This window comes from Muscardinus avellanarius, assembly GCF_963383645.1.
Source record: "Muscardinus avellanarius genome assembly, chromosome: 7".
Lineage (NCBI taxonomy): Eukaryota > Metazoa > Chordata > Mammalia > Rodentia > Gliridae > Muscardinus > Muscardinus avellanarius.
This window is the reverse complement of record NC_137793.1, coordinates 3,455,415-3,526,886: the sequence shown is the minus strand read 5'-3', so window position 1 is coordinate 3,526,886 and position 71,472 is coordinate 3,455,415. Positions and strand designations below refer to the sequence as shown.

The 71,472-nt window shown below is 51.6% G+C and overlaps 1 protein-coding gene across 1 annotated transcript; it reads right to left on the bottom strand.

The window, feature by feature from the left end:
- Positions 1-33,184: 33,184 nt before the first annotated feature.
- Positions 33,185-56,471, bottom strand: P4HA2 (prolyl 4-hydroxylase subunit alpha 2; the record flags this gene model as incomplete). Its single annotated transcript, XM_080698298.1, has 14 exons — positions 33,185-33,255; positions 34,460-34,556; positions 34,920-34,988; positions 36,954-37,019; positions 37,755-37,808; positions 42,717-42,816; positions 42,999-43,069; positions 46,533-46,709; positions 47,432-47,625; positions 48,638-48,877; positions 52,673-52,810; positions 55,227-55,378; positions 55,711-55,807; positions 56,390-56,471. The coding sequence occupies 14 exons, from the start codon at positions 56,469-56,471 to the stop codon at positions 33,185-33,187; spliced, it is 1,608 nt and encodes a 535-aa protein (XP_080554424.1).
- Between the last annotated feature and the right edge of the window lie 15,001 nt (positions 56,472-71,472).

Sequence of the window (71,472 nt, the reverse complement as noted above, 5' to 3'; positions counted from 1 at the left end):
ACAATAACAGATATACTGACCAGTGGATTAGAATAGAAGATACAGAAACAAACCCACACATCTTTAGTCAATTAATCTTTGACAAAGGGGCCAAACACATACGCTGGAGAAAAGACAGCCTTTTCAACAAGTGGTGCTGGGAGAACTGGCTAACAATTTATAGAAAGATGAATCTAAACCTCTATATCTCACCAAACACAGGAAATCAACTCAAGATGGATCAAAGACTTAGAAATTAGACCTGAGACTGTGAAGTTAGTAGAGGAGAGCATAGGTTCAACACTACAACATATTGGCACAGGCAGTAACTTTCTCAACAAAACCTCCAAAGCTCAGGAAATTAAAGCAAGAATAAACAAGTGGGATAACATCAAACTAAAAAGTTTCTTCTCATCAAAGGAAACTATCAATAACCTAAAGAGGAAGCCTACAGAATGGGAAAGGATCTTTACCAGCCACCATTCTGAAAGGGGGCTAATATCCAGAATATACAAAGAGCTCAAAAGACTCTACACTAGCAACACAAACAACCCAATCAAGAAATGGGCAAATGAACTGAATAGACACTTCACAAAAGAAGAGATACAAAGGGCCAATAGATACATGAAAAGATGTTCTACATCACTGGCCATCAGGGAGATGCAAATCAAAACTACACTGAGATTCCATCTCACCCCAGTCAGAGTGGCGAGCATAAAGAAATCAAATAACAACAAATGCTGGCGAGGATGTGGGGAAAGAGGAACTCTTTTACACTGTTGGTGGGAGTGCAAACTAGTTCAGCCGCTATGGAGATCTGTATGGAGATTCCTGAGAAAGGTGGGAATAGATCCACCATATGATCCAACTATACCACTCCTGGGTATCTTTCCAAAGGGCTTGAATCCAGAGAAATACAGCAACATATGCATACCTATGTTCATAGCAGCACAATTCGTAATAGCCAAAATATGGAACCAACCCAGATCTCCATCAACAGATGAATGGATAGCAAAACTGTGGGAAATACACACAATGGAATTCTATTCAGCCATAAAGAAGAACAAAATTATATCATTTGCAAGAAGATGGAAAGCCCTGGAGAACATTATGTTAAGTGAGATCAGCCAAGCACAGAAGGAGAAGGTACATATGTTTCCTCTAATATGCCCAAACTAGGGAACACAGAGGATACCAGCGGGACTCCAGATATTAGAGGGGAAATACTAGCTAAGTTTTAATGGAAAGATAGGAGAGGAGAAAGGTCGATCTGGATTAATGAGGTTCTACACCTGAACATGTGTAAAATTATGAATAAGACATGGTTAACCTGGACAACCATTGGTGGGAGGGGGGAAGGGAAAACGGGGACGGGAGGGGAGAGGGCACCAAATATAGTTTAAATGTATACTATTTATGTTCAATAAAAAATTGTTAAAAGAAAAAAAATAAAGAGCTGGGCAAAGACAAGAAATCGGCAGTAACAGACGAGTGAAGTCAGAGGGCTGTTCTGCATGACGGTCCATCCTGAAGACAAACATCCGTAAACATTAATCGGCTGAATAACTGATTTCAAATTAAAACAGGAGAAAGAAAAAACTGAGTTGAAATTGTTAATTTTTTTGTGTGTGTGTGTTTGTGGTACTGAGGATTGAACCCAGAGAGATACTACCTCTGAGCTATCCCCCCAGCCCTATTTTATTTATTTATTTATTTAGAAACAGAGTCTCGCTAAGTTGCAGACAGTTTCACTAAGTTGCTGAGGCTGGCTGTGAACCTATGAGCCTCCACCTCAGCCACCCAACCACTGGGATTACAGGTGTGCACCACGTGCCCGGCTTGAGTTCAAAACTGGTAAGAAAATCGTTATCACAATGGACACCTTTAACATACTTCTAGAACAAAATTATGTCATTTGCAGGCAAATGGATAGGCCTGGAGAACATAAGTGAAATTAGCCAGTCAAGGAAAGTAAAGGGTCCTATGTTTTCTCTTACATGTAGAAGCTGGGGCGTGATGAGGAGACCAGGGGTCCGGGTAATGGGGGAGACACTCCAGGGCGGCCGGGCGGTGGCCTAGGGGAGGGCGGGAGGGAGGGGCCTGCGTGAGAACACCAGTGAGGACACCTGTGCCGCCTCAGAGCCCTGCAGGGGCCACGAGTGCCCTGCGCATTCCTGTGGCTGTCACTGCGACCTACATTACAATGTGAGACCAGAGTGCACCAACGAGTATAAGAATACTTTCACACTATACCATTATTAATAGAAACTTATTAAAGATAGCAAGCACAATATCTTGTATTGACATTTTACTCAAAAAGTTATAAAAACAATTCCAATAAATTTCCCAAAGCAAAAATGTTATTGTCCGCCGGGCGCGGTGGGCACGCTTGTCATCCCCACGCTTGGGAGGCAGAGACAGGAGGATCGCGCTGGTTCGGAGCCAGCCGTGCTGGGTACTGGCTTAGGAGACCCTGTTTCCACATTAAAAAAAAAAGTTAAAAAATAGGTCTGGGAGTGTATCCCGGAGGTAGAAGGGCTTCCAGGAACCCCAGTACCACCGAAAAAAAAAAAAAAGAAATGTTATTGCCCACATTCTTTGAACATACTGTTATAACAATAGAAATGAAGAACTACTACCCTAAATGAATTTATTTATTAACTTATTTATTTACTGTGGTGCTGGGGATGGAATCTGGGGGCATTCCACCGCTGAGCTGCGTCCCCAACCCTGAAGTTGCTGAGGCTGGCTTCAACCCTGCGATCCTCCTGTCTCGGCCTCCCAAATACTGGGGTTACAAGCATGTGCCACTATGCCCGACTACACCACTTTGAAAAAAAAATCAGATCTAAATAAATTTGGTTCAAAGAGGAAATTAAAGTTTTAAGTAAGTAAAAGGAGCCAGGTATGGTGATGTACGCCTCTTATCCCAGTACTTGGGAGGCTGAGACAGGAGGATCACAGGTTCCACCTCAACCTCAGTAATTCAGCAAGACCCTTGGCAACTTAGACCCTGTTTCAAAATAAAAGATAAAATTGGGTTAAGGGTATAGCTCAGAGGTAGAATGCCCCTGAGTTCATTCTCCAGTGTTTCAAACAAATAAACAAGTAAATAAAATAAAAGGAAACCCCAATAACATTTCCATATTAAAAACAGATGGGATGGATATGAAAATTTTTTCTTAGAAATGCAAAAAAGAATTCCAGGATGTAGAAAGCTGGGAAAAATATTGCTCACACCCTAATAACAACAACAATAGCCGGATAAATTATAAAATTGGAACTTTTCCTGAACTCATCAGAGAAACGAAGTCCGAGCACAACCATAAAGTGTAACATCTGAGCCGGGACACAAACACACAGGTCACCCCTGGAGAACAGACCTGGGAGAAAGCGGGCCTCACAGAAGCCGGTCAGAAGAATTTACCTAAGTGTTTAGGCACACTGCTCAGAGGGGACCCGTGAGGTGTGAGACGGGGCGGGAGTCACATCCACAGTAAAGGCCACACCTCTCACCTGCTCCTTCCCAAGGCCCAGCTGTGAGGCTGGACTCCCGTCCCCGCGATTGCTCAGTGGTGCCGACTCGCCTGCACTACACAGTCCTCCTGTGTCTTCGGTGGGTGCCAGGCAGGAGAGAGTGTCCTCCTCCTCCCTCGCAGGTAGAGCTCTTGCAATGGCCGAGGGCCGGTCACTTCCTAAGGCTTTCCTCGGGGTCTGAGTTGGCAGCCTGTTAAGGCTTTGGCCGAGGCCTAAGGCTGAGGCTAAGGACCAGAGTCTCCCTCGGCGGCCGCACTATGGGGCTGGCAGAAGAGAGCAGCACGCAGCGGGCCATGCCGGGGCGAGGGAGCACTGAGGAGCACCCCTCAGAGTCCAGGCAGAACAGGAAAGCCACAGCAGCAGGCAGCGGAAACACGGGGAAAACACCCCAAACCAGAGCGGCCTTGGGAACGCAACAGCCACCCTACGCACGGTGCGCTGAAGCTGGGGGTACCTGATAAACAATGAAAGACCCGAAACCACTGGCACACGGATGGCATGCAAGTAGGACTGGGCACATAAAAGATAAACGACTTCGATCACTACCTCACATACCACGTATAATGTCAGCATGCAATAAAAACTAGGAGAAACAAACAAGAAAAGAAGGCGCCATTAGACACAAATTGTTTCAGGATGACCCAGATAGTGGACCAGGGGATTTATCATACTTATAATCAGTAAGGTAAATTTCTTTTTGGTAGTACTAGGAATTGAATTCAGGGGCATTCTATCTCTGAACTGTACCCTCGGCCTTATCTATTTCTTTATTTTGAAACAGGGTCTCACTGAGTTGCTGAGGGCCTTGCAAATGTTGGCAAAATATATATGTGATTACAAAACAACCTTACTCTTGCTGGGTGTGGTGGCGCACGCTTGTAATCCCTGCGCTTGGGAGGCTGAGACAGGAGGATCGCACAGGTTCGAAGCCAGCCTCAGCTACTTAGTGAGGCTCTCAGCAACTTAGTGAGACCCTGTTTCCAAATAAAGTATAAAATAGGGCTGGGAGTATAGCCTAGAGGTAGAATGCTTCTGGGTTCTACCCCCAGTACCACAAAAAACAAACAAACAAACAAACAAAAACAACTGTACTCTCTTAACTCTTCAAACTCAAAAATAAGAAAGTAACTCAATTAAAATGGGAAAAATATCTAAGTAGACATGTCATCAATAAGATATACAGATGGCAGCGGAGAACACTGGCACGTGCCTGAGGCTGAGACGGGGGACTGCAGGTTTGAGGCCAGCACAAGATCCTGTTTCAAAATAAGAAATTAAGGGGCCGGGCGTGGTGGCGCACAGTTGTGATCCCAGCATTCGGGAGGCTGAGACCAGAGGACTGCGGTTCACAGACAGCCTCAGCTACTTAGTGAGACCCGGTTTCAAAATAAAAGAATAAAAATTAGGGCAGGGGGTGTAACTCAGAGGTCGAATGCCCCTGGGTTCCATCCCAGACCCACAAAAAAAAAAAAAGAAAGAAAAAGAAATTAAATAGAGCTGGGGGTGTATGTAGCTGAGAGATAAAGCATCCCGGGACCCTGCCCCACAACGATGTCCACCCAGAAAATAAAATACGCACATGAACAAATTCTAAACATCATCCATCCTTAGGGATCAGAGAACAAGACAACGCTAAGCTACCGCTACGCACCTACGAGGAGAGTGCGCAACGGAAACGCGTCCGTTCACTAGCAGCGCTGGCCACACGGCTCACTGAGTGCTGGGAGGAGAGCAGGTGGAGCAGCCGTCCTAGGAGAGGAGGTGGGGTTCTTGCAAAGCCAGCACGTTCTCACATACCGTCCAGCAACTGTGCTCCACAGTTTGGGAAAACTGTGTGTTTTCCCAAACGAGCTGGAAACTTATCTCCACACGAAAATTTGCACACAGATGTTTATGCAGCTGTATACATAATTCCCCAAACGTGCTTTCAACTAAGATGTCCTCCAACAGGCAAATGGACAAGCAGACTATGGTACGTCCATACAATGAAATATTAGTATTCAATAATATCTTAAAGATAAGCCACTGAGGCTGGGTGTGGTGGCGCACACCTGTAATCTCAGTTCTTGGGAGGCAGAGACAGCAGGATCGCAGTTTCGAGGACAGCGTCAGCAAGTAGTGAGACTCTCATCAACCTAGCAAGACCCTTTTCAAAATAAAAAATAAGAAACAGGGCTGGGAGTATAGCTTGGAGGTAGAATGCTCCTGGGTTCAATTCCAAGTACCATACATACAAAATAAATAAATAAGCCACTGAACCACAAAAGAGGGGACTGTTTTAAATGCAAATTGCTAAGTCAAAACCCTACAAATATACAACACAGAGTGAACCCCAAATAAAATGTGAACTTTGGCTATAACAATGCATCAATATTTGTGCATCGATCATAACAATTATACCTCATTAATGCAGATGTTAGTAAAGAGAAAGTGGTGGGTAGAAAAGGAGTAAGAGGGAACACCATACTTTCTGCTCAGTTTTTCTTACATCTTAAACTTCTCTTAAAAATAAAGTCCGAGGCCTGGGGTATCGCTTAGTGCTTGCTTAGGATATGTGAGACCCTGGTTTCAATCCCCAGCACCACAAAGAAAATAGTCTATAAATTTAATAAAAGTCTTTATACCATGAAGACACAAATCAAAGGAGCCCTGGGGCAGTTACATTGATATTAGACAAGTAAGACTTCAGGACAATCAATGACTACACTAAGCGCGGACTTACCTAGTGACAATTTCTTGGAGGAAGAATGATAAATACACCTGGACAACTTGGTCAAGAAGTTAACCAAGAAGATAGAACGCTCCTAACTATGTATTCACTCAACAAAGAGTTTCAAAATATATGAAGCAAAAACTAAGACTAAGGAGATAAATCTACAATTACAATTAGACCTTAACCTCCCTTATCAATCACCAGAGAGAAAATAAGGAAGTGTATAAAACACCTTAACGACGCTGCCCATCCGATGCACCTGGCTGATGTCTAGAGAACACCAGTCCAACTACGGCGGTACAGGTGTTCAAGGCACATGAAATAGCTAACAAGGTACGCCATGCTCTTGGCCATACCACAGATTTAAGTGAACTGAAATCATACGAAGGATATTCTCCAACCACAACAGAATGAAATTAGAAGGAAATAACAAGGACATCTAGAAAATCCCCAAATATTTGGTAACTAAGCAATGTGCTTTGAAATTACTCGTGAGTCAAAGTGGAAGTCATATGGGAAATTAGATAATATTCTCAGTAGAGTTTACATGAACACAAAACATATCAAAATCTGGGTGATGACCTTGACCAAGTCATCGAGGTTGAGGGCACCAGTAACGTCCTGTGCCCTAGATAACGCGGCAAGAAGGACACTTTATTTCTCTAAACCAAGAAAATATCAGAGAAACCTAAGTTGATGGTCCTTGCCTATAATATCTGACGAGTACTCTTCATAATTGTCAAGGCCATTGAAAATTTAAAAAAAGTAAAGGAGACATGATAGCTGGGCATGTTGCCACATGCTTCATTCTCAGTATTGAGAAATGTGCCATGGTCATGTAAATAATTAACATTAGGAGCAACTTGGTGGAATACACAAGGAACTCTGTTCACCTACCAACGCTCCTCTGGAATCACCTTGGGAGTGAAATTCCAACATAATATCTGTAGGAAAAGCCAGACTCGGGCTGAAGGAGGTATGCCAGCAATGAATATCTGAAAAGTAAATTAGAAAAGCAAAACCTGAAAACAGCATCAGAAAGATTAAGATACTTAGGAACAAATTTAACAAGGGAGATGTGATACTTGTACGCTGAAAAGCACTGATGAGCCGGGCGTGGTGGCGCACACTTGTAATCCCCTCGCTTGGGAGGCGGAGACAGGAGGATCGCGCAGGTTTGAAGCAGCCACGCTGGCTTAAGAGACCCTGTTTCCAAATAAAAATATAAAAAAAAATAGGTCTGGGAGTGTAGCCCAGAGGTAGAAGGGCTTCCAGGAACCCCAGTACCACCAAAATAAATAAATAAATAAATAAATAAATAAATAAATAAGATGTTTAGCTGGGCTGAGCATGGTGGTGCACACTTGTAATCCCAGCATCTGGGAGGTTGAGACAGGAGAACTGCAGTTTGGGGCCAGCCTCAGCTACTGTTTCAAAATAAAGAATAAAAAATAGTGCTGGGGTGTAGCTCGGAGGTAGAATGCCCCTGGGTTCCATCCCAGTACTGAAAAAAAAAAAAAAAAACAGAAAAACAATTTAAAAAGATGCCCAGCTGGGCAGGGTGGCATATTCTTGTAATCAGTACTTGGGAGACTGAGACAGGAGAATTGCAGATTCATGGTGAGCCTCAGCAACTTAGCAAGACTCTTTGCAACTTAGTGAGATCCTGTTTTAAAATAAAAATAAAAAAAAGGTTGTAGCCGGGCGTGGTGGCGCACGCTTGTAATCCCCACGCTTGGGAGGCTGAGACAGGAGGATCGCACAGGTTCGAAGCCAGCCTCAGCTACTGAGTGAGGCTCTCAGCAACTTAGTGAGACCCTGTTTCCAAATAAAATATAAAATAGGTCTGGGAGTATAGCCCGGAGGTAGAAAAGCCCCTGGGTTCTACCCCTAGTACCACCAGGGGGGGGGGGGAATGGTTGTAGCTGAGAGGCTGAGAGGTAGAACGCCCCTGGGTTCAATCTCTAGTACCCCTCACCCAAAATATTAAAGAGGCTCAATATTATAAATCCTTAGGGAAATGTAAAGCTAAACCGCAGTGAGATCCCACTTTACATGCAACGGCGCAGCGACAGTAGCAAGACTAAGCAGAAGACAGCGGTGGTGGTGAAGACGTGAAGAAGCGGGAACACACAGGCATTACCGTGGGGAGGCAAAGCGGCAGAGCGATGTGGCAGGCAGGGCGGCGGTCCCTTTAAAAGCTGAAAACGGTTGGATATGACGTACTAGCCCTACTCCCAGGGGTACTCCAGGGCCCCACACCTGCTGGGCATCAGAGGCCTCGGTATTCAAAGACCAGGTGCCCATCTCCCCTTCTGGCCACTCTAGCAACAGCTAGGGTCAAGTGCAATAGAACCCAACTGAGAAACGCTGGGCCTGATCAGGGAGAGAAGCGACTGTCCTCTCCACAAGTCAGACTAGACCACATGTTCCGGGAGCGTCTCGAGTTCTATGGGGTCTGGTCCAGAGGGAGCTGTTCGGGGGAGCCCGTGACCTGTGAGCCTGACTCTGTCTCTATTCTTGCCTCAGGCCAATTATCTTTTCACCCGCGTGTTCTACCCAGAATTCTGTCCACTCGGAGGATGTCCAGTTTGCCTTTCGGGGCCATGTTTAGGAGCAGGACCTCTCCAGCTTGCATCCACATTTTGAGCTAGCCCGCCCATGAACTGAGTTCAAGCACTTTCCTCTCTGATTACTGGTCATAAAGGACCCCACATGGTCCCAGGAGAGGGGTTAGATTCAGGCACAGGGGACAGGCTTGGGTCAGACCTGGATCTTCCAGAACCCCCTCCCTGCCTTCCAGGCTGTGCGCCCATTTACTAGAGCCGGGAGCACTGTGCACAGGCCTCCTTTGTGGCACTCGCTTATTCATTTAGAAAGTACTTCTCCACAGGTATGTCTCTAGAGCACGAGGGTCTCTGGATGGGAACAGATACTGTCATCTCTGCCTTTCTGTCCCTGGCTCCCAAAGTAACAGGCAGCACACTCAAGGCGCTAGAGGACTCTGGCCTCGCCTGCTGGCTCCGTTTGACCTTTCCAAAGCACAGAATGTTTACTTTTTCTGTTTATTTCAGCCACTCTCAAGGCTTATGCTGGGTTTAAGTATGGGAGCTCTGTGCCACAGAGCCAAGCGGCCTGCCTGTCAACTGAGGAGCGAGGTCCTCTGGAGAGAAAGGCCCACGTGCTTCTCTTTCCAGCCCAGAAACCACCAACTCTCAGTGCCTGGAGGACACCGCACCACGTCAGGGCTGGGGAGTAAGATCTGTTTTCTCTTCTGGGCCAAATTTTACAACAGTCCCCAAAGATTTATCCTTGAGAATTTTGAGGCCCCTGAGCTAGAAGCCAACAAACTCTGACCTTTTTCTGCCACTTAAAATGCAGTCCAAATGCATAACATTTTGTCCTTACCAAAAAAGTAACCCCCAAATCAACAATCTGGCAGTAAAACCCAAACAAAAAAGCAAACAAACAAAACCAGACAGGGTTAGCCAGTGGGCAGCCTTTGAACCAGCCCAGGAATTCTGCTTTCCCACGATGCAGACGCTGTGAGCAGTTAATCTAGCTCCTGTACCTGGATGAGGAACCCGAAGGAGGAGTAGACAAGGGGTCGGTCCAGACACTCAGCTAGAAAGTGCCAAGACTCCCTCACCACGGGCTGCCTGAGCCTGAGCCCAGACACTAACCCTCACCCATCTGTGGACTCAGAGAAAGGAGGAAGGAGGACCTGATGGTAAGACGGCAGGCGCCCGTGGGAAGGACAGAAGGGCGACCCATGACACCTGAAGGCTCAGCGGGCCCAGGTGCAAAGCCACAGGCTGAGCAGGCAGGAGAGGGTCAAGAGGCTGACACATATGCCTTGGGCAAAGCCTGGGGCCACTCATCCCTCCAGTAATGAGCCAAATTGTTTGATTCACTCGGCCAATCATAGATCTTTTATTCCGGGGATCCGGGGGTATTGGTACTGGTGATTAAGCACCAGGGCATTCTACCTCCTAGCTACACCCTGAGCCCTTTTTTATCTTTTTTTTAAATTTTGAAACTGGGTCTTGCTAAGTTGCTGAGGCTAGCCTCGAATCTGCAATCCTCCTGTCTCAGTCTCCCAAATACTAGATTATAGACTTGTACCACCGTGCCTGGCTCTAATCACAGATCTTCCTCTTTTGTGGAAAATACACTGAAGCCGGGTGTGGTGGCACATGCCTGTAATCCCAGTACTTGGGAAGCTAAAACAGGAGGATTACAGTTTGAAGTCACACCCAGAACTTAACAAGAGCCTGTTTCAAAATAAAAAAAATCAGGCCAGGCATAGTGGCACACCCTTGTAATCCCAGCATTTGGGAGGCTGAGACAGGAGGATCACAGTTTGCGGACAGCCTCAGCTACTTATGCCCTCTGCAATTTAGCGAGACACAGTTTCACAATAAAGAATAAAAACTAGGGTTGGGGGTATAGCCTGGAGGTAGAATGCCCCCTGGGTTCCATCCCCAGCATTGCAAATAAGTAAATAAATAAATAGGTTGGAGGTGTAGCCCAGAGGTGGAATGCCTTTGAATTCAACCAGTACCAAAAATAACCCAAAAACCACTGGGTGGGGAAAATGAAGCGGAAGAGGAGGGCATGGGGATACAAGGGAGGGCAGAGCAGCGTGACTGTGGGCAAATGAGAGGAGACAGAGACGAGGGGCAGCCGCAGGGCGCGGGAGTCTCGTTCCCGTTCTTTCCGGATGCTGCATGACAACGTTGGTCCCGGCTCAGCCGGGCACAGCGGCACACTCCCGTAATACCAGTACTTGGAGGCTGAAACAGGAGGCCCCCAGACTGGTGACCAGTGCATGATAATCTAGCAAGACCCTGTTTCAAAAATAAATAGGGATGGGTTGTTACTCAGTGGCAGAGTGCCTCTAGGATCAATCCCAGAGGGAGGGAAGGAGGCAGGCCTGCCGATCGCTTGAGGGAGGAGTCCTGGGCGCTTCGTAATGGCAGCATTCCTGAGGCCTCTGGGATCCGTCTCTTCAGACCCTTCGTCTGACCATAACGAGGGATTAATTTTATAAAGTGTGTAAGCCAGCAAGTGGCGGGGCTGAGACAAGTAGTCAAGATCCTGGTCCTGTGCCTTTTGAAGTGCTATAACAAGCTTTTCATACTTTTACGTAAAACTGCAAACTGGTCAAAGGCCAATTACAAGGAATTCTCGAATGCCCCGCTGGCGGAGCTGACAAGCAGAGATGGCGCTCGCCACAGCCCCGGTTCCCGTGTCACACAGCAGGACCGAGAAGGGGACGTCTGGATCCAAGAAACGACAGCTTGATGACTGGCACGTGTTCGTTATCCCATCCACAGGTTTCAGCTTCCAAGGCTGCTTTTTATTTATGTATGTACTTATTTTCTGTGGTATGGGCATCGACCCCAGGGGTGTTCTACCATCAAGCTGCACCCCAGACCTCTGTACTTTTTCTTTTGAAACAGGGCTTTGTTGCACTGCCGTATGCTGGCCTGGAACCTGTGATCCCATCTCAGCCTCTCGAGTATCAGGATTATAGGCGCGTGCTACCACGCCCGGTCCACTTTTTATTTTTAGAAAATTTATTTAGTTCTTGTTTAAATCCACAGGACCTTTTGACAGATCTGCGCTGCTCTCTTGCATTTTCCGTGTCATCTTTTTCACGTTTAATCGTTTTCAGTATTCTCTGCTTTGTCTCTAACCTGAAGTTCTTGGGCGTCTAATTTGAATTCTGCTTCTGTCCTTTGTGCTAACACTTAAACCAACTTGTCTTTGTAATTCAGAGTTGTGAACAGAAGCTGAGCAGAACCTGTGTGGTCCGGATTCGCATTAGGCTCTCACTAGGTGCCCTAGAGGTGCTGGGCCTGTATTCATGCTCATTTCTAAGTCTGGAGACCAAGGGAAGGGTAAGGGCTGAGGCAGATTGCGGCAGATTGTGGCAGATTACCTTTATTTTGTTTTTAGTTTTTATTTTTGCAGTACTGGGGATGGAACCCAAGGGCATTCTACCTCCGATATATACCCTCAGCCCTATTTTTTATTCTTTATTTTGAAACAGAGTCTCACTAAGCTGCAGGGGGTCTCACTAAGTAGCTGAGGCTGGCCGTGAACCGCGATCCGCCTGTCTCAGCCTCCCAAGTACTGGGATTATAATCATGCGCCACCACGCCCGGCTACCTTTATTTTTTATCAGAGGTTTAGCTTCATCCAAAAGGATATATTGTTTAAGTTATTTTTCCACACAAGGCAAGCCAGTCTTTTACCTTGGAAGGAGACAGAAGAGACAGCCAGAACTGGATAGATGGCTTTCAAGCTTCTTTACTGGCACAAGAGTCCCAATGAAAGCGGGTCGCCTGCGCCAGGAGAAGAGCTTTCTGGATCACTGGGTCTTTCAGCTAGGAAGATCTAGCCTCTGGCTTTAAGAGAGATAGAAACCTGATCGAGATGTCCAAAACTTCAACTCACAAGGGCACTCAGCCTTTAGGAGGAGCACAGGTCTCACCCTTTAATCCTAAGGTGTGAAACCCCGAGGATGAGCCAATCCAACACACACTGAAGGAGCAGACAGCAGTAATCTCATGCCACAGAATGTATTCTGTCTACAACCAGTGGCATTCCACAAAACAGTGTGTGAACACTAAAGGTCTTGAGAATGTAACACCTCTCAAAAAGAATATGCCACAATTATTTGTTCCCAAGGCAGGTCCAATCCCTGAGTGGGCTCCAGAAGGAGAGGTATCAGCATCTGCAAGCTCCCTTCCCACTGTCTCCGCACTATGGCTGAAGATGTGTGGGTGAGTCTTTTCTGTCCTGAGGGGACACACGATGCTGGGACCTAAACCATCTGCAGAAAATGCTGCCCACCCTGGAACGTACCAACGGACAGGAGGAGTTCCGCCCGCCTGCCGCTCGGGAGGACGGAGCACCCATCAGCACCATGGACCTGTGGCGTTCTGTGAACCCAGAGCTTAGTGCCTGCAAGACACTAGCAGCACTCAGCAGATCACTGCTTTTTGTTTTATTTTATTCTATTTGTGTGTGTGTGTGTGTGTGTGTGTGTGTGTGTGTGTGTGGCACTGGGGAATTTAATCTCGGAGCTATACCCCAGCCCTATTTTAAAATTTTATTTTGACACAGGGTCTCACTAGATTGATGAGAGTCTCACTAGTAGCTGAGGCTGTCCTCGAACCTGTGGTCTTCCTGTCTTAGCCTCCCAAGTACTGGGATTACAAGCATTCCTGGCTAAAACGTGGGCTTTTAAAAAGGGACTAATATGCGGAGACTGAAACACAAACGTACGCTCACGTGAGACCACACAGAGCACAAACCAAAACGGCGCACGCTGTGGAAGCGGAGAGGGAACGGCGTGACCACGCGCTCCTCGGGAGCGGCAGCGAAGGGGCAACGGGCCGGGATGCAGCCTGACGCCGGTGACGCGAGCTGTCGTGTCAGGACGGCAAGATGAGCTGGCTGCTGGGAGCCGTAACTTAACGATGCTGTGAATAGCTCAGTCTAAAAATGAAGGGGTAAAATCTGAGCCCAAACACACACCAGAGCCAACTCCAATCCACCAACTGGAACCCACAGTCATCAAAGTCTAGGATTATTGGCCGCGCGTGGTGGCGCACACTTGTAATCCCTGCGCTTGGGAGGCTGAGACAGGAGGATCACACAGGTTCGAAGCCAGCCTCAGCTACTGAGTGAGGCTCTCAGCAACTTAGTGAGACCCTGTTTCCAAATAAAGTATAAAATAGGTCTGGGAGTATAGCCCGGAGGTAGAAAAGCCCCTGGGTTCCACCACCAGTACCACAAAAAAAAGTCTAGGATTATTAAAAATAGCAAAGTAAAAAAAAAAATAGGCTAGTGTAGATGAGGAATAAATCTAGGTTACAGTTAGGCAGCTGTCTCTGTTTAAATTCAGTCTCCAAAGGCAAGGAGAATGGGGATTATCTTGGTATGCTTCAGATCCCACGGGGAAAATAAGAAATATAAGCAAAGACATTATCAAAAGCCATGCATTTATTTAGCCTCAGGAGACACAAAATAGCCATTTGCCTTTCACAGAAAAACTTTTCATCAGCAAAATAATATATGTGGGTATCATGATCATTAAAATAAGGTCTAGCTATGATATTTGTCCAAATCTACTTCAAAGAGGAAATGTATATCATACATACATACTGTGGTGGCTCTGCAGTAGGACAGCCGTAATGTCCTGGGCAGCTTCCGTCCTGTTTTACTGTGTAACGCAGTTGCTGTAGTGAGGGTTAAATAACAGATATAACATGGCTGGCACACAGCCACCTCCCACTATCACTGCGGCCTTTCTTCCTCCGTAAGTGTAGACAGCGTTACTTTCTCATGTCCCTGTGCTCCCCACTCTCTGCCCTTGGCATACCCTCCCCTCCATACTTTTACGAACGACAGTAGCTAACGCCAAGCAGTTACCACATGCCAGGCCCTAATCTACCGAGCATACATTCATAAACACACGTGATCCGCGCAGTAATTCTGTAAGGGTAAAACTCTTATCACCATTTAATAAGTTTGGAAGCTGAGCACAGAGAGGTAACAGCTTACCCACGGTCACAGGGTAAAGCGTCAAAGCCAAGCAACCTGCTTTTAAAGTTCCCGCTTCAACCCCTAGGCCATAGTGTCTGCAACTTGAGCACCTGGACGGATAAGCCCCATCGCTAGCGTTCTAGCGGTATGGGCCCAGGAGAAGAGGGGTGAGGCTCGGTCAGGGTGCTCGGTGCCCCACGGGCTGGGCTGCCGTGACAATTTGGACGACTCTGTCTCTGTACGGCCCCTGACGGTGACGCAGAAGGAGACCACAACGGCTGTACAGGTCCCAACATAGTGACGCCCACCGCCCGTGGCAGGAGACTTTTCTATGCCCGTGGTCTTCTTTCAGATCCTCTGAAGGTAGCTTGCAGGTGGAGTTTGAAATTGAGTTTGGAAAAAGGGTTTCACCTCATCACAGTGGCGTGGAATAGGGTGTGAGGGGTACAGGACACAGTTCAGTGCTTGCTTTTTTTTTTTTTTTTTTTTGTGGTGCTGAGGATCAAATTCTGAGCCTCAAGTATGCTGAGCAAGTACCGTACCACCGGGCAACCTCCCATCCAGTTCCATGCATCTGAAGTCTACTCTTTGCTGGGCCCTCTCCAGCTGGCCTCAGCGTGCTGGTTTATAAACACAGCTTCCAAGTCTGCGTGGTGGTGCACGCTTGTCATCCCAGCATTCGGGAGGCTGAGACAGGAGGATCGTGGTTCGCGGACAGCCTCGGCTACTTAGTGAGGCTCTCTGCAACTCAGTGAGACCCGGATTCAAAATAAAGAATAAAAAATAGGGCAGGGGGTGTAGCTCGGAGGTGGAATGCCCCTGGGTTCCATCCCTAGACTCTCAAAAAAAAAAAAAAAAACAAAACAGCAACCTCCTTTGATCTGTTTCCTAGCTTCCTAGCCGCACACCATGCGACCTGCCAGCCTAAGGCTGTGGACTGTCTCTGACCCTTCCTTCCATGCTCACACAGGCGACCCCTCGCCATCCCGTCATCTCTTCAACACGCATGCCTAGTCAAACCAGTCTCGTTACTTCCCACTCCGCCTCACCGCTCGGGCTCTGCCCTCCCTCCTGGACCGCAGGAGTCTCCTGGCAGGCTGCCTCTCTCTCCCCTGTCCGCTCTGTGGTCGACCTCTTGGCAGAGCAACCAGAATGATCCCCCCTGACCTCACGGGAAGTCAACCCTACAGCCCTCGCGGGGGGGTGCCGCACCTGCAATCCAGCCGTTGGGAGGCTGGGATGAGGAGCACAGGTTCCAGGCCAGTGTGGGCTCACTTCGTGAGACCTTGTTTCAGAAATAAAATAGGGCTGGGGTGTAGCTCAGAGGTAACACCCCTGGGTTCAATCCCTAGTACAACAAAGTAATAGTGATAGTTTGAATATAATAAAGTTAAGATGTTATTTCCTGCATATCAGGGCTTAGGTTCAGATTTAGTACATGCAAACTGGATCAAGTTACTTCCTGTCTTCAAATATTCTAATGACTTCAAACCACACTCTGTGTGTGTGGGGGGGGCACTGGGGCTGGAATTCAGGGGCATTCTACTTCTAAGCTATGCCCCCAGCCCCCTGTTTTTTATTCTTTATTTGGAAACAGGGTCTCACTAAGTTGCCGAGGGCCTCACTCAGTAGCTGGGCCTCTCACACCACATTTGAATCAAACATTCACTGCCAGCTGCTGACTTCAAGGTCCACACGCTGGCTCCTCGGCACCAGGCCACTGCCACCGCGCGCCCTGGCCCCCTCTACCAGCCTCGTTCAGGCCTTCAGAAGTGTCAAGCTCTCTGGTGGCTCGGCTCTGTTCCCTCACTGAGCCTCCTCCTCTCTTCTGATCTTCGGCTTTTAGCTTATGTGCCACTTCTACAAAGACGTCCCATTTGAAATTCTCCATCCCAAGGTCCTCCACCGCGGGGCCACCGGCTTCCTCCTAACAGAGCTCCTCCGACTGAATGAACAAGACCCAAATCTTGTCACACACAAGGACCCACGCCAGACTGAATGACCTGAAGAGGCTTTGAAAATCGAAGGTCAACCATACACCCTTCTCGGTCGTTCTCACTAGAGGCTTGGTGAGTTTGCTGCTCTTTTTGTCTCCTTGATTTTCTCTGTTGCAAAGAGCAATCGTAAGATAGCCGAGGCGGCCGTGTTAATATCTGACCCAAACCCTCGAAGACAACAGCGCTAGAGACAAAGGGGGACATTTTATAATGCAGAAGGGTGAACACAGTAGATACAGCAATTATTGTGCACATGCGCAATGAAAACCCAAAACACACGGAGCAACAACTAGAACTCAAGGAAAAAACACGATGCCAAAGTAGTACCAGAGACGTCCAGGCTTCACTCTCAAACAGGCAAAGCCACACAGAAAACCTGCAGGGGCATAGAAGATCCGAATCCCATCAGCCAGCTCTACCTAACAGACACATACAGACTGCGCTCCCAATAACAGAAGTGCACCCGCCCTTCCAGCTCCCACAGAGCAGTCTCCAGTGTGAACTGCATACCAAGTCATAGAACAAATCTCAATGAATTTTAAAAGATTGAAAGCTTGCAAAGTATGCTCTCCAACCATGTAGAATTAAATTAAAAACCAAAAACAATAAAAGAAAAATCGTGGGCATCCTAAAATATTTTGAAATTTAACGACAAACCAGATGTAGCGTCACGCACCTGTAAACCCAGCTACTCGGGAAGCTGAGGCAGGAGGATCCCTGGAGCGCAGGCATTCAAGGCCGGCCTGGGTGACACAGCAAGGCTCCTGGCTCCCTGCACCACCAGCCACAGCCAGCTAAAAGAAAAAAGAAAAAACTTTCAAACAGAAAAGCAATTGAATAACATATTTCCACATAATCCATAGGTGAAAAAGTGACAATGGGAATTAAAATATATTAAACTAAAAAACAAAATCAAATATATAAAAATTTATAGTAGACAACTTAAAATAGTAGTTAGAAGAAAATATACAGCATTAAATGTTGGTAGAAGACAAAGGTCTCCAATTAATAATCTAAGCTTCTATATTAAGAAACTGAAAAAGGAAAAATTAAAAATAAACCAAGCAAAAGGAATTAAGTAATAACGACAAGAAGAGAAATCAATGAAACATAAAAATAGAGGAGAATCAAAGGTTGGCTATTTGAAAAGTTCAACGAAACTAGCAACATTTAGTTAGGCAAATAAAATAAAGAAAAACTATCAAATAAAATAAAGACGCAGAATATAAGACAACTGATGAAATGGATTATTTCTAGGAAGCTATATATCACCAAAACAAACTCGAGAAGATACGGACAATCTAAAGAGACCTTTAAAATTAAAACGTCAATTAGCAATTTGTAATCTCCCAGCAAGCTGATGTGGTGGTGCGTGCCTTTATCCTAGTAGTTGAGAGGCTGAGACAGAAGGATTGCAGGTTTGAGGACAGCCTCGGCAAGTAGTCAGACTCTCATCAACTTAGTGATACCCTGTTTCAAAATAAAAATTAAAAAATAGGACTGAGGGTGCAGCTCAGAGGTAGAATGCCCCTGAGTTCAATCCCCAGTACTACCAAACCAAACCAAACCAAACCAAACAAAACCTCCCAACAAAGAAAACTGCAGTCCCAGATGGCTTCGCTGGTCAGCTCTAGCGAATATGTAAGTAGATTTCCTATTGGTAGGTTCGGGCTCATTAGTCTTGACACCCCCAACACCACTTCCCTAGGAAGAAGCTCTGCGCAGGGACGGCCCTTGAGGTGATGCTGTCACCGCATCTAGAATTCTACAGCCCTTATAGTTCTCCCCCTTGGGCTGAACAATAAGGAAAACTAAATCATTTGCTTAGGCCTTTTGTTTGCATTTTAATTGTTCTATCTAAACAATAGGCTTTCTGCTCTAACAACACATTTATGGATTTTTTTTTTTTTTTGGTAGTACTGGAGGTGGAACGCAGGGGCTTTCTACCTCCGGGTTACACTCCCAGACCTATTTTCAATTTTATTTGGAAACAGGGTCTCACTAAGTTGCTGAGAGCCTCACTAAGTAGCTGAGGCTGGCTTCAAACCTGCTCAATCCTCCTGTCTCAGCCTCCTAAGTGTGGGGATTACAAGTGTGCACCACCATGCCTGGCTCACATTCATGGAATTTTTATGGATATGTTTTTTTTTTTGTTGTTTTGTTTTTTGTTTTTGAAACAGGGTCTCTTAAGCCAGCTAAGGCCGGCTTCGAACCTGCACGATCCTCCTGTCTCAGCCTCCCAAGCACGGGGATGACAAGCGTGCGCCGCCACGCCTGGCTTTATGGATACGTTTTATAGCTAAGGAAATGCACAGTATCATTAAAGTTGTCTCATGGCAGGAGTCAATTATCATCCAGAATAAAAATATCTTAAAAAATGTACAGTCCTCATTAAGGAAATGCAAAATACAACTATCAGATACAACTATGTTCCACCAGAAAGCCTAAAATTCAAAAGCCTCACAAATAAGCCGGGTGTGGTGACACACATTTGTAATCCCACAGGCTGACACAGGAGGATCACAGTTCATGGCCAGCCTCAGCAAGTAGTGAGAAACCAAGGGAGACCCTGGTTCAGAATAAAAATAAAATACAGGTCTAGGGGTGTAGTTTGGAAGAGAATACCGCTGGGTTCAATCCCCAGTAACACACACACACACACACACACACACACACACACACACACACACTTTGACAATTAACAATAGCTTAAAGCTACAGTGCAGTGAGAACCCACACTGGAGTAAGAATATAACTACTTTCCTGTGTGTGGTGCTGGGGAGGGAGCCCAGCAGCATCTACCCCCACGCCACACCCCCAGCCCAATTTTTTATTCTTATGGTTGTTTTTTTTTGTGTGTGTGTGATGGTACTGAGGTTCCTGGAACTACACTCCCAGACCCATTTTTCTATTTTTATTTGGAAACAGGGTCTCTTAAGCCAGTGCGGCTGGCTTCAAACCTGCGCGATCCTCCTGTCTCCGCCTCCCAAGTGCGGGGATTACAAGCGTGCGCCTCCACGCCCAGCTTGTTCTTTAGTTTTGAAACAGGGCCTCACTAAGATGTTCCCATCTCAGCCTCACAAGTACTGGGATTACAAGTGTGCGCACCACACCCGGCTAGAATATACCTATTCTGAGGAAGTGGCAGGATCTAATGAACTTCATTGGCCCAGTAATTCCATTTCCGCATATGAACTGCATAGAAATATGTATACACAGCTGGTAGTAGGGCACACCTATAATCCCAATACCTAGAGGCTGAGACACCCGGCTGATGTTACTTGTTAACAGGGGAAGAAGAAGAAGAAGAAAACTCTTGTCGGTTTTTGAACAAGCCACCTGAAACCGGGCGTGGTGGCACACGCTTGTAATCCCAGCATTTGGGAGGTTGAGATAGGAGGATCATGGTTCACAGACAGCTTCAGCTACTTAGTGAGGACCTTTGCAACTCAGTGAGATCCTGTTTCAAAATAAAACGAATAAAAAAAAATAAGGCTGTGAGGTGTAGCTTGGAGGTAGAATGCTCCTGGGTTCCATCCCCAGTACTAAAAAAAAAAAAAAAAAGCCACCTGATAGCTGAGCCACAAGGTCATAATTAAACCAAGAAACGGACCCCCACCCAGGCTACGTTTTTTTTTTTTTTTCCAGTTCTCAGGATGGAACCCAGGGGCATTCGACCTCCAAGCTACAACCCTATCCCTAATTTTTATTCTTTACTTTGAAACAGGGTCTCACCGAGTTGCAAAGGGCCTCACTAAGTAGCTGAGGCTGTCTGTGAACCGCGATCCTCCTGTCTCAACTGCTCAGATGCTGGGATTACAAGCGTGCGCCACACGGCTCCAGCTACATTTTGAAATGTCACTGGATAAGGGTCCAAGGAGGTCCTCTAAGAGGGAAAATGGACCTCAACGCAGCCCTGGGAGGTTCTTGACTTAGAGCAAGGTATCTTCAGGGCACAGCCAAAGAGGCCAAGGCTTATCACTGACAGAGCAGAGAGATTTACTTAGGAATGCAAGCACCAGGAGAGTCACAGGGAGGAGCCAGGCGCCTGAGAGCGGGACACCCTTTTGGTGTCGAAGCTCTTCTGTTTAAAGAAAGCTGTAAATAGTTAAGGAGGGGAGCGTGGGCTGACGTCCGGTGAGCTCAGCTCCCTTAGTCATGGAGGGTGATGGTGGTCTGGTTCTCTCAGGATCTCCGGGTTGGAGTCATTCACTAGATAGATAATGTTTGGACTATATACTCATATCATAATTCTCTAACAATATTTTCCCTTGCCTTAAATTCAGTCTAAACAAAATATGTTTTATAAACTAGCAAGGCCTGCAGCCATTAATAATCTGACTCACAGTCCTTTAAGATTTATGGCTTTTTAAGAATTTAGGTCTGGAGGAATGCAGGCTTTGGGCGAAGGCAAAAATGTTCAAGGAGCTTCTTCTTCCCTCTCCTCCCCTCTTTCTGTGGTACTGGGGATTGAACCCAGGGCCATTCTACTTTGAGCTACACCCCTGGTCGTTTTTTAAAAATTTGTTTTGAAACAGGGTCTTGCTAGGTTGCTGAAAGCCTTGCTAAGTTGCTGAGGCTGGCCTTGAACCTACCATCCTCCAGACTCAGCCTCCCAAGTGCGGGGATTATGCACTCACCACATCTGGCTTCAAGGAGCTTCTTAAATGTAAAGTTGCAGTTTCTTTCCCCTTCCTTACTTGATCTCCTTTCTACCAACGTTTTTGTTCTCGTGTGTGCGGCACCGGGATGGAACCCAGGGGCATTCTACTCCTACCCTTATTCTTCATTCTTTATTTTTGAAACAGGGTCTCACTCAGCAGGGCCTCACTAAGTAGGTGAGGCTGGCTTCGAACCTGCGATCCTCCTGTCTCAGACTCCCAGGCACTGGGATCACAAGGGTGCGCCACCACACCCAGCTCCTTTCTACGTATCCTAATTCCATCTATCCTATCTATATGACCGAGAAACTTAATTGCAATGTAAGCAGCTTCCTGAGGCCAGTGTCACAGAGCTGGACAGGGCAGGTAGGGCCCCACAGGAGCGCAGTCACCACGTCTGCAGCTCTGCACTGCACCCGCTCCCCAGCATCCCGGCTCCTCCTCCAGAGGCCAGTGCGATCCGCAGTCAGGACAATCAAAGGCGTCTCCAGATCTTACCATATGTCACTCAAGGGCCAAAGCTGTCCCCACTAGAACCACTGCTCTAGACAGGAAAGAAAGGGGAGGGACACCAGGAACAGTGTGGCGTTTGGCTCTATGTCTGTTATGCCTAAATTCGCTTAGAAGAATTAAGTACATACATGTTATTTGCATAGTTGATACTTTAAAAAATAAGGTCTATCTTTTTTTTGTGGTGCTGGGGATTGAAGCCAGGGGCATTCTTACTTCTGAGCTATACCCCTAGTCCTATTTATTTTTTTTATTATTTACTTCGAAACAGGGTCTCACTGAGTTGCAGAGAGCCTCACTAAGTAGCTGAGGCTGGCCGTGAATCCGGATCCTCCTGTCTCAGCCTCCCAAGTACTGGGATTCCAAGCATGTGCCACCACGCCCGGCAAGGTCTATCTTTTTATGGGTAAAATGGGAAGGAACTATATACGTAAACCCTAAGGCTTAAATATTAATAGCAAAACAGAAACAAACACCATTTTTCTGGTATGGTAGGGGAAGCAATGAAAGAAAGTTCACAAGAGTTACCGAGAGCGTGGAAGAGAAGAAAGACTCTCCTCCCAGGCGAGTTTGTGGCTAGGGGGAATGACCAGGTGATTCTGCACTCACAAAGGAACAGCAGGGACAAGAACAGTTAATACAAGTACAGGTTCATTCGTAGCCAATAGAAAATTGGTTCCAGCACACACACGCCCTCACGCTGAAATCCAAGAACGCTCAAGTCCCCTGCAGAAAGTGGCACAGCGTTTGCATGTTACACATCCTCCTGAACACCTGCACTCATTGGGAGATTACTGATAATACTTAGTTCAGCACTGCTATGCAAACATTTGTTGTTCTGTATAGTTCAGGGAGTGACGACAAGGGGAAAGTCTACCCATGTTCATAGACACAAAAAACTATTTTTAATGCACAGCTTGGTTGAAACAACAGCGGCAGACCCATGGATACAGAGGGCTGACTATACAGTGAGCCTGGTTTGGGATGTATTGAAATGGAAGACGTGGTGCCCAGCTAGGTGGAGCTGGAGCCACAAGTGGCAAAGTGATCAAACTAGAATTAGAGATTCAAGTGGTCTCAAGACACAGGTAGTATCTGGAAGTGCTACGTCTCCAGAAAGCAAAGGAGCTACAGAGGAGCTGAGCGATACGGCTACAGACCGGGAAAGGAAGGAAAGAGGATGAGAAGTTAGTCAGAGATGTCTCCCACCCAAGGACGACTAGATTGCAGAAGTAAAAGCAAGGCTTTAAGTACACCCCAGCCCTTTTTATTTTGAAACAGGGCCTCCCTGAGTTGTCCGGAGTCTCCCGCGTAGCAGGATGACAGGGGGCAGCAGCATGCCCAGCCGTGGTCCCTTCCATCTCCTATTTCGATATAAAGAAGTGTCATACTGGCATGAGAACAAAAGAGACGGAGTGGCTGTAACTCGGGAGAGTGGGTCGGTCTCGGAGCAGACCCACTGCCTGCTATGGCGTGGATCTGGAATGTTCCCCAAAGACTCGGGTGGTGAAGGCTTGGTCCCCAGTGCTGCAGCGTTCAGAGGCGGGGCGTTTGGGAAGCGCCTGCGTCATCAGGCAGGGCTGTGATCTCATCAATGGACTAACCCATTGACGGTTTCAGGACTGAAGGCACCGTGGCGAGGTGGCGGCAGCCACGGGAGGGGCCATCTTATCCCTGCCGGACTCATCACAAGGGGAGCGGCTCTGCTCCACCACAAGCCCCCCATGCGCCCCTGCCTCACCACAGGCCCAGGGAGCCATGGACAGCACCAGGGGCCAAAGCTCGTCGTCTCCCCTTCATTTTCTCAGGTACTTGGTCACATGACAGAAAGTGAGCACACCCACCACCCAGGAAATAACTGGCACTAGGAAAGAAGGCAGGAAGGAGGGCCCTGCTGGAAGAAAACCCTGAGAGTTCACGAGCTTCTGGCCCGCGCTCAGTGCTCCTAAAGGCACGGGGCCTTGGACGGAGACCGAGTCATGGTCTCCCTGGTAAGCTCTTCCTGGGTGTCTGGAGCAGGTCCTGGTCTGACCAGGGTAAGGGCAAGCCCACACGCAACCCACAGTCAATAGAAACTCTCTTCCTCGGTTTCCATTCTATAAGCTGTTTGTAAAGATAGAGTTTCCATAATCAGCCTAGTGGATTAAGATTAATGTTTGAGGAAAGCTAAAGTACACTGGATGTATTGTAAGGTTCTAAACCTAGTGAATAACCATGTGTAGCATCCTTAAAAAGGGAACAGTAAAACATGTGTCCCTGAATGCCCCCTCCCATCCCCAAAAGCCTTGGCAAGTTAAGGGGACCATGGGAGCGAGCCCGGGCCAGAACGCTTCAATTCACGTATCTTAAAGGACACTGGCTTTTCTTATGCACACGTGGACCGGGGCGAGTCGGCATCTGGAGCAAGCTGCTCTCTCGTATGCGCGCTCCTCGGGATGCTGGTCATACGAGCAAGCCAAGCGGCGCATGCTCATGACGTCACTGCTTCTGCAGGCTCTCGGTGGCTGGCGAGGCACCATGGAGAGCTGCACTCCAGGTGCCAGCAGGCCACACCGCACAAACACACGAGGGGAAAGAGGCACTGCTGGAGGGGCAGGGATGCTATCGGTCCAGCCTGCCACCACCCGACCCTTCTTGAAGCATCATTAATTTCTTTTTCCTTTTCCTTTTTCTTTTCTGGTTTTTTTTTTTTTGTTGTTCTAGGGCTGGAACCCAGGGACATTCTATCTCCAAGCAACATCTCCAACCCTATTTTTTTATTCTTTGTTTTGAAACAAGGTCTCACTAAGTTGCAGAGGGCCTCATAAGTAGCTGAGGCTGGCCGAGAACCGCAATCCTCCAGTCTCAGCCTCCCAAGTACTGGGATTGTAAGTGTGCGCCACCACGCCTGGCTTAGCACTAATTTCTTGTAAGCTTTCGCTAATAAATCCAGTCTCATATGCCATCTCCAGGAACTTTCTTTGGCCTTTCTGCCAGCCACCCACTGCCTGGCACACCTGGGCTGGGAACGATGCTGGGGAAACACGCTTTTGAGTGTTCGCATCACTTTAGGATGCACTAACCCAGGATATGAATTAGTAAATTACGGTGTGTTAGGAAGCTCTCGAATTAGAGTCAAAAGGTAACATGTACTTTTGGGGGGAGAAAGTTCCAGAAATTTCTTTAGGTTCTCAGGAGGATCTGTCATCCCAGACGCAACTATACCTGTTTTTTTTTTTTTTGTTTGTTTGTTTGTTTTCTTTCTACATCAGAACCTATTTGTGATCACTCACTGACAATTCTTTTTTTTCAGTATTGGGGATAGAACCCAATGGCATTCTACCTCTGGGCTACCCCCTCCTGCCCTATTTTTTCTTCTTTATTTCGAAACCGGGTCTCACTAAATTGTGAAGGCCTCACTAAGTAGCTGAGGCTGGCCACGAACGTGCAACCTTCCTGTCTCAGCTTCCCAAGTACTAGTATTATAAGCGTGCACCACCACGCCTGACTCATTGAACAATGTGTAAGAACCATTCTAGATGGTGAGCCATTAGAAAGCTAAATAGAAGGGTCGAGCAGAAAATGGTGGTTGCACACCTAAAATCCCAGGACTTGGGAAGTTAAGACAGGAGGGTTGTGGGTTCAAAGCCAGCCTCAGCAACTTAGCAAGACCCTGTTTTAAAATTAAAAAATAGAGCTGGGGTTGTAGCATGGAGGTAGAATGCTCCTGGGTTCAATCCCCAGCACCATAAATAAGTAAATAAATAAATAAAACAAATGAGTATAAGACAGAGCTCAAGAGATAATTTTGAGTGTTAAAAGCCACTCCAGTAAACCCCGAGCATATACAGATGGTTGTTAAAGCAGTGAGCATGATTTAAGATTCTTCCTCTTATAGTATGGCATTGTGAAAAGACAAGAATCGGGCCAGGTTACTAACACACACACACACACACACACACACATACACACACACACACACGAATGAGATTTAAAAACAGAGCCAGCAAGGAAATTGGGAATGAAACAGCCAAGACTCGTGAAGGCTTCACTAAAGGAAAAATACTGTCAAAAGTAAATCTGTGAGTTGAACCACTAGGAGGACCCAGAACACTGCGCTAGGCAATCTCAGAGAATGGATCAAGGTGGGGAGACTAAAGGCATCAAAAAATGAAGAATGGCAAGAAAAAAGCAAATGCCGTAACTGGGAGGATTGGAGGGAGGGGAAGGAAAGGTCAAGTGAAGGGAAGAATGGAGGCTGGGCCGCGAGCGCATTGGGGCCGTCAACCCCGGGCTCTGCTTCTCTTTTGTGAGGTTCTGTTGGCTACAAATTCATGAAGAGAAAACACGATGGCAACTTCTCCCGGAAGGGAGTGAGATGAGGACAGACAGACATCCTGGGCTTGTTAATCTTCCACACCATAAAGGTACTTTCAAAGATACAATGAAGCCGGTGTGGTGGCCATGCCTGTCATCCCAGCATTCGGGAGGCTGAGACAAGAGGATCGCGGTTCGCAGACAGCCTCAGCTACTTAGTGAGGCCCTCCGCAACTCAGGGAGACGTTGTTTCAAAATAAAGAATAAAAAAAATTTGGGCTGGAGATGTTGCTCAGAGGTAGAATGCCCCTGGGCTCCATCCTCAGTACCACACATAAAAAAGGATACAATGAAAAGTCCCCTAAAAACAGGAAACTTTGGAGCCCGGCAGTGTGGTGACCCCGCTCCTCGGGAGGCTGAGGCAGGAGGCCTGTGTGAACCCAGGGGTTCCATGAGCCTCGACGACACAGGGAGACCATCAACTGGTCAAACCTTGGGCTTCTCAAATACCAATGGCCTTTCCCTACCACTTACCTTCTCTTACCTCCCAAATGCATTCCAAAAAATTAGCTGGGTCCCCACGTTCAGAAGAATGGCGCCTGCAGCACCCTCAGGGCGCATCCTCGACGCCCCCTGCCCGACAGAGGCCTTGGGTCAGACCCGCAGCCCCAGCTCAAGGCGGGAGCCACAACCAGAGGCCTTTCTGGAAACCCTGGCTCCGCCCCCGGAAGCCACGTGACTACCCACAGACCACGCCCTGCGCCTGGCCCCGCCCCTTCCACAGGTCATCCGAGGATTCCTCTTCCAGCCCTGAGTGCAATGCTCGGTACCAGGGCAGAGGAACAAAAACCTCTCTTCGGGGCACTTCTATACCAGCTGGGGCAGACAGACTACACGCTGATGACGTAAACGTATCCTGTAACGGCGGAGTTCTGTGCTGTAAAGAAAAGGAGGGCAAGGGGGAAGGGAATGAAGTCAGCCTGAAGCCTTGAGGCCTCTCTCGGACTAGATCTTTGATCAGTCTTGAATGAGAATGAAACTGACTCCCTGGGGCGACGAACCCAGGGAGAGGGACCCGGGGATACTGGGGAGGCACGTGTGGCTGAAGCAGAAGCAACTGGGAACCCGGGGCTGGTGGTGCACGCCTGTAAGCCTAGCACTTGGGAGGCTGAGGCAGGAGGATCGCAGGTTCGAGGGCAGCCTCGGCAACATAGCAAGACCCTCTGCAACTCAGTGAGACTCTGCTTCAAATTTAAAAATTAAATAGGGCTCGAGATGTAACTCAGTGGTAGAATGCCTCTGGGCTCAATGCTAGTAACGCCCCCCCCAAAAAAAAAATAAACCCAGCAGCTGGGAGGGGGGCAGTGAAGAGCAAGTTGGCTGCCCCGTGGACATGCCTGCAGGCTGGCCAGTTACCCACGCCACGGACCGTAACCAGTGGGACAGTCCTCGCTCGGGCCAAGGCTTGTTAGGACTCGAGCATACTTTCAGAGTTCCTCCCACTTGTGATTGGTTAGCCAAGGGGTGAGCTTTTATTAAGCATGAACTTTGTATATGGTCATGTTTTTAAAATTATAAACCTTTATAAAGGTTTTCTACTTAGTTCAAAATATGAGCCCACACAGGTAAGATGCATAAACATTTGTATTCTGTTTGCACCAAGATGCTTTCTATTTCAGGACATTGTATTTTGTCATTTGATATAGCTTTTAATATTTCACAAACATCTTTTTGTGAGCTAGTCCCCCAGCCCTTTTAATTAATTAATTTGTGTGTGTGTGTGTGTGTGTGTGTGTGTGTGTGTGTGTGATACTTGGGGTGGAACCCAGGGCCTTTCTCCCTCCGGGCTACACCCCAGCCCTATTTTATAATTTTATTTGGAAACAGGGTCTCACTAAGTTGCTGAGAACCTCGCTAAGTAGCTGAGGCTGGCTCTGAACCTGTGTGATCCTCCTGTCTCAGCCTCCCAAGCACAGGGATTACAAGCGTGTGCCACCACACCCGGCTATTTATTTATTTATTTATTTATTTATTTATTTGTAGTACTGAGGATGGAACCCAGAGGCATTCTACCTCTGAGCTATACCCTCAACCCTATTTTTTATTCTCTTTAGTTTGAAATAGGGTCTCACTGAGTTGCAGAGGGCCTAAGTAGTAGCTGAGGCTGTCCACAAACCATGATAACCTGTCTCAGCCTCCCAAATGCTGGGATTACAAGCGTGAGCCACCATGCCTGGCTTTATTTTTTAATGTTAACTTTTAGAGAAGTTTTTGGTAGTAGGGGTTGAACCCAGAAACATTCTACCTCTAAGCTACACTCCCAGGCCGATTTTTATTTATTTGGAAATGGTTTCACTAGGTTGCTGAGAACCTTGCTAAGTGGCTGTGATTACTGGGTTTTAATATAGTTTTAGAACAATCCCAATATTTCATCTGTTCAATTAATTCACAGAAAGCTACATATCCTTTATAAAATACTAAAAAAGGCTATATTTGAATTCATAAAAGCATTTTGCATATTAGGATTATAAAATAATTTGTTTTTTTGGTTTTTTTTTTTGGTGGTACTGGGGTTTCTGGAAGCCCTTCTACCTCCGGGCTACACTCCCAGACCTATTTTAAACTATTTTATTTGGAAACAGGGTCTCTTAAGCCAACGCAGCTGGCTTCGAACCTGCTCCATCCTCCTGTCTCCGCCTCCCAAGTGCGGGGATTACAAGCGTGCGCCACCACGCCCGGCTGATTATAAAATAATTTGGCATAATTGTTTTGGGGAGTAATAATGGTTTTTACATCCATATATACACCTCTGCTATATTTGTTCCATTATTATGTCCACGGCTTTAAAAATATTTCATGTAGCCAGGCGTGGTGGCGCATGCTTGTAATCCCAGTACTTGGGAGGCTGAGACAGGAAGGATTGCAGGTTCGCAGACAACCTCAGCTGCTTAGAGAGGCCATCTGCAACTTTGACCCTGTTTCGAAATAAAGAATAAAATATAGGGCTGGGGGTGTAGCTCAGAGGCAGAATGCCCCTGGGTTCCATCCCAAGTACTGAAAAAAAAACATTTGTTGCCAGGTGTAGTGGTGGCACGCACTGTGATCTCGCTACTTGGGAGGCTGAGACAGGATGATTGCAGATTTGAGACCAGCCTCAGCAATTTAGTCAGACCCCATTTCAAAGTAAAAAATAGAATCAGGGATGTAGCTCAGCGGTACACTGAGTTCAGTCCTCGTGTCCAATCTTCAGTACCACACATGCACACAAATCTCACGTCAATATCATTTTTCCATTTTACCAATAATTTCCAACGGTAGCCTATATCCTTCTTATCTTGTTTTATTAAAGTCAGATTTTATTTTATTGTTAATGACATTTTCCTCTTGTGCAAACATACTTTCCAATCAGACATATTTGTTCAGAATGGGTTAGATCTGATGCCCAGAGCATAAGAAACATGCTTTGCCTCTTTTACTCGCAACGGTAATTCAGCTCTAGCAAATTTCCTGGTAGCATTATGTGTTCCACTAAAATTCCTATTTTGAAGTCCTCAATTATGTGACTATATTTGGAGATAGGGCCTTGAAGGTGTAATTAAGTAAAATGAAATCATATGGTTGGCCCTTATACTAGTAAGCCCGTGTCCTTTGAAGAGCACGTCAGCACACAGGGGTGACTGTCTGCAGAGCAAGGGCAGAGACGGCATTGCCCTCGGCCCAGTGGCTGTCCGCATGAGCGACAGTTTGTATTAAGACCCTGAGATTTAGATTTTTTTTTTTGCAGTACTCGGGACAGAACCCCAGGACATTGTACCTCCGAGCTATACCCCAGCCCTATATTTTAGTCTTTTTATTTTTTATTTTTTTATTTTATTTATTTATTTATTTTTGATGGTACTGGGGTTCCTGGAAGCCCTTCTATCTCCGGGCTACACTCTCAGACCTATTTTATATTTTTGAAACAGGGTCTCTTACGCCAGCGCGGCTGGCTTCGAACCTGCGCGATCCTCCTGTCTCCGCCTCCCAAGCGCGGGGATTACAAGCGTGCGCCACCACGCCCGGCTAGTCTTTTTATTTTTGAAACAGGGTCTCACTGAATTGTGAAGGGCCTCGCATAGCTGAGGCTGTCTGAGAATGGTGATCTCTGGTGTCAGCCCCCCGAATGCTGGGATTACAAGTGTGTGTGAGCACGCCCACCTGCAATTCTGTATCACTGTGGCATAAGCCTATCCTGTCCTAACAACACACACAAGGAGTTCCCAGTAGCATCACATTCCATACTATGAACGAAAACAAAGAGGGGCTACAGAACTCGTAGAAGAGAATGTAGGAATTTTGATCTTGGGGTAGAGGCTGTCTTAAGACATAAAAAGCCTAAGTCAAAAAGGAAAAGCTTGATAAATTTGACATAAAGTTAAGAAATTCTATTAGTCAAAAAGCAGAACGTAAACCACAAAATGGATATTCATAAAAGATCATAAAGAGCTTATATCCATAACATATTAAAAGTTTGTGAGTCAGTAAGAAAAAGACAAAGAAATCTAATGACTAGAAAATATTTGAAAAGGTGTTCAACATCATTATGTTAAAATAGAGAATACGTGTACTGTTGTAGTCAGATGGAGCTGCTGTACAAATACCACACACTGGTTTAAATGACCTGTTTCTGTAGCAGAGTTCTGGAGGCTGAAAAGTCCGAGCTCCAGGTGCCCTCCAAGTTCTGTGTGGAGAGGGCTGCTCCCTGGTTCACAGACAGCCGTCTTCTTTCTGTGTCTTCACGTGCCAGAAAGGGAGCTGGACAGCTCTGGAGTCTCTTGAAAGAGCACTGATGATACATTTATCTCATGACCTAATGACCGCCTCGGGCCCCACTTCCTAGTATCGTTGCGCTGGGGTCAGGACTTCAGCACATGCATTTGAGGGGACAGAAACATTCAGTTCACCACATGCACCAAACGAGCTAAATTGCAAACATGATACCAGAGAGCAGAGAAAGACTGGGTAACAAGAACTGTTATTCCTGGTGAGAATGTGTATAACTACTTTGGAACACATCAGAGGGTAAAGCTGAAGATGCTTCTCTGGAAGCTCCACATTCGCATTCTTAGGTTTATATCCTAAAGAAATGTGTTTATGTGCACCAGAAATCAGAATCCCAGCGTTTGGGAGGCTGAGACCGGAGGATCGCAGTTCACAAACAGACTCAGCTACTCAGTGAGGCCCTCTGCAACTTAGTGAGACCCAGTTTCAAAATAAAGAATAAAAAATAGGGCTGGGGGTGTAGCTCAGAGGTAGAATGTCCCTGGGCTCCATCCCCAGTAGCACGCATGCGCGCAAGCGCGCGAGCACACACACACACACACACACACACACACACACAGTTTATTGTAGCATAAGTTTATAATATGCGATCATTGAAACCAATTCAAAGGTCCATTAACAGTGTATTGACTCTCTTGTGTACAGTCCTAAAATATACATCAACAAAACGGAATGAACTATAAAAACTAAAATACACAACAATGTGGATGGAAAACAAGGTCAGATGAAAGAAGCCAAACACTCGAAAATAGTCTTATTCCATTAGCAAAAAATCTCAAAATCTGCAAAAATTAAATAACTATGCATTTAGTGATCTAGTTACAGGTGGTAAAATTACAAAGATAAGCAAAGACCGACTATCATAAATTACGAAACGACGGTCCCCACTGAGGCGCAGGTACAGGAGATCAAGGAGGGCTCGCGTGGTGTGGCTGGGAGCAGTTCTTGTCCCAGCCACAGGGTGGGACCATCAATCCCCTGCTCACCGGCTCTCTTTCTCCTTCCTTCCTTCTTGTTTTCTTTCCTTCCTTCTTCACATTCTCCTTCCTCTTCCTCCTCCTTATTATTTTTTTGTGTGTGTGGTGCTAGGTATTAAGCCTACGGGATTCTACCTCCAAGCTACACCCCCAGCCCTATTTTTGATTTTTGATTTGGAAACAGGCCTCGCTGTTCTGAGGCTGGTGTTGAACTTCAAGTCTCCTGTCTCGGCCTCCCAAGTACTGGGATTACATATGCTCACCACCACACCCAGCTCAAATTGACTTTTTTTTTTTTTTTTTTTTGCGGTACTGGTGATGGAACTCAGGACGTTCTACCTCCGAGCTACATCCCCAGCCCTATTTTTTTTAATTCTTTACTTTGAAACAGGGTCTCACTGAGTTGCAAAGGGCCTCCTCCCTAAGTAGCCGAGCTGTCCGCAAATCCAGATCCCCCCAAATGCTGGGATTCCGAGCGCACCCCCACACGGGGCCCCCAAATTCACGTTCTCTCAGCTCTCCGTCATCATGTGCCATGAGCAGTTTTATGTGTGCATCTCAAAATCTAAAAATAAGAAATTTCAAAAAATAACAGTCACAATTGTGAACCTCCGTGTTTTCTACCTTCTCTTGGACACAAGGGGAGACAGTTCACCCCCGACTTCCCAGAAGAGGACGCCGGCGCTCGGGGCAGGCACAGTGTTGAACCGAGGTCTAGAACCAGAGGCGACGCCTAGGAAAGGATGACTGTCGTGAAAGACCCCGGCCGCAAAAGGGAAGCAAAACCACTCTGAGCGAGACTCTCTAAGGCTTCTGGCAGGGACATTTTATTTTTTTGGTGAAAGCCACGACTGATAAAAATGCCACGAACACAAACATGTAAACAAGGCATCAGAGCTTTGGTTCACGGACACAGCTCACACCCACACGCCTGAGGTCCAAGGGCACCGCGGCGCCCGGCAGCGGCTCCGCCGCAGCTGCTCGGCCTCACCTCCGATGGCTGTGCAAGGCCCGGCCCACAACACGCTCCACTCCAGACACACCCGGATCCTCCAAGGCCCGCCTGAGAGCACTGAGTTTGAAGACGACTAGAGCTGGGGGCCAGGGAAGGGGAGGGCGCCAGGCCTGCCGTCAGTCGACCTCCGTTGGCCCACAAGGCCTCAAGAACTCCTGTCCTCGTTCGTGGAACCACTTATTGGAGACTGCGAAGGGAAAGCAAGCGTGTTACAACCCCATCGGCGGTTCAGTCGGCAGAGTTAACGGCTCCTCCGAGGGGAGCCCTGCAGCAGGCTCGGCAGTGCCAGGCCTCCGGGTGCTCCTGAGCTGCGAGGCAGGCTCGCGGCCAACAAGCCACAGAGCACACAGCTTGCGAGAGGGACAGAACCAAGCCTATCTGCGCACCTTAGGGAGAGGTCTTCAGGTGCACTATGAAGCTGGGCAGAAGTTATCCTGGGATGAAGATGGACGGACCAGGCGGTCCCCACCCCGAGGGGAGGGGTCAGAGGGCGGAGACAGGAGGAGCGCTCAAGGCCCAAACGCTGGAGGCAGCACGTGCATAACATCCCAGGTACATGTTACATGTGAGCCAGCAAAGAGATCTTTTGTTTTCTGGCACTGGAGATGCTTTCTACCTCTGAGCTACACTCCCTTTACTTTTTATTTATTTATTTTAAACATTGGAAACAGAGCCTCATTAAGTTGCTGAGGCTGGCCTCTAACCTTCGATCTTCCGGTCTCAACCCCCCAAATGCTAGGATTACAAGTATGGGCCACCACGCTCGGCTTTACATTTCCTTTCTTGTACAAGCTTTTCCCCTTCAAATTAGCAACTACCTCATTTCCATTTGCTTAATTTTCCGTGAACCTATCACTATTTATCCCCCAAACCCCAAGGGTTATAAACTGGTCTGGTCCCCTCCTCTCACATCCCGGCTCAAGCTTCCTGAGGCTCGCCACAGCTGCTTCCAGAATAAGGCTCTGCTTCAGCCCTGCAGTCCTGGGCCCAGCCTCCAGCCTCGTCTCTTGGGGCCCGAGCTCCCTTTCCTCAAGTGACAAGTCAGCCAGCCCACACCGGTGATGTGGCTGTAACCCGGCCTCCTTCCGTGTGGGTCTTCCCTGCCTGGCCACCTGCCCCTTCCTAGCTTGCAGCTCGCTCTGTTGCCAGAGCCCTCCTCGGCAGAGCCGCCCTGGACTGCGTGCTTGTGCAGCGAAGGGCTTCCTCGCCTCCGTGGGCACCTCGGAGTGTTCCCAGCCAGCCGTCTGGTACTTGACCAGCAGAGTAGACTGGTCCTGCCGGTCAGCAGAAGCAGCCTCAGGGAGACAGGCGAGGCTGTGTGCAAACTTGACAGCAGCTGTCTCTGGGCATCGTCACAGCCCAGCTGCGGACACCATGGCACAACCACTCACCCCACTTGCAGCCCACAAGCACGGGACAGGCCGCGTGTCTCGTTCGATAGTCGCCTTCCCCGCTCCGTAAAAGATTGTACCAGAATACAGCTGTGCCCTGGGAAAGAGATGGCTCGTCAGGACACACCCTTTAGATTGGCTCAGGGACCTGACATCAAACACCACGGAACCCTGCCCAGCAGAAACACCTCACTTTTGTGTAGAGGGGGACAGGGCACAGAGAACTTCCCAGAAAGCACCTCTCTTCAAGGAGGGGCGGAAGCTTAGAAACCCACCTGCCCCTGAAGGGATTTCCCCTGCCTGTGCCTTCTCCCCAGGCAGAAGCAGGCCCTGAGTCCAGAGTGCAGGGAGAAGGCTAAGGCCCAGCACAGCGGCAGCCGAGTAAGCCAGCGCAGAGACTGGGGAACACGACAGGGTCTGAACCCTGCTTCACCCTCAGACCCACGAAAATCGAACTTACCTTCTTAGGCCAAATCGCAGCCCCCAGGTCAGGGAAGACAGTGGCACCGCCGGCTTCCACATCACTCATCTGGGGATACAAGCACAGAGTTGTCCCCTCCGGAGCCACAGAGGCCCTGTGGAGGCGTGCACACAGCCCGCGAGTGGTCCAGCTGGGAGGCATGCTCACGGCCAGCCCTGCGGCCCACGGCTGGTTCTGCGCCTACTGAATCCACAGGCTCCGCAGTGCCTCGGGCACGGGTGGTCAAGCGCGAGGCCTGTGGGGGACCCACGTCTCGACCATCCTCGGGTGGGAGCAGCTGAGTCTCTACTCAGAAAATGTCTGTCCTGACCCCACTCCTTGAGTCCACACCTCTCCTGGCCCAGCCTAAGCCCCTGTTCCCACAGCTTCCAGTACCGGGCGCTCCCCTCTCCACGGCTCACTCCCTGGCTCTAGCTTGCTCTCTAGTGAAAGCCTCACCTTCCCAGAACAGCGCCTCTGCCTGGGCAGGCGGGACAGCGTGTCTAGAAGCTGCTTCCTCCCACCATCTACAGCAGCAGGCTGCCTTCCCCCAGGGGCTTCGTCCTGCTGAAGCCTGCCCTTTCTCCTCTGGCTGGCTGGCTGCAAGTTGTTTTATGGTTTTGTTTGTTTGTTTGATTGATTGATTTTTGGTACTAGGGATGGGACCCAGGGGCATTCTACACCCCCAGCTCTATTTTTTCTATTTTATTTGGAAACAGGGTCTAAGTTGCTGAGAGGCTCACTAAGCTGCTGAGGCTTCAAACCTGTGATCCTCCTGTCTCAGCCTCCCAAGTGCTGGGATTACGAGTGTGTACCACCACGCCTGGCTTGACTGCAAGTTTTTTACCTACACTGTAATAAAAACTTGCACTAGAACATGTTTCCACAGGATACATACCAGACTGACCGAGGAACACACAGCAGATACGTGGCAAATGGGTAAGATGCAAACTCTCGCCAGCCTTCCACGGCCCTGGGGCTCAAACCCGGGACCCGAGGCCCAGCTCACTAGCCTCTCTCTAGACACGTAGCGGTCATCCCAGCATCTCAGGCCCCTCTTCCCGGCCTACCTCCTCTCTTCTCTACCAGAGCCGTGTTCCACCAGCTAATGTCCACTTGGCCTCGAAGTCAGTCCGCATATTACCTCTCAAGAGAGGCCTTCTCTGAACCTCAAGCCTGGCTGCCAGGGCTTGTTTCCTTGGTAACCAAGTACCCACCTCTCCCACATTTAAAGTTAAGATTCCCATGTTAGACCTCAAGTGCCACGAAAGATACCAGGTGTGCCTGCTCACCAGCCTGCCCCTCGCAGTTCTGGGCCTGCATTAGCCACACCATTAAAGGGAAAACGACTTGTCCCTTAAGCAGGTGCTGTGCCCCGAGGCTAGGCTCTCGCAGTGAGGGGAGGGGAAGCTATTCCTCAGTGAAAGGCAAATCCAGCGGCCTGTGGGTGGAGCAAGGAAGCCAACCATGGAGCCCAGCTCTCATCCAAGAGGACGTCAGCCCACTTCCTCACTGCTGCCCAGGAGGGATCCGGCAGGGCACTCACCCCGAGAGTCCAGGGTAGCCCGGGCCCACCACAGAGGCAGAAGGCGCTACTGCATGGTGCAGCCAGGGACCAGCTAAGGAGAGCCAGCCAGCCACAATCAGCTGCTCTAGGATTCCATCGTATGAGGTTGTGCGACCCGAAAAATGAAAATCACAGAGAAAAAAGGCCGGTGGTGGGTGGCAAGGACTGGAGCAGGGGCCTCCGGGACTCCTGCTTACCAGGGGCAGGGTCAGCCTCACGAGCTGGGGAGAGCGAGTGTGCGTACACGGCACCGTGGATGTATTGAATACCGCTGGACTAACGCTGACCGCCTGCATTCCACGTGAGGGGTATTTCACCATAATAAAAAGTAGGGGGGGGCAGGAATACGTCCTGGCAGGGAGTGGAGGGCCACGCAGAGAACAAAGGCCTCACCCTGATGGGGCGGGGTGGAGGAGCGTCCTCTGGCCCCGCGGCCAGGGCCCGCACGCTGGGCGCGTCACACTCACGTAGTTTAAGAACGTGGCCACACGGTTCCCGGTTCCTAAATGCTTGAAAACATCTTGCTCGTTGCTCTATAAATTAAGTGAGAGTGGACAAGTGGGCCTGGACCCGATACTTACGTAGTTAAGAAACGTCGCTAACCTATTTCCCTCCGTTTTGAGGCCGCTGTCAAAGGGTCGCTGCAACAGACAATAACTTTCACCCAAATTTGCAACCAGCTTACCCACCACCCGAGGGACTGGGGCCAAGACGACAGGGACAGAAGTGTTTTGTGCTCCATAAAAGAGGTAATAAAAGTGTAATAAAAGGTGATGAGTGTGTTCCTTCCTATGAAGTGAACTGTGGCCAGGGCGAGGAGTCATTTTTCACACACCGCTAGTTAGGACATTTGCTTATTTACTTTTTTGTGTATGTGTTACCAAGGATTGAACCCAGAAGGGTTCTACCTCTGAGCTATACCCAGCCCTTTTTATTTTTTATTCTGAAACAGGGTCTTGCTAAGTTACCAAGCACGGGCCTCAAACTTGCGATCCCCCTATCTCAGCCTCCCAAGTACTGGGATTATAGTTGTGTGCCACCTTGCCCAGCTGGGTCCTTTGCAAAGGGCGACAGTGTGAGGGCAGGAGGAACACTCCTCACACCCACGGGGCGGCCAGGCTCCGCAGGCCTGCGGCTCCAGCCTCGCCAGCGTGGAGCTTCCCGTGGGAAGTGGGGTGAGGGCGGCGGTGGGATGCTGCGGCGGGCGGAAGGCTTCCCGGAGCCAGCCTTCCCAGCCAGCGGGAGCGGACCCTGAGCCCCGGTCTTACCCTGGAGAAGTCGAAGTGCGGCTCGTACTGTCCTCCCATTCCGTAATTTGCAACCTGGTGAGACATAATCGCATTGCCCTTCGTGAGAAGCACGAACCTTCGCAGCAGTCCATCGCCCCGGGCCTGAGACGACGCAGGCCTCTGTGAGGCGGGGACAGCGCGTCCTCCCAGCACAGGCACGGCCAGGACACGGGGCACTCCCCGCAAAGAACAAGAGGGTGCCGCGGACGCCGCGCGGAGAAGCTCGGCCTGCAGAGGAGGGAGCCTTCTTGGCAGGCCCTGGCCTGGGCCTGGTGTTTGGGGAAACACTAGGGAGGTGAGCCAGACGCCAGCCAACAGCAAACTCAAGACAGAGTCTCTGGTTTGGGGTTTTTTATTGATTTTCTTGTGTCTTGTTTTTGGTACTAAAGAGTAAAGTCCGGGGTGTTCTACTTCTGAGCTATATCCCCAGGTCTATTTTTAATTTTTTCTTTTGAAACAGCGTCTCTTTAAGTAGCTGAGGCTGGCCTCAAATTTCTGATCCTCCTGCCTCAGACTCCCAAGTACTGGGATTATAGGCGTGTGCGGCTCTGCAGCGTGCTTCCTCACACCTAGAGGAGGCGTGGGTGTGCCAGGGTCTCCATGCACTGCTTGTCTGCAGAACTTATTTAAAACAAAGAACACTAAGGTGAGCTGGACTGAAAAATGTTCACAAGATTTATTTTTACTGTGTGTGTGGGAGGACTCGGGATTGAACCCAAGGATGTTCTACCTCCAAGCTACACCCCTGGCCCTTTTTATGTTTTATTTTGAAACAAGATCTCACTAAGTTGCTGAGGCTGGCCTTGGACCTGGATCCTTGTGTCTTAGCCTCTTAAGTACTGGGATTATAGACGTGCACCACCCTGACTTCACAAGACTGCAAGTTAGTCGGTGTATTCTTGAGACTCTGGTGGGCTTCATACACATTTTATGATTACTAACATAGCTACCAAGATGGAAAAGAAAAGTTTGTGGGAAGCATCAGGCAGAAATTCAGAAAATCCAAATGATCTTCAGTCAATATTCTTTTTTCTTTTTTTTGCGGGTCTGGGGATGGAACCCAGGGGCATTCGACCTCTGAGCCACACCCCCTGCCCTATTTTTTTTTTAATTCTTTATTTTGAAACCGGGTCTCCCTGAGTTGCAGAGGGCCTCACTAAGTAGCTGAGGCTGTCCGCGAACCGCGATCCTCCGGTCTCAGCCTCCCACAGACAAGCGTGCCCACCGCGCCCGGCTCCAGTCAATATTCTAATGAGAGTACCACTGGTCAGACTCAGATGCCTATCCTAACTGTAACGGATGCTCTATTTTTTGTACTAGGAACTGAACCCAGGAGTGTTTTAACCTCTGAAACATACATACTCCCAGCCCTATTTTATTTTGAAATGGAGTCTAAGTTGCTGAGGGTCTCATTAAGTTGCTGAGGCCGGCCTTGAACTGGCAATCCTCCTGTCTCATCCTCCCAAGCACTGAGATTAAAAGCATGTGCCACCGACTTCCAGGAAGATGGCGACTGAGAAAAGTGGGGCTTAAGAGCCCCGCTAACATCCAATCTCCATTACCACAAAATCAGCGCCTTTCATAGCCAGAAAACACCATCACCAGAGAAACAAAAAAATCACCAGGCTCCAGAGAGGAGGGGGACTCAGAATGGAGCTCAGAGCCACAGAGGAGATACGCCGGCCTCACGCCTGAGGACGCAGCAGCAGCGCCTTACTGCCGGCGGCAGCAGCGATTTCACCAGACGGCTACGGCTACAGACCAACGCACTCAACAGCCCACCAGGCTCCAGAGAGAAGCGGCAGACAGCGAGCCGAGGGACTCAGAGCGGAGCTCAAAACCAGAGAAGAAATACGCCAGCCTCACGGCCGAAGGTGTGACAGTGACACCATATTGCCACCAACGGCAGCAGCAGCGAATTCACCGAGTCCACTACAGTTCCATCTGCGCACTCAACAAGAGTGAGTCAAATTGCGGGCCCCAGAGGAGAAATCCCAGTACTGACTCCCAGGGACTTGACCCAGTGGGGGAGTGGTGGTGGCAGAGATATCACACCATAGGAGAACACGCAACCTGGCACACCCCATGGTCTAAAGTAGCCTCTATTGACTCCCTGGGTCTGAGACTCTGCGATACAACCCAGTAAAGGAGTAGTGGGGACTGAGATACCACAGACTTGAGATCCAGAGCACCTTAAGTGAAGTCGTAGTGACCCAAGGGAAGAACCCTGAGAAGGCACAAACTTCCGAAATCATGGGAAAGAGGAATAACAATGGAGCAATGAATGCCCACAACCCCACAACATCAGAACCCGATAAAACAGAAATTCAGAGATTTCTAGAAGATCAAATCAGGACAATAACTGTAGAAATAATAGAGGTGTTTTGAAAAGAATTCAGAGAGAGCCAAAAAGAGATAAAGGATGCAATTAATAAAGTAAAGGCCTCAATTCAAAGTACAAACAACCGATTAGACCACATAGAGACTAGAATCTCGCTCTTAGAAGATGAGCAATCCAAAAATGAACGCATAGTTTCTAATCTAGAAAAAAATATCTGACAGCAGGAATCTGACATTGAAGAAATATGGGCACATTTTAAGAGAGCTAATCTAACAATAATTGGAATAGAGGAGGGAAAAGGAGGTGAAACCAAAAAGATCAACAATCTCTTCAAGGAAGTAATAGCAGAAAATTTTCCAAACATAGAGCAAGAGGTTGATACACGGGTCCAGGAAACTTATAGAACTCCCTTTAGACAGGATCGGAGAAGAGAATCCCCACGCCACATAATTGTCAAAATGACCAATGTGGAAGCCAAGCAGAGAATCTTAAAGGCAACAAAAGCAAAGGGCCAAGTGACATTCAGAGGCAAACCAATTAGAATCACTCCAGACTTCCCAAACCAAGTCATGAGAGCCAGAAGGGCTTGGAGTAACATATTCCAAACTCTGAAAGAAAACAACTTCCAGCCAAACATTTCCTACCCAGCAAAACTTTCTATCAAATTAGATGGGGAAATAAGAAGCTTCCACGACAAACAGAAACTGAAGGAATTTATGTCTTCAAAACCAGCGCTAGAGAAAATACTCAAATAGATTAACTACAAAGAAGAAATAGGTAACACACATCAGAACTAGAGAAACATGACTTTCCATCCAACAGACAACTAAGATTGGTTATCTGTGGAGATTCATTATTTATGTTAGTCTTTTACCTATCTCTAAATTGTATTGTTTGCTTTTATTGTTGCTAATTTTTAGGATTTCTAGTTGGAATATTAATATACCTTCAGATATAGCATTTGGAAATATTTTATCCCATTCTATCAGTAACTTTTAACTCTGTTTACATTGTCTTTGGATATACAATATTTTTTTATTTTTTAGGGAGTTTGTATACTCTTCTGTTGCCTGTGCCATTGAAATCATATCCAAGAAATCACTGCCAATTTCAATGTTATGAGGTTTTATGACCCAGATTTTCTTCTAAAAGTTTATAGTATTAAGATTTATATTTAGGTCTTTTATCTATTTTGAGTTAATATTTGTATATGAGATTAGGTAAGGGTCCAATTTTATTCTTTTTCATGTAATTATTATTTTTCAACAATATTTAGTTAAAAGATTATTATTTCCTCCACCAAATGTTTGTGGAAACCTTGTCAAAAATAACTTGACAATATATGGAAGAATTTAGCTCTAGGCTTTTATTTAACTCCAATGGTTTATATATCTGCCTTTAGAACAGTACTACACTGTTTCAATTATTGTAGCTTTATATGGTTTGAAATCAGAAAATATACATCTTCTAGCTTTGTTCTTTTTCGAGATCATTTTGGGTATCTAGAGTCCATATTCCATATTAGGATAGATTTTTTTCTGAAAAATAAATATATAAATATATGATAGTTTCACCTTAAAAAAAAAGAAAAAATTATTCTCTGGTAAGAAAGAAAGCAAAAAGAAATATTGAAATGTTATCTTTAAGTTATCAAAAGCTTAATATCAGACAAATGAAACTGTTATGTGAGATTATCATTTTTAATTTTGGATAAATTGCTATAATACTACATGTTAACCACTAAGCCAAGCATGGGAAGGAGGGATGGGGAGGGAATGGGGTGGGGATCGGGTGGGGGCTAACTGGGCTATGTGTGCATGTATGTGTACAAAAGTTTGTATCTCACTATGATGTAAGAATACAGTGCACCAATAAAAAAATTAAAAAAAAAAAAGCATGTGCCACCGCACTCAGCTGCAAGATGCCATCTTTAAATAGACAGAAACCGGCCAAACGGAGATCTGGGCGGCTCTGGGAAAATGCTAGTGCAGCATCTCTGGTGGCGTCTCAGGCCATGGATTCTGTGGACCCAGAAGCTCTGATGTTCCGGAGGGGGCGGAGCCAGTGCTGGTTTGAACTCAGCGCTCAGACACGCTGTGAAGGAGCTCCACCCAACCTCTCAGCACGGTGCCCCTGTCACCTCAAAACAAAGGCAGAGACCAGGGCCTCCACAGAGGTACATGAACAAGAGATCAGTGTAGACGTCCTGCTCCTGTTAACACATGCAATATGCTTTAATGTATTTCTAAACGCATTTCACTAGGATGCAGAATCATTACCTCTAAAGATCATCCTAGCTCTGAGAGGTGACCCTGGAACAATGAAGTATTTCAGCGTCTGCTGCCAAGAAAGCAAGCGAGCCTGCCATGCCCACCGGGGACCCCTGGTCCTGGCATGGACTTGCACACACAGTCCACGCTCGACTGGTATTTGTCAAGCACTGACTGCCAGAGGCAGCGGGCAGGACTAATCCTGGGTCCCCAGCATGTGCTTGCCCCTTAGTCACGCCATGAGCAGTTCTAGCGCTTGCGGGAAGCCGTCCTAGACACAGCTGAGGACGGGCGGCGCCGCCCAGCCCCGCGGCCCGGGAGCAGCCGTACCTGCAGTAACTCCGCAGTCTTCACTGTCAGCCCCGTGATGTGCTGCATCCGGCGATTCACCTGGGCCACCACGGGATCATCGTCCTCCTCCAGCCAGGAGCTGGCCGAAAGAAGGGCAGAGGTGAGAAAAATCAGGAGGGCAGGCTTAGATGGGGCGAAGGCCAGCGCCAAGCGCGGTACAGGGCAGTGCTGGAAGAGGAGGGCGGCGCCGGCGGCAGGACAAGCCACGTGCCGCCTTGGGAGGGGCTGGAAAGCCACCCCGCCACCGCCATCTTTGCTTACCTTTTGGAAACCCTGTAGCTGGCAACGGTGAGGACGCCCGTCTTGGGGTCACGAACAGTGGCTCTTGCAAGCTGGAAGTCAGGAAGACAGGGCAGACTCAGCCTTTCTGGCCTTGTGTGTTTCCCCAGAAGGCACTGGGGCCAGATCTGGCCCGGTATCAGTGGGAGAAACGGCTTTGCAGACCGTGGCTCCAGCCAAGGCCCCGGGATCCCGGGCCAGAGCAGGAGTCCGCGGCCTCCACGTGCCCTCTCTACCACCAGACCGGCCACTCCCTGCTTGGTCTTGGTCCCCATAAGGTTGTGTCTGTAGATCCGGCTTTGTCTGTCTATGCATCTGCCTGGAGAGCCCCCTCCTCGCCAGACGCGTGCACGGCTCCTGCCTGAGCACAGACTCGGCTTAGCCGCTCTCACCACAGTCACCGCGCCAGCCCCCAGCCTCAACCGCGCCAGACCCCAGCCTCAACCGTGCACCTTTCCTGACTCGGTCAAGCTCCACCACGCTTTGGAAGCTCAGTGGCCTCCTTTGCCAAGACACCCGTCTCACCGCTCTCCCGCGGCACTGCCTCACACCAGGCTCCCGCGCTGCCAAAGGGAAGAGCCAGCCCAGCCCTCGCTCCTAGGGAGCCTCTTCCAGGCAACAAAAGCAGGAAAGGATTCCCCAAGTTGAAGTAAGGGAACCAGGACCTGGGAGCCTCCTGCCCCCACGCACGCGTGCGCCGACACGCATAGCCCTGCAGTCTCCATACGGAGGCATAACGACACTCCCAGGAGGGGCCTCCTGCCCAGAGCCGGACTGTCCTAATGCCTCAGGTGGGCGGGCTGTAGTCCTAGACACAACCACGGCGCTTCCCCCCGAGTTGATATTTGATAGGTCCTGCTCTTGCCTGGCACTGTGCTGAGTGCCTGAGACAGGGACCCAGTGGGGAGAGCAGACCAGCCGGGCAATCGCGGTGTCCTCTGGCTGAAGCCTGGAGGGTAAGCCAGCCAGCCCGGTGGGGCCCAGGAATGGACCACACAGAGGCCCGGGTGTGAACGGGGGTAGATCAGAGGTTCTAGAGTAGTAACTGAAGAGGCTGAAGAGACAGCAGGTGCCTGGGGCTGCCGATCTCACAGGACAGACTCTGCAGGGGCGCCCTGTGTAAGGAAGGCCACTGTGCCCGCCCGACGGAGCTCTCACTGAGGAGAGCCCAGCCAGGAAGGAGCCGCCAGTGAGGGGCCACTGCAGAGGTCAGGGGTGAAGAAGGGACGAGGAGGGAGGACGCCAGGAGTTCAGTCCCACTGGACACTGTTCTGCTGGAACATGTTCCAACAGGGCGGCCGGCATGCTGAGGACCAACGGCGTCTGCACTCCTGTCTGTGTGTCCTTCTGGAACCCCGCTGACAACAACTGCTGCCACGACTAGCACCCATGCAAACACCTGCACCTCCGCGCTGGTCTGGCGCCCACGGAAAAGGCCCTGGGCAGCTGTGCTCTGGCCCCGGGGGACAGACGGGTATTTTGAAAGCAGGCCGGGGATCCGCAGGCGCCAAGCATGCCCCGCAGGCCAAGTTAAGCTCATGGCTCCACTTCAAAGCCAGAGAGCATCTGTTCCCGTCGCCTCCGGAAAGGAGAGGTCGAGCTTTTGGCTCTTCACAGGGCTCCTGTTCAAAGCCAAGTTTTCCCAGTGCTCCCTTCCCCGCTCCGGCCACACATGTGTGTGCACAGAACAGAAATGTTCTCAGTGTCTGGGACTGAGGGTCAGGTGAGGAGTCTCTCAGGCGAGTCTGATGGGACATGCTCCCCCCTTGCCTGGAAACCAAAAAAGTCTTTTTTTCCCCTAGAGGACTACGGGGCTGGCCCAGGGGTACAGCGAGGGGTCCTGGTTGCCATTTTCCACACACACTGGCTAGACCCCCTTAGCCACATCAGTGACAGCGGCGACCTAACCCCTGGGTGTCCTGGGACCTCAAGCCCCGCCTGTTCCCCGATGAGGCCCAGGGGCCAGGAAAGAACCAATCCCAGGTCTCCCTGTGAGCGCCACACCTCCTGGCCAGCCCCTGGGCCACCAGAGTTCTGCTAGGAGGGAAGCCTTGGAGAATCCAGCTAAATCCTCCCAGTCACTAGGGATGGGAGGGAGGTGGGAAATGGCAGCAAACATTCTCCCTGGAGGGTGGCAAACGGGAGCCGATCTTTTATGAACAAGAAATAGAAGGATGCTTTTAGAACATGACCTCCACCCACAGGCCCAGCAGCAAAAGACCCAAGGGCTTTCCGAGAAACTCCAAAACAAAGACGCTCTCAAAATCCTGGGCTGCTCGGTCAGTAACAAAACAAAGACACTACAAACATTACGAAGAAGTAAACAGCACTTCCTCATTTGCAGAAGATAATACCATCCAGACAGCCCAAGAGAATCAGCTAAAACCTCCAGGGAGGACTGAGTCCAGCACTACCGGGAGCCGCAGGTCGGCCTCCTCAGGGTGAGAGGGAGACGCGGCACAGTCCACTTCACGGGCACCATGTGAGCACTTGGGATGAGTCCTGTCGCACACACGAACTCAGTAAAGACCAGCTGTTTCTGTGAGATGCACTTTCATCATTCATTCATTTGTGGTCCTGGGGCGTGAGCCCAGGGGCATTCTGCCTCCGAGATACACCTCCAGTCCTTTTTGTTTTTTACTTTGAAACAGGCTGCTAAGTCGCAGCGGCTGGTCTTGAACCTGTGACCCTCCTGCCTCAGCCTCCCAAGACCTGGCATCACAGGCAGGCACCACCACACCGGACTCAGGTATATTTTTTATCAATAGTTTAGCATGTAATAGGAAACCAATACAAGACTCTAACCAGTTAAAATATGATCAAGTAGAAAAATTGCAACAGCAGCAAACCTCTTAGGAAAAACTTAATGAAAATGTGTAAGACTTCTACGAAGGAAAACTATAAAGATGAAGAAACGGAGGCCCAGCGCGCCCCAGCGTGCCCCGGCGGGGTAACCCATCCGCATGGGTGGGCATTCTCAGGGTAGATAGCTTCACTTGCGGTCCTAATCGGAAGCCACAGGACCAGCCTCCCACGACCCTGTGGTGCGCTTCCTTAAAAACGCAGCCATGCATCAGTCCCCAGCCGGGTGGAACGATACTCCTTCCTCGGGGTGGACCTGCCCTGCCGCCAGCGTGGCCTTCTGCCATGGCACTTGGCCGGCCACATTGGTCCCCTCATTTTCTTCTCCCACTAGAACATGAACCCACAGGATCAGGCTGGGTCTGCAGCACTGCGGGGGCCCTGCAGTGGACTCACGCTAGATATTGAGAAAGACCGACAGACAAGCAGACAAACCACCAGAGAGGAGAGGAGCCGCCCCAGTGCCCCAGGAGCCACCCCAGTGCCCCAAGGAGCCACCTCAGTGCCCCGAGAAGCCGCCCCAGTGCCCCAGAAGCCGCCCCAGTGCCCCGAGAAGCCGCCCCAGTGCCCCAGAAGCCACCCCTGTGCCCCGAGGAGCCGCCCCCGTGCCCCGAGGAGCCGCCCCCGTGCCCCGAGGAGAGCAGAGCCACCTACTTTGGGTTTCGCGATCTCTTTGATCCTCTCGATTTCCTCATCAGACATGACGTCATAGTACCTGACGATGCGAGGACTGTCCCACTCGTCCTCCTCTTTGAAGGGCGCGATGCGCAGCTGCGGCACGCTGTTGCCATGGTGATACCTGCAGAAAAGCCTCTTCTGCCTCTGGGGTGTCTGGGGAACACAGGGCAACAGACCCTGAGCACAGACCCTCCGCCTGTCAGTCTGCCTCACACCCCACGGCAGCAGCTGCTCCCTCACGCCTGCCACGGAAGAAAACTACAGTCCCCAGCCTGCCCGGCACCGTGACGCCCTGTGAGCGCCTCTCTCAAGGTCACCTTGTGTCCCCAAGTCCCTGACAGAGGGTAATTCCTGACACCACTCACAGAGACCCCAGTAGGGCTTCAGGGAGAGGGGAGAAGGCATACCAGGGGAAGGGCCGGGGAGCTGAGTGGACCGACCTGGGGAGGCAAGAGCCTGCCTCACGCCTGAGCCTCTAGGAGGGAGCACTGCAAACCCAGGGCTCCCAAGGCCAGAGGTACCGATGCCACGCTCCAGCAGGTCGGTGTCTGGCCACAGGGACTCTCTCTCCGCCTACCACGCGGCTCCCTTGTGACCTGAGCCTCATGCACACCCAGGTTTTCCTCACCATCACGAGTCAAGCTAAGGCCAGGCAAAGTGGCGTGAGGAAGGGAACGCCCTAGGAACTTGGAGAAAAGAAATTCTACCTGGGACATCGGGGGACACATTCTCCTGTCCCACACCTCTGAACGCTCACCCCTCGGCCTCAGCAGATGCTACCAAGGCCTGGGGAGATACTGAGAAAAGCAACCACAAACAGGAGTCCCCCCAACCCCCTGCCCAGAGCCAGCGCCCAGGTCCCACCCACATCTCACCAGCTTGACGCCCTCCCCGCGACACAGGCTCTCGTACACGTCCCTCTCGGGCAGGTAGTCCGCAGGCCTCTCGTAGAGGCCTTCCTGGGTTGCTAGCGCGGCGGCTGTCTGATTTGATGACGGGTTTTCTCTTTCTTCCTCCAATAGCCGCTCGAAGTACCGCAGATTCCCTCCAGCTCGCTCATGGCTTGGATCTAGAAAAAGCAAAGAAGAAGGAAGAAAAGGAAACCACAAACATCTGTTAGCCACTTAGACCAATCATCCCGTAAGCGGCCTCTCCCGGCGCGGCGTGTTGGGCAGAGCTGAAGAGCCCACGGCCCTCTCCCCATCTTGGCCAGAAAGGAGACAGGAGCATCGCTGAGTCGGGGGCTTAGCCAGCCTGACAGGTCCCAAGCGGCCCAGACCTGCCGCCTCCCGTGCCAGCCATTTGCCAGTGTGCAGCCGTGTGCAGGCTGCAGCCCAGCAGAGGGAAGGGCCGCAGCAGAGGGAAGGGCCGCAGGTCTGCCCTGCGGATGCCACGGCATCCAAAGAGAGCCATGGCGGGATTTCTGCACTGCTCCTTCATAAGGAAACAGGCTCCAAGAATCAAGTGTCACTTGACACTCTCCAAAGTTCCCACACCAGTCTGGCGGGCCACGCGCCTGCCAGTGGGCATCAGACGTAGGGCCCGTGTGGAGCGTGGTGTGAGAAGGTGCTGGCCCGTGAGCCTCCAGGCGGCAGCACTCCCGCATCCTAGTGAGGAGGCGGCAGGCGGGGCTGGAGGGCAGAGGCTTGGGACGCTCCAGTCCTGCCCTGCAAGACACACAGAGCACAGGGCCCTGCCGGCCCGCTGGACCTCGGGCTTCTACCTGAGGCTGCGCTGGGGTCCCTGGTTCTGCAAGAGCCTGAGTACAGCGTGCCTCTCAAGCTGCCCTGACAGCGCAGGTGCTCTCCTGCAGAACGGGGACGTGGATGAACCACGGTGCTGGGGAGCACAGAGGGCCCGGCCAGGTGTACCCCTCGGCAGCCGGCAAGGGCTCCTGCCAGTTTAGAGGCAGGTACGGAGCCAGCCGCTGGTAGGAACGGGCCTGAAATCAAAGCGCTTGTAGTCACTGGCCAGCGGACAGGGCGAGCTGGCTCAGCCCAGGTCAAGTAGCGTGGCCCGCAGAGGCCATCCAGGCCGCTGCCAGCCCCCTGCCACTGCTGCCCTTCCGCACAGCTTCTTACCGAGGGAGAGCAGGCGGCGGGTGAGCTCCACGGCGCGGAGCAGGTCGCCCAGCTGGAAGACGGCGTAGCTGAGGTAATCCAGCACCTGGGCCTTGGCCACGGCCGCCTCCTCCCCAGCGTCCAGCTGCTTCAAGGCCTGCTCCATCCACAGCACGGTGTGGTAGTAGTCCCCTTCGTTGTAGGCGGAGCGGCCCATCCCAAAGCAGTCGTCCACATTCAGCGCGGCCTGATACTTGGTTCCTGCAGCAGGAAAAGCAGTCAGGCTCCCAGGAGCCTCCGGATTATGGAAAAGATTCCCAAATCAAAGAAAAGCCCGGGACAGTTGAAAGAGGGAACTATCCCAGCAGAACCGCTCCATGCCCTTGTCTTCCACACCCCTGAAATGCCACCGATACACAGGCGCGCTGTGCTAGGCTGGGCTTCACTACCAACCTCCCTGCCTCTCTTTCTCCCATGGGGGAAGGGGCCTTGCTATGGGGGAGTCCAGGAAGCCCACCAAGAAGCAGTGTTAAGGAGAGTGTGAAGGTCCCGCAGGCCACACAAAAGATGTCTGGTGGGCAGCTGGCCTTGAGTTTGGAGGCCAGAAAGATTAGCTAAGAAATATGCCAGGCTGCCGGGCATGGTGGTGCACGCTTATAATCCCTGTGCTTGGGAGGCTGAGACAGGAGGATTACAAAGGTTCGAAGCCAGCCTCAGCTACTTAGTGAGGTTCTCAGCAACTCAGTGAGACCCTGTTTCCAAATAAAATATATATTTAAAAAATAGGTCTGGGAGTATAGCCCGGAGGCAGAAAGCCTCTGGGTTCCACCCCCAGTACCACCAAAAAAAAAAAACAAAAAAAAAACAAAAAAAAAAAACGAAAGAAAGAAAGAAATATGACAGACATGGTGGTACATGTTTATAATCCCAGTACTTGGAGGACTGAGGCAGGCGGATTGCAGGGTCAAGGCCAGCGAGAGCCACTTAAGTGAAGCCCTCAGAAACTTAGCAAGACCCTGCTTCAAAATGCATGTATAATGCTGGGTGTGGTGGCGAACACTTGTAATCCCCACCCTTGGGAGGCAGAGACAGGAGGATCGAGCAGGTTTGAAGCCATCTGCGCTGGCTTAAGAGAACCTGTTTCCAAATAAAAATATAAAAATGGGTCTGGGAGTATAGCCTGGAGGTTGAAGGGTTTCCAGGAACCCCAGTACCACTGGAAAAAAAAATGCATGTATAAGCTGGGCGTGGTGGCGCACACTTGTAATCCTAGCATTTGGGATGCTGAGACAGGAAGATCGTGGTTCATGGACAGCCTCAGCTACTACTTAGTGAGGCCCTTTGCAACTCAGTGAGACTCTGTTTCAAAAATAAAATAAAAAATAGGGCTGGGGGTGTAGCTCAGAGGTAGAATGCCCCTGGGTTCCATCCTCAGTACTGCAAAAAAAAATGTATATATATCAGAAACAGAGCACCCTGGGTTCAATCCCCAATGCCACAAAAAATAGAATTCATGTGATAGCAAAAGCCATGCTGAGGATAATAGCTTGTAGGAGGAGTCTGAGGAAATGGTAGAGAGAGTGGCGGAGGCCAGAGCCCCAGAGAGCATCTACCCAGAAAGGAAAGAGGAGGAACACCCAGGGAGAGCGGCCAAGGCTGCAGTACTGCATGTGGCCACTGGGCGGCAGGGGCCTTGGTGAGCAGCACTCCGCAGCCGCACCCATGGGTACCAGAGCTGGGAGAGCTTCAGGCCCGCAGCAGCAGCAGCAGCTAGAAAGAGGCGTAGGGTTTGAGTGGGCTCAAGATGAGAGAGATCATGCGTGTTCCTCCAAGATCCCAGGGAAAGCAGGAAAGCTGTGAGGCTCCCCAGAGAGCACAGGAGTCCTCCCCCAGAACCGCGTCCACGGCCATCTGGGTACGGCTGACTCTCTAGGACGGCCTTGTTTTGGCCCTTTCTGCCTGATGTCCAAGACGGGCCTCGACCCAAAGTGGGGCTCCCACTGCAGGGGGCTGGCTGCTTCAGAGGCCAGCACCCACGGGCCCTTGTGGCTCAGAAACCCACGGTGTGGGCCAGGGGCTGCGGAGAGGTGGCGTGGTGGGCCGAGGGCTCGGGGCTCCTGGAACTCCTTCCCCGTTTCTGCAGATCTCTGACTCTGCAGCCCAGAGGCCCACTGCGACGGGGCAGGTAACAGATGGGCGAGATGGAGTTCTGGAGCTGACACAACCGGGTCTGCGGACTTCACTGTGCGCCCAATTCTGTGACGACGGATGAGTTATCTAGTCTAAGTGCCCGTCTCCTATCTGCAGAGAGATGACAGTACCTAAACCTACCTAGAGATAATACCATCCATTTCAAAGGGCCTCATCCAAGAATTCAGTGAGATATGAAGATGGCTTACTCCGATGCTAATGGCCAGCAGCTATTATCAACATGTCTCACAGAGGCCAAGAATGCCAAGAATGGCTCTCAGGCCAGAGCGGGAATGCCAGATGGAATGTCAGTTCCCTGGAGAGGGACAGTGGGGCAGAGTGTGGACGGGCAGACGGCCAGCGTGGGTACCTTCACCCACGTCAAGATGAAGAAGACGCTGACCAAGGGGGAGCTGAGAGCTGAGAGTGAGGAGGCCCCAGAGATCACGTGCGGGGGTTTGTGCTTATCCCGGAAAGCGAGGCTTGCGATGAGGTATTCAGTGAGCAGCTGTGCGCTTAAGACCATGGGGAGAATCGTCTTTAGCAAGATGGAGGTACAAACCAAGCCAAAGGGTGTTTTAATAACCCAGCCGAGAAGGGGCCGTGGGGCTGTCATGAGCGGACGGGCATATCAGGAACGACAGTCCACAGGCCTCGGGATCCTGGCTGAGCTGCCGATGGAAGGAGGTCACCTGGCTAAGGGGTGAGGGAGGAGGGTACTGACTCAGAAGAGGAGTTCCTGGAGCACCCAGCAGCGACGTGCTCAGGCCTCTGCCTACGCTGGACGCAAGCTCAGCAGATGCGCCTCGGTGGTAACACAAATGTGGGTGTCATCCGCGGGGCAGGACCTCAACTGTGGAGATTGCTGGGTCCCCCGTGAAGATATTTGGGGAGAACATGCGTAGGAATCCAGTCCCCAAGAGCAACTCCCCGCTGCCCCTTGGGCCCTGGAGGACACTCGCGGCCTGTAACTCAGTGTGAGCGGTCAACACCGGGTGGAGCTCCCTCTTCCCACCGCAATCCCACAGCTCCAGGTGAACAGATCTCACAGGGACCTGGGCTGCCTTCTGCGGCCCAAGACCTGCGGGGCAGGAATAAGACGCCCACTCCCCTTCCTGCTGGCTCATCAGACTCCACTGAACCAAGGCCCAAGCCCTTGACTGGCCAGTAACGGGATGTCTGAGGAGGAAGGAAGCCTCCACACCTGCCTCCCTGCTTGTTTGAGACAGCGTCCAAGGATCAGGACCCTGGAGTTCAATGGAGAGAGAATACTGGCAGAATGAGACGAGCAACACGTCACGAGCTGCCCAGACGCTAAAGAACACTGTGCCCAAAGCCCGTCCCTGGCTGCATGGGCCCGGTGGCCACTGGTGACCTGGAAAGGGCAGGGCCAGGGCAGGGCACCGACGCTGACCCTGGGAAGTGCAGGGAGCAAGAGTCACCACGCTGCAGCCTAAGTCACCGCAGAGCGCAGAGGAAGCTGCCCAGCAGCCAAGACGCACAGGACCCGGGCTCCAGGGGCAGTCGAGAGGTCAGTAAGAACGGAGCCTGTGCGGGGCTCAGGAAGGGGCCTGGAGAGGCAGGAAGTGAAGGGACGCAGGACACGGCCAGGGAGCCCAGAGGTCAGCCCTGCCCAAAGGGGATGCAAGCCGGCCGGGCTGCAGATCTGGTGCCCTGGGGCGGAGGCTGAGGGGGCCCCTGGGCAGCAGCTTTGAAGAGAGGACCTTGGCTGACAGAGGGAGGGAGGCAGCTGTCATGAGAAGGGGAGACTGGCACCAAACGGGGGTCCGAGAGAGCACGGTCATTAGCGGCAAAGGAGAACCCCCGAGGGCAGGGTCCACAGCCGGCCTCTGCAGCGGCGAGTACCTGGAAGCTCCCCTCTGGAGATGGTGTCCGGGTCCAGCTTGTATGTGTCCTGAAGTCTCATCAGGGCTTTGGCGGCTCCAGACTCGTCCTCGTCCGTGGGAAAGAACTGCCGCTGCACTGACAGATTGGCGATGAAACCTTCCAGACCAGAGAACACAGGCTGCTGCTGACCCTGGGCAGAACTCCACTGGGCCCAGAGGGCGGCCGCCAGCGGGTGTCGGGCTAGCGGGATCACTGCCCCTTCCCTCGTGGCTTTGAGCAAGCTGGGGTAGAGCTTGCCTAGCATACATGAGGTCCTCGGCTCCAGCCCCAGTACTGAACGGGGTGCAGGGCTGTTTACTCTTCTGCCAGGAAGCCCTCCCAGATTGCTCCAGCCCACGGGACTTCTCGTCTCTCATGCCTCACTGTTCTGCTGCCTGTATTGCTCATTTGAAACTGAACAGGCGCAGCCCACACACTGGTTAACTTTGGGAGTCGAGGAGTTAGCGCATAAGCTCCCATAACCTTGCTTATGGTACCAAGACCACAGTCTGGAGCCTGGGAGAGCCTCTGCCTGCTGACGTGTCCCAGGGAGGTGGATCTGGGACTCTAAGCCCTGGCCACGAAGCAGGAGTACCAGACCCAGGCCTCTGGCTCTGCCCGTGAGCTGGTCCCCGGTCCTTTCCAAGGGGAGCAGCACCCACTGCCACCTACTCAGAGTGAGCCTTTGAGCCAAGCCTGGGGCCCAACAACCAAGAAGCTGCCCCCTTGTCTTCTTTCTGGCCACACGGGGCTCTGAAGAGGTTAGGATGTCGGGAACGGGAGGATGTCCCCTGTTAAAGCCAGTGTGCCCCCCTCATTTCAAGGCAAGAACCCATCCGGAGATGAAAACCACCTACGGTTCTCTGGGCCAGTCCAGTCTCCTCGCAGGTGATTTTAAGATTCTCTGGATGTTGCTGGGGAAGAGTGGGTATAAACAGAAAAGCCGAGGGCAGAGGCCCTGGGTCAGGCGCAGGCAGGACAGCCTGTTCTGAGCTCCAGGCCCCGCTGGGGGAGGATCTGGGAAGGCTGGGCGTGGGCTCTGGAGGTGGTGTGCTCACTGGGCACAGGTCCAGCCCGGCTGAGCTCACCAATCCCTCCCCGAGGCCACCCTGTCCCCAGCCAAGCCCCGCCCAGTCTGGCCACAGGAGCTGAAATGTCTCAGCCAGAGAGCCAGCTAGTCTGAAGTTGTAATCAGACTTCCAGGCAGAGACAAGAGGCAGGGGCAGAGCCCAGGCCCCCCTTCAGGACCCCCCTGCTCCACTTCTGTCCACGGCAAGGGCTAAGGATCAGGAGGCACGACCAAAGAAGCGGCTTTGTGAAAAATTCATACTCATGCTGGGCATGGTGGCGCACGCTTGTAATCTCAGTACTTGGTACCTGTCTCAGTACTTGAGACAGGAGGATGGCAGGTTTGCGGACAGCCTCAGCTACTTAGTGAGGCCCTCTGCAACTTAGTGAGTCCCTGTTTCAAAATAAAGAATGAAATATTGGGCTGGGGGTGTAGCTCAGAGGTAGAATGCCCCTGGGTTCCACCCCCAGTACCGCGTAAAAAAACCCCACAACATCAAAAAACAAACAAACACCCAAAAAAACAAAAACCCACTCTGACCTATAAATACAACTTCTAGGAATGTAACCCTAGAAAAACAATCAGAGGCAGACACCAAGATATGTATAAAAGACTGCTGATAATTTGGACCTAACCAGTGTTACAGTATATCAGTATAACAAATTATGACCCAGCCATTAAAATCACTTGCAGAGAATGATTCACTAGCACACAGAAGCTGGATGTGGCGGCACATGGAATAGAATCCGGGCAGCTTGGGAGGGTGAGGCAGGAGGATCCCTAGCTCGAGGGCAGCCTCCACAACTTGGCAAGACCCTTGCCTAGAGTGTCTGAAGCCCTGGGTTCAATGTCTTCAATACCCAGCCCTGAGAAAATCAGCATATAGAGAAGCCGGAAAATTCAGCAAAGAGTGAGCGCTTATGTTACCAACAGAAACGTTCTGTTTGTGTAAGACGTGGAGAGGAAGGAATTCAGATGAAGCCTATGCTCCTGCTCGCCCTGCCCCCAACACCCAGACTCCTTGGCGATTCCTCCGACCCCCAGAGCAAATGGGTTCTCACCCCTGGCCGTAGGTATGGCTCCTTCTTTATTTTTTAACGTATACTCACATGTAGGAAGATGATCATTTTAACAGTGCTTATCATTAGGCAACTGGATTAAGAATCACAATTTTCTTTGTGGCTGTGTTTGTGTTTGCGAATTCTTCTACAAACATATGTATTACTAAAGCATAATTAGAAAAAAATGTCATGACTTAAACAAAAGGAGGGGGATAAAAGAAAAAGGCATTCGCCAACGAGGACGGCCAAGTGCCGGGACACAGGGAGAGGGCCCGAGGCCTGGCCCGGCGGGGTCCATGTTCATACACTGCACTTGCCCACCAGACCCAAGACCGGCTCGGACAGAGCCCAGGCACAGGCGGACGCGTGTCTGGGCTCGCCGCCTGCCCTCCCCGTCCCTCACCTGCGGCCGCGTCCTGCAGGACGAGGTCCTCAAGGGCAGGCCAGTCCGTGTTCAGCCGCTTCACCAGCTTGTAGGCATTCACGGGGTGGGCCAAGTAGCCCTCAGGATCAGCAGCCGACTTGCTGGTCAGCGCTTCCATCTTGCTGGCCCAGCTGCGGAACCAAAGAAAAAGAAGCTTAACTTGGCCACCCACGCAGGCCTTGAGCTGCGGTAACTGCCCAGGGAGGCCCAGGACCCTTGCTGTGGTAACTCCCATGGGTGCTGGTAGCCCCTAATTGAGATAAGCGCTGGGACAGACAACAGAACAAAAAGGGCTTAAGTAGAAAGGAAAAGAAACCCGTGAGCACCCAGCCCGTGCACCCAGCCCTGGAAGGCTGGCACGGAGCAGCCTCAGGCCAGCCCCGCCACCTCCCGGGGTCCCCTAGACATGTGCGGGGGCGGGAAGAGCGACTGGGGTGAGTCTGAGGTCTCCGGCAGGGCACACCTCTTAATCTTGGAGAGCTTGGCTTCCTCCATAAGGATGTACTCCTTCAGGGACTGTACCAGGTCCTTCTCTGCATAAATCAGGTCAGTCATATGTCCTAGGGGAGAAAGGAAAGGCCCGTGAGAAGTGGGTGCAGGAGTCCAACCCTTCCCTGGAGCCCTGAGAGTAACAGCGCAGCTCTGAGGCCTCTGGGCCAAGGCCGCGTTGGCTTTCTGTGAATCATGGGACCTGGCATTAAAGGGAGTCCAGGCACTCCTGGCCCTGGCCCTGACTTCAGAAAGACAGGGGCAGAGGTGCCAGGGGGGTGTCTGGGTGATCGCATGGGGGCGATTCAGGAAGAAGGCCCGCACCTCGCTCTCCTTCCATTACCCAGCTGGGCCTGTCACCAGGACGCAGACACCCTAGGGACTCATCTTAAGGTCAGAAGGACAGGAGGAGTTGGGGCCTCTCCAGCCCAGGGGTAAGCTGGTCAGAGAGCCCGCACACAGCCTGCACCCCAGGGAGGAGGCCCGGTTTAGCAGGGAAAACTGTTCTCTGTGGGCTCTACGCCCCCCAGAACTGGCCAACACCAGTGCAGGAGGCCATCCCACCCTGGCTGAGAACTGGCCGCGGGCAGTGACATCCTCCAGCATTTGGGCCGAGGGCTGCCCAGGTATCCAATAATCCATTTGCCACTGACCGATGGAAGTGAAGAATTCGGCCTGCGCGCAGCTCAGGACCCCGAACCAGGCCAGCAGCAGCGTGGGCGCGCGGAGTGTCATGGTCGGAGAAGGCGGTGTCTGCAAAGCATTCAGGACACGCAGGAGATCAACGAAAGAGCCACAGAGTGCCTGAATCCTAGACATACAGGGTGGGGACCAGCGACAGGCGCTCAACTCTGCCCCATTCAGAGAAGCCCCGTGCCCCAGGGACAGCATCCTCTAGACCCCTGACAATGACCCGGACAGGAGGAACCGAGTCACAGCAGCGCACAGTCGCCTCTGGTTCTATTCATCCATCGCTCCGAGATTCTAGCTCACCCTTCCCAGTTCACTGGGCGTTTGTTCCTCCCTCCCCTTCCAACATGAGTGCCATGCTAGTTGCAGATGCCGGGGCCACAGCCCCCGCCCGTAAGACATAATAACAAAGAGAGTATGTTCCAGGCGACCCAGCCCAATTAGGTGACGGCAGCCCATCAACCGGAAAAAGAAAAAGCCGGCCCCCGCCACGCCACACTTGCCGCACAGAGGCGTGGGGCAGCGGAACTCCGGGCAGACGCTGTTCTGTTTGTGAGGCTCCTTGGCAGACGCCACCTGCACTGGCCAGTCACCATCCATTCACAAATATTTACTGATGACCCAGCGAGGCCAGGCACTGAGCTAGGCACTTAGGATATAAAAATGAATTCACTCTCCAGAACCAAAAGCTTGGGCTGGGCTGCTGACTGGGGGAGAAGCCAGCGGCCGCCTTCTCATTTGCCTGGAAATAGACACAGCTAGGAGGGAAGCAGACACCACCTGGGGCAAGCTCCCTGGCCGTGGGCCTGGGTACACATGGAAACTTCAGCCCTGGTCTTCTGGCTCAGCCCAGCAGCCTGGAACATGCTGGAGGACCAGCACCCATCGGAGCCAGGCTCTGCCAGGCCTCCCTCTTGTGCCCACCTCCGCCAAGTCTCCCTGGACGCTCAAATGGAAATGTACTAAGAGAAAACAAGACATGCAAAGGAAACACAGGAATTCCAAGTCTGGGCAGACTAATGCAATTCATCCACTGATGCATGCCAGGGTCGTTAGGACACCGTCCCGATCACCGGTCCTCATCTCGCCCTTCCAGAAGAAAGCCCGATCCCTGTGGTGTGGGTTCGGCTCAGAGAAGGCCAGCCACAGCCTCCAGCCCCAAGCAGGCTCCTCCACCAGGAAGAGGAGCTGCAGAGATGACGGCCCGCCCTGCACAGCCTCAGGTGTCGACGGCTGGAGACACACAGGATAACTCTAATGCAAGCAGGACCCCGCTGCAGGGCAGGGGTGCGGAGCTAAGTGTGCGCTCTGGAGTTGGGGCAGAGAGGGAAGCAAGTCTCGGAGAAGGTGAGGAGCCGTGGCCGGCTCCAGCCCGAGCCCAGCACTCCAGGTTCCAGCCTGGACTGGCCCAGGCCTCCTCACGCTGTCTTCTCCACAAGTGCCACCGGTAGGAGGGTGAGTGGCTGTCCTCGTACCCCAGGGGGCAGCAAGGGCGGACAGGGTGGGTGTTGGCACGGCGCGTCCAGGCCCTGGCGGTGCTGCCGGAGGAGGCTGCGCACCTCTGCCAAGCTGGTGAGAGCCAGGAGGAGGGGAGGTCTCCCCATTCTCTTCCCATCACCCTGCTGAGCGCCTCCATGGCTCTCGCCTTCCAATATTTGGGGAAAAGCGGCCAGGTTTCTTCATTACATGGATCCCAGCTGTCTCTTCTCTGGAATGTGCTGTCTGGCTTAGAGCGAGCCCATCCACAAATCCTGGCCTGGAGGCAGAGCCTCAGAGGATCACAAGTGGGTTTTGGGAAATGACTTATCAAAACTCTGCAAAGTTCTGCTCTGGCGGGAGAGGGGCATGACACGCTGCTGGCCAGAGAGCCGGGACCCCAAGTGGCCCACAGTGTCACATCAACCCTCCAGCCCAAGCAGGGGCATCTTGGAGCCCCACCCCATTTCTCCTGATCCTGGGCCCCTGAACTCAAAAGGCTTTGTACAGACGGTCATCTGATTAGGGTCAGTTGGGAGGAGAAGGCATCCGAAAGGGACCGCGCTCCACCGTGTGGGAAATGCCAACTCCATCCCACCTCATACCCAGAGCTTGCCCAGGACAAAGGAGGTAGGAGTGTGTGCACCCGCCCGGCGCCCCAGAGTCCAGTGCCGCCAAAGGTACCAGTTACCCTCAGAAGCCCACGCAGAAGAGGCCTGAGGATGTGCAAGGTCAACCCCGCTTTATGAAAAGCAAACGCGTAACACGCCCCAGCAGAAAGCCGCTGCTGCGCTCCCTCTGAGTTTAGAGTGTCCGTCCCTGCCGGTCAGCACAAGTGACCCTTCATCTGTTGGGTCAAATTAGGAAACTACAAGAGGCCACGGTGCGCCTCCTCCATAGAGTGGACCGCACGGTGCACACCAGGACCAAGGCTGAATGTGTGTCAGCGGAGGTCAAAGCGCGCTGCTGGGAAAGCGGGCCCCAGCGTGCACTGTAACCTCCACTTCTGTAAGCAAAAACTCACGTGTGCACATCCACGCAGGGAGTCGTAACCTAGCTGTGTCCTAGTGTAGTGATTTTATTTTTCTTTCTATGCTGATTTGTTTTCCTAATCTTTCTACAAGGAATTCTACAAGAATCAGAAAATATATTTTAGAATACACTTAAAATGCAAAAGAAACAAAGCAGGCCCTTTTCAAATAACTCCAAAGGAGCCTTGGCCGCCCTCGCGTTTGGACGCTAGGGCTCCCACGGGGAGGCCCTGTAAAGCTGCCAACACCCAGTGACAGTAATTCGCCCACCAGGCGACTGGCACTGTTTCTGAGCACAGAGAAATGCCAATACACACGACCAGAGGCCCTCCGAAGACCGCTCTTTGGAAAGGACATTTACAACCTGGCCAGATGACCATGAAAAGATGTTTCCAGCTGCAAACCAGCGGCGCCCTTAGCTTCTCCCCTTACCTCATCAGCTGACCCTCTGCCAAGCTCCCAGCTGTGACCCAGACGCGGCAGCTTGATTTTAGCGATGCGTTTAACAGCCTAGAGACAGAACATGGGTTTGCTGAGAACCACGCGGTCTTGCTCGGCACTGGGCAAAGCTGCTGCCTGCCCTCTGTGACCAGGCTTCTGGGCCCTGTGCTACCAAAGCACGTGGCTGTCCACACAGGCCCAGAAACTGCCGTCTCTGCCGCCCCAGGGAAGGACGGGGCACCCGACTTCCCACCTGGTGTCCCGCCTCGCACAGCGCCGCTCCCCTGGCCCCCACAGCCATGCTGGCCCCACCTTCTCTGATCTGCTCCATCCCATCTGGCTTCCCTCCCCACTGCTTCAAATAGCCAGCAGCGCTTACTGGAGCCTCTCCTTCACCTTTCCTCACCAGCAGAGTGGAGTCCAAACTCCCCGACCCACAGGCCCCGCACGCCCCGTGACCCGGCCCTGATGTCCTCTCTAGCCCCGGCTCCCACCAAGGCCTTGCATCTTTAACAACTGCTTGATGTGAAAAATATTGTCCTTTGCCAAGAAGCCAATGCAGCCTCGCTCTATGCTTTGCCTAGTCGGCTCCTCCCCGCCCCCTCCCCAAGGGTCTGGAACCCCCTCCCTCACTCCACATTTAAGAAGCAGACGGGAGCGGCAGTGAAGGGGCCCCCACAGCCTGGCAGGAACTGACTCGCCTGTGTGTATCAGATACTGTATAATCAATCCTTATACATTCTCCATGAAAGTGCTGGTTTGCATTTCCCCACCCAGCTCCATCACACCACAAAGGCTCTTGCTCAGCGCCCAGCAGAGGAGGCTGTTAAATCAGCGCACAGCCGGGCGCGGTGGCACACACTTGTAATCCCAGTACTTTGGGAGGCTGAGACAGGAGGATCCCAGGTTTGGAGCCAGCCTCAGCTGGCTTGTGAGCCCCACCCTCACCGCGACTTAGTGAGACCACAACTTATTTATTTCAAAATCAAGAATAAAATAAGACTAGGGGAGTGGCTCAGAGGTAGAGTGCCCCTGGGTTACACAAAGGCCCTACTGAGGGTGCGGGAAAGGTACCTCCCCGTGAAGCAGCTCTGCCCCACGGAGGAGGGAAGATGGCGGCGGCGGTCGCAGATTCAGCTCCCCGGCCTTGGACCAGGACCTGCTGAGACAGGGCTTCTGTGCAGCTGCGCGAGGCCTGAGCGGGAGCACAGGTCCCCCTGGGGCAGAGCGCAGCTCGCGAGGCACCACCTTGCATCGCTTCCTAGGCCTCTCTGATTCCCTCTCCTCCTCCCGCGCCCGGCGGACTTGCACTGCTCTTCCCAGTGAAGCCTTAAGCACGTAAACTCGGTGGAACGGTCTGGAAATAAAATGCCCCGAGCCCTCACAGACACGAGGCAGCCGTGCTGGAAGTGAGGCTGGCTCGCCATCTCACCAGCGGACGAGGAGTCCGCCGCAGTGGATTTATCTGGCTGGGGCCTGGGCTGGTGGGTGTAGCTGGAGAAGGTGGGGCCCTGGCTGTGGCCGTGGGGAGTACAGGTGCTTCCTCCTCTCCTCACTCTGCTTCCCGGCCCCATCCCTGAGGTCCATGGTCCCCAGCCTCACGTGGACTGAACCCTCAAATCGCCAAGGAAAACCATGAGCAAATAAATCTTCCTTTCTCTAAGTGACCTGGCCAGGTCTCTGGATTGTATCAGTAAGAATGCTGACTAAGACGCTCTGCCTCAAGTTATGCTTCCAAAAATCTTTCATTTCTACCACCTAATTCTCCCCAGAGCCTATAAGCCTCCCCAGAACCCATAAGCTAGATAACCATGCCCATCGCAGACACAGTAGCCCCCTTGTTGGGTGGAGGATGCATTCCCAGACCCCCGGGGACACCTGAAACCTTTAGCATCCTATCCGGAACACTGTTTCCTACACATACATAGTATAGAGCTTAACTTCTAAATTTGAGACAGTAAGCAGATAACCAATAATAACTAATAACAAAATAATCATAACAATAAACCATGGCATTGTCATATTACAATACACACCAGCCAGCGTTGCTACTCTTGCACTCTGGGGCCATTATTAAATAAAATAAGGGTTACCCAAACACAAACACTGCAGTAACAGTAACATTCAATCTGAAACCCAAACGGCTACAAAGTGGCAGTAACTAATGAGTGGGTAGATACCGGGACAGAGGGCTGGTTTACTCCCAGGGCAGAGCAGAGTGGGACGCACAGGACTTCCTGGCGCTACTCAGAAGGGCCCACAGTTTAAACTTACAAACTGGGCCCGTGACACACGCCTATAATCCCAGTATTTGAGAGGTTGAGACAGGAGGATTGCAAGCTCAAGACTAACCTGGGCAATTTAGTAAGACCCTGTTTCAAATAAAAACAGGACTGAGGGTGTAGCTCAGAGGGAAAATGGCCTTGGGTTCAACCCCCAGTACCACACACCAAAACAACAACAACAACAACAACAACTTATAAATGATTTCTGTAGTTTTCCATCTAGTAGTTTGAAGCTGGCTGACCAAGGGCAACTGAAATGGGAAAAGCAAAACTGTGTAAGATGGATATGTAAGACAGATAACGGAGGCTGAGAGAGGGTTTCCTACACGCCCGATATCTGACAGCAATCAAGGGCAGAGCTAAGACCAACACTCACACACACCTTCCGACAGACAGCACTGCCATCGACCTTACTAGGAGTATGTATCACCTTCCAACACAGAGGCTTTCCAAACAGGGAGCAAGCTTGCTCCAGCAAAGCCTGCTGCCTAGACTAAGGGCTCTATCATGGGCTACTCCCTAAGCTTCACAAAGCAGGCTCATGATATCCCTGGCTGGATCCCCCCAGAAAGAGGAGATGAACATGGGCCCAGGAAACAGCAATGCGATTCTTTGAGTTCAACTCAGAAGTGAGCCGTCACTTCTACCCCAGACATTACAAGGCTCACAGACACCAGGCCAGCCCAGAACAGAACAGTACAGCCCAAGGAGTAGGCACGGTGGCCTGGGGTCAGGGGACCCAGAGTCCAACCCCAGTTCTGTTCCTCCACTACTTCCTAGGGTTGTGACCTGAAGTAAGTTACAGGCTTCGTTGAGCCTCAGTTTCCCCCTCTGCATAATGAAGATAATATCAGAGCCTAGATTTCACTGGCTGAGATTATAGGTATCAGCAAGTTGCCCACAGGAGGCAACACTGACTTATTTATTTGGTACTTGGGATTGAGCCCAGGGGCATTCTGCGGCTATACTACCAGCCCTACTTTTTGTTTTTATTTAGAAACAGGATCTCACTAGGTTGCCGAGAGTCTCACTTCTTGCTGAGGCGGTCCTCAAACCTACGATCCTGCTGTCTCAGCCTCTCAAGTACTGGGATTACAGGTGTGCGCTACCACATCTGGCAGGAGGCATAATTCATGCCCATTATCAGCACCAAGAGCATCAGAGGACACTAAGTGGGCCTGAAGCGGCCAGCTGCCCCACACAAGTCGACTGATCTCTGAGTGAGGAAGTCATCAGGCTAGGAGGTAGAGACGGTGCACCAAACAAGAACAGGGCAATAATAACTGGGCAATCGCCATGGCCCAGAAATGCCAGAAGAGACAAGCATCTGATCCAGAAGAGGCTGGAGCCAGCGTGAAGCCTGGAACTGGCCAATCACTGGCCCCAAAGCTCAATGAGGAAATTTCCCTGGCACAGGACAGGGCTGGACCAATCCTCTAGGATCTCACCTACTTGTGTGCTCTGACCTGATCGTTTCGGGCTCCTACAAGCCCCAGGCCTCGGGATCTTTGCCATACTCTGAGGAGTGCTAGGTACAGAGCAAGCTTCCCTCTAGCAAACACTTCTTGAGAGGCCTGGAGCAGGAGCCGGGCTGCGACCAGGCACAGACAGATCCTATCAGAGCTGTAAACACACTACCCAAACGCTTTAATCCTCTGCGCTGAGAGTGAACAGACACTCCCTGCTAGGGCTCCAAGAAGTCGAATCCAGACTTTTCACCCCTCCCTGCTCTTTCTAAGAATAAAAGCCTGTCTGTCTATCCCTCGTTCCCTGTCCACAGCACAAAAGCCACAGACCACAGGATGCATGGGCCCCTGTGCTTGAGGATGGGCTGCTGGCCCACTCGCAGGACTCGGAGCCCCAACTGCGAGACTTGAAGCTGCGTTCTCACCACGGCGCTCTGCTGGGCTTGCACGTGCCTGTACTGCAGCCTTCCCTGCCAGCTTCCATCTGCAGAAAATTAAAAATGACGGTCCCAGGAGCCAGGGACACACCTCCCGGCCCTCTGCACATTATCAGCCAGCGTGGCCACAGATCGGCCAAGGCCCTGCATCCAGACTCGGCCTTTCCCAAGGATGGGGGGAAGGCGGAGTTAAGAAGGGAGGCTTTCTCAGGAACCCAGAAGACCGCAGATTCCTGCACCCCAGCCCCCACCCCTCAGGGCTGCACGTACCCAGTATCTGAATGATGAACACGCACGTGCTGGGCTCCTCCCCGGGCATGTGCCCAGCTGAAATAGCAACCTCAGAGAGATTATGAGCTACCCACAGGCAAGAATAGTGCTCAGCCACCTCCTCTCCCTCGTTCCAGGCCTGGGCATCCTCCAGGCAGAAGCCGAGCATCCGGGAGGTGCTACAGATGGGCGCTGGCCAGTCTACACCAGTGGCACCCACTGCAGAGCTGGTGCCACGGGGCAGCGCTCCGCCACGCCTGCCTGCTGAGCCGTCCTCAGAGATCTAGGGTGATTCAGAACGACGGTATCACTGGGATGAGGCACCCAGCCAACTCTATCCTGGCTGCGTGGCTTTACTGGCTGGGCCACGGCGTGGACATGCTTGGCTCTGTGAGACTAAGAAGGCTCTAGAAGAAGAGGTCAAGAGCCAGGCATCCTGTGCGCTGGGAGAGCCGGCCCTAAGGCACGCAATCACAGCGAGAGGCTGCACCCTGGACACCTCAGGGGCAGCATAAGCACTGGCCGGAGAAGACCTTGGTCCATCTACCAGAGGGTTCCACCACGAGACCCGCTTCCTCGGATGTGATACGGGCTGAGGGAAGCTCCGACGGCAAACACGTCACACCAGCGCTTAGGGTGGACAAGGGACCCAGAGCAGTCTGGGCCACCTGCGAGCTCCCCAGCTCCAAGGTGATGGCCCCGCCTGGCCCTTTGGGTTAGGACTTCCTGCAGGAGGGCGGGGCCTCTGGGTCCGTCATGAGGCAAGAGCAGTCTACTGCAAAGGACAAGTCTGTCTTGGGAACCTGGCCATTTTCAACGTGTCAGATTAGAAGCAGGCCGGGGCAGAAAGAGCTCGCACGCCTGCGTCCAGCTGCAGGGTCCCGGGCACCTTCCACGCCTGTCCTCTCCCTCCAGGCTGTTGTGGATGGAGTCCCCCGGCGGCTCTGCCCCCAAGTGTCCCTCCCCCATCACCTGACTCCACTGGAAAACCACAGAGGCAGCGCTGGCCAGAGTCCGCCCCCCTCGCCCCTCCTCGCCCCCCAGGCTGCTCCCGGCCCAGGCCGCCCTTTTCCAAGCCTCCACCGGCCCACTCCCACTCACTGACCCCTCCTCCAGGAAGCCCTCCAGCCGGCAGAACCCACTGCCCATCTCCACAGCCCAGCACTCACCACGCTGCCCGGCCTGGACTTTCCCCCGGGCTTCCAGACGGCCTGCCCCCTGCACTAGCAACTCCTGGCAGTTTCTGGCACACGCAGGGTCGGTTTGTTGAATTAGCTAGCGGATTCGCACAGGTCTCGGCAACTGCGGGGTTGGGTGGGGGGAGAACTCAGGTTCGGGCGGGACGTGTGGAGCCCAAGACGCTCTGATCCCACAGCCCCATCCACGGACGGGCGCGGCCCGGGGCAGGACGGCGGGGCGCGGGCAGGAAGGGCGCCGCCGACCTCGCCGCCCCGGGCTCGGGGAGGAGCCGGCGGCCCGGGGCCCGCGGGACGGCGGCGGGGCGGGGCGGGGGTCCGCAGCCCACCCGCCGGGGGCAGCGCTCACCTGGACCCACGAGCCGCTCCGGCCTTTCCAGAAGCTCCGCGGCCGCCGGCCCCTCGGCCCCGCCCCGCCCGGCCGACGCCCCGCCCACCGCGGCCCCGCCCCGCCCGCCCGAGGCCACGCCCCCCGGTCGCGGCCACGCCCCCGCCGCTGGCCCCGCGCCCGGCCGCGCCGCCGGGTCCTTCATGCCGCCCGCCGCCCGCTGCACGTTCGCCGCGTCCGCCTCCTGCGGCGCTCCCCTGGGGGCGCGCCCCGCTGCACCCTGCGCCGCCCATCCCCTCGCCCGGGCTCCCCCGCCGGCACCGCGGGCGCTACAGGAGGCCGGGGGCGCTGTCAGGAGGGGACAGACCAGTGGGCCAGGCCTCGAGGAAGGCGGAGACCTGGCGTCTACCCGCTGGACACCTAGGGAGCCCTGGCCAGGCGCCCAGAGGGATTCCGCTGCGCCGCAGCTCAGGCATCCCTGTGATGTGGGGGGTCATGGATTGGTAAGAAGGGGGCCCACCAAAGACCGGGAGAAGGGAATGGGGAAGGGGGTGTCGCAGCCTGGAGCCCTCTGGTGCCAACCATGGTTTGGCAGAACATACTGGACGCCTCGCTCAGCCTCCAGTCAGGGAGCTGTTTGCAGAAGCAGGGAGTAGCCGGACCTCAGCAGAGCTCGGTTGTGCCCTGACGGCCAACCAGGTTCCCACGCCTGCTCTGTGAACCTGCCCCGCATGAATGAGGGGAAACACAGTCTGAGAATCTCATCAGGGAGCAGAGCCCAGAATCAGAGATGCCCAGCGTCCACCCAGGCCCGGTGTGGATATTCAGTATGGCACGCTGGCCAGGCCGGCAGCCCAGACTTGGGAAAGACAGACACACAGAAATACAACGCTGTAAAACACAGACAAGCTCCCGTTCCGGCCTGGTTAGCCACCGGCCAGAGCTCAGCTGGAACCAGAGCCAGGCACAGTGGCCCATGCCTGGAATATCAGTACTTGGGAGGCTGAGACCGGAGGATCACGGGTTTGAGACCAGCAGCACTTGGTTACTTAGTGAGGCGCTTTTTCAAAATAAAATAGGGCTGAGGGTGTAGCTTAGAGGTACAATGTCCTGGGTTCAGTCTTCAGTCACACACACACACACACACACACACACACACACACACACACACCTCTGCATTTGTTATGACCAGTTTGCTGCAGAAATCTCCATGTCCCTACTCCTTTCCCTTCTCTCTCCTGAATGTCCAACCTCCTCCTCTCAACTGGATCATTCCCACTGGCCTATGAATACATCCAAGCTCTCCTACAGAAACAAAGCCCTCATCCAACCCTACCAGCTCCTGGGTGTTTCCTCAGCCACAGCAAGAAAGACTTATCCTCAACTCTGTCCTCCCATCTCAAGCCTTGATGTTAGCTTCTAACCCACTTTAAAACACTAAGCCAAGCCAGGCGTGATGGCACACCCCTAAAATCCCAGTACTTGAGAGGCTGAGATAGGAGGATCACAGGTTTGAGGACAGCCTCAGCACCTAGGGAGAATCTGCTTCACAGTGAAATAATAAAAAGGTCTGGGGGTGTAGTTCAGAGGTAGAATGCCCCTGGGTTCAAGTCCCTACACAAACAAACGGGGGGGGGGGGCACCAAACCAGATTGCCGTAAATTCTCACCAGCCTCCAGATCTCTACACTCGCCAGCCTTTCCTCGGCTCTCATCTGCCAAGGCCCAGCAGCGGTTGGCCGCAGCGTGACCACTGAGTCCTGGCAGCACTCGTGGCCCTTGGACTGCCCCCAGACTCTGGCCACTCTGCCCGGGCTTCCTCTCACCCCTGCGCCCTTGGTCATAGAGGTGGGGGCTCCTGACAGCTCAGGCCTCTCTCTCCTCTTTCCTCTTCTTGCCTGGGACTCTTGGTTGGCGTCCACTCTCCCTCGCCCCCAGACCCTAGACATCCTTATCCCAAGTTCAATTCTACCACCTAAATCTCTCTGGTCTATCGCTCCCCTCCGTTCTCCAAGGGGCTAGTCTCCTCCCTTACCACCCCAGATCTTTATGCATGCTGTTCTTTCTGTCTGTAAAATTCCTCTCCTCCCTAACTAAATCCTTCAAAATCCATCAGTCCCCTCAGCCAGAGGGATTTTCCTCATTTCCCTGACCAGACCCAAACCTTTCACAATCACCCTCCTGTCCCCGTGAGCCTGGTAACACTTGCCGCAGTTGAGCGTTGAACGGGGCTTGAGCGACGCCTCCCTTTGCCGCCTGGGAACTCCAGGGGAACGGAAACTGTGCATCTTTGTCTGGCATCCTCTTCCCAGCACCTGCCACAGAAAAGGACTCAATGACCAGACGTGGTGGTGCACGCTCATCATCCCAGTACTTGGGAGGCTGGGACAGGAGGATCAGAGGCTCAAGGGCAGCCTCAGCAACTTAGCCAGGTCCTCAGCAAATTTAGTGAGATCCTATTTCAAAATAAAAGATGGCTTGTAGCCAGGCGTGGTGGCACTCGCTTGTAATCCCAGTACTTGGGAGGCGGAGACAGGAAGATCGCTGGTTTGCAGCCAGCCTCAGCTACTTAGTGAGGCCCTCCATCTGCAACTTAGTGAGACCCTGTTTCAAAATCAAGTATTAAAAAATAGGGCCGGGAGCCCGGCGTGGTGGCATATACTTGTAATCCCAGCGCTTGGGAGGCTGAGACAGGAGGATCGCACAGCTTCGAAGCCAGCCTCAGCTACTTAGTGAGGCTCTCAGCAACTGAGTGAGACCCTGTTTCCAAATAAAGTATAAAATAGGTCTGGGAGTATAGCCCGGAGGTAGAAAACCTCCTGGGCTCCACCTCCAGTACCACACACACACACACACAAAAAAAAAAAAAAAAAAAATAGGGCTGGAGGTGTAGCTCAGAGGTAGAATGCCTCAGTACTGCAAAAAACTTTTTTAAAAAAGACTTTTTTTTTTTAGTTTTTATAATTTTTTATATTTTATTTTTTTGTAGGTCTGGGGATGGAATACAGGGGCATTCGACCTCCGAGCTACACCCCCTATTTTTTATTCTTTATTTTGAAACAGGGTCTCACTAAGTCACAGAAGGCCACACTAAGTAGCTGAGGCTGTCTGTGAACCAGGATCCTCCTGTCTCAGCCTCCCAAATTCTGGGATTACAAGTGTGTGCCACCACGCCCGGCAGTTTTTATAATTCTTATAAAAATAAAATAAAATAGGGCTGGGGGTGTAGGTGGGTGGCAGAATGACCCTGGGTCCAATCTCTCATAACACACACACACACACACACACACACACACACACACACACACTGGACTCAGAAGAAATGAGCACCCTCCATATACCTTGCTCACCCTGCGCCCTCGCAGCCTAAGCAGGAACAAGGCCTCCACAGGGTCTCAGAGCCAGGGAAGCGCCCTGGGTTCTCAGTGCCCTCCTAGGAATCGGCCCCTGAGCAGCCAGAAGTCTGAAATCAAGATGGTGAGAGCAACCTTGAGCTCCCGCTGAAGGTCAGGGGAGACCCGCCCTGCCGCTCCTCCTGCTGGGGCCTCCTGCCCTCCGCTGGGCTGTGACCCGGCCTCTGGCTTCACGTGGCCTCTGTGGCGTCTGCATCCTGGGAAACGCTACGTCAGGACCCAGGATGAGCCCCCAGGATGAGTGTAGCTGGCAGGAGCGGGCCAGAGGAGGCAGGACTTGCTGAGGCCGCGCCTCCGGGCCTCCCCCTCCCCCCACGCCTTGCCGGAGCGGCCACACACTTGTTCACTCATTCACTCACTCGGGTATTTCTGTCCGTCCCTCACTTGCCTCCAAGACGCCAGCTCTGGTCCTGCCCCACGCTCCCCCTCGCCCTCAGCCCAAGGCCCTGGGGTCCGTGCTGGGCCCCGATGCATGTGTTTCCTGCAGTCGCCATATCAGATTCTCATGAACTGAGTCATAACAGAAGTTAGTTGGAGTTGCAGAGTCTGGTCAAGACGTGACAGCGCGGTGCCCCCCTTGGCACTAGCGGTGTCTGGAGACCTCAGTGACGCTGGACTTGCCCTGCCTGTCTTCATGTAGCCTTCTCAGCCTTCACATCCTCTCTTCCGTGTCTATGAAGATACTTGTCAACGGGCTTTAGCGTCTACGCAGGTAGTCCAGGATGATCTCGCCGCATGACCTGTAACAATTCTATCTGCTAAGTGCCTTTCCCATAGGTCACCTTCACCAGTCCCGAGTAGTAGGACATGCATGTACCTTTCCAGAGGACCACCATTCCTCCCACTCGGCCCGACACGCCCACACGCCCCCACGGGCTGCTGGGCCACGCAAACCCCTGGCTCTCAGTTCTGAATCTCCAGTCCAGGCCCACTCCAGACCCACAGAGTCAGAGCTTTTCCTTTGTGGCTGCCTGTTCCCCCGAAATACCAAGTGTCCTGATGACTCTTGACTGGCCAGCTCCAAGCTTCTCCACGTCGTCTTGAACTTGGGCCAGGGCCTTGGGCATTCCCAGGCACTGATAAAGGTATTTAGGCTGTTGCTGAATTCCTTAAACCCTCCTTTCAGCTCACGACCCTGCAGGCACAGCTGGGCAGAGCATCTCCGGTCTCACTCCACGAGGATGCACCGTGGCCCCTCTGTGCACAGGCTCCCCTGAGCAGTGCTTTGGACTCATCGACCACCTGGGCGTTTGGTGCTTCTTTATTCGGAATCCAAATGACTCCATCTCTGGACCGGAACTGCCCTGCCACCACGTTTGGGGTGACTGCAGCCCTAGCTTTGGCCAAGACGGACAGCTCCTCAACGGCCCGTACCAGGCAGAGTGTCTCTGCACGTGTCTGGGGAGATGAAATCACCATGTCTCAGTCATTCCCCTCCACTCCACAATGGAGCTCTTACCTGGCGGGCCCCTCTCAAAAGCTCATTTCTCTCCACGCCTACAGTCACAGACCACATTCAGAACACACTATCTCACATGGCAACGCACCCTAGCCCACCAATTCCCCCAGCCCCCTACCCTCATTCCAGCCCACTGGGCTGGCAGAGTGATTTTTAACAATGTAATTCCTTTTTTTTTTTACACTGGAGATTGAACCCAGAGGCATTCTAACTCCACGCTACACCCCCAGCCTGATTTTATGGAAAGAGGTTCTCACCAGGTTGCTGAGAGCCTCGCTATGCTTCCAAGGCTGCTTTGAACCTGCGATCCTCCTGGCTCAGCCTCCCAAATACTAGGATTACGAGCATGCATCACCATGCCCAGCTTAACACTGTAATTCTATTTTTTTTTCTTTTTTGGTGGTACTGGGGGTAGAACCCAGGGACTTTCCTACCTCCAGGCTATACTCCCAGACTTATTGTATACTTTATTTGGAAATACGGTTGCAAACTTGTGCAATCCTCCTGTCTCAGCCTCCCAAGGGCTGGGATTACAAGTGTGCGCCACCACGCCTGGCTTTTAACAATGTAATTCTGATCAAGTCATTTCCATATATAGACCCCATCTCCGTCAACATCATAACTGCTATAATCCAAAAAGACTGACTGTGCAGCTTAGAGGAAGGCTGATTGGCTCCGTTTCTGGAGATGTCTGCAACGGCGGGGCTTGGTGGCGGGTTGGGCTGTACTCCTCACATCATGGAAGCTGGAAACCCCGGGAGAAGAGGTCCTTATACAACCCCCAAAGCCACACCCCAGGCACCCTCTGTGGCAACCCAGCCCTGCTATTTTGCTTCAATGACAGCTAAGGGGACATATTAAATCCAAACCGTTAAGCCCTCAAAGGTGTTGCACAAACCAGGTGTGGTGGCACACATTTGCAATCCCAGTACATGGGAGACCGAGATAGGAGGATCACGGTCATGTTCAGTGACAGCCTCAGCAACCAATGAGACTCTAGCAACCTAGGAAGAACCTGTTTCAAAACAAGAAACTTTTTTTTTTTGTGGTACTGGGGGTGGAACCCAGGGGCTTTCTACCTCCGGGCTATACTCCCAGACCTATTTTATACTTTATTTGGAAACAGGGTCTCATTAAGTTGCTGAGAGTCTAAGTCGCTGATGCTGGCTTCGAACCTGTGCACTCCTCCTGTCTCAGCCTCCCAAGTGCGAGGATTACAAGCATATACTACCACGCCCAGCAACA